The sequence below is a fragment of the Spermophilus citellus genome (genome assembly GCF_964194105.1).
Source record: "Spermophilus citellus genome assembly, chromosome: 2".
Classification (NCBI taxonomy): Eukaryota; Metazoa; Chordata; class Mammalia; order Rodentia; family Sciuridae; genus Spermophilus; species Spermophilus citellus.
In genome coordinates this window covers 197,122,858-197,187,678 of record NC_138183.1, presented here as the reverse complement: position 1 = coordinate 197,187,678, position 64,821 = coordinate 197,122,858, and the positions used below count along the sequence as shown (strand labels likewise).

At 34.9% G+C, this 64,821-nt stretch overlaps 5 protein-coding genes across 5 annotated transcripts; 3 read left to right on the top strand and 2 right to left on the bottom strand.

Annotated features, from left to right (window-relative positions):
- Positions 1-4,886: 4,886 nt before the first annotated feature.
- Positions 4,887-5,846, top strand: LOC308641730 (olfactory receptor 51G2-like; the record flags this gene model as incomplete). The annotated part of the gene is made up of 1 exon (XM_081280343.1): positions 4,887-5,846. One exon carries the CDS (start codon positions 4,887-4,889, stop codon positions 5,844-5,846), a length of 960 nt encoding a protein of 319 aa, XP_081136469.1.
- Positions 5,847-16,807: 10,961 nt separating this feature from the next.
- Positions 16,808-21,629, top strand: LOC308641729 (olfactory receptor 51I2-like; the record flags this gene model as incomplete). Its single annotated transcript, XM_081280342.1, has 2 exons — positions 16,808-17,094; positions 21,257-21,629. 2 exons carry the CDS (start codon positions 16,808-16,810, stop codon positions 21,627-21,629), a joined length of 660 nt encoding a protein of 219 aa, XP_081136468.1.
- A 2,806-nt stretch (positions 21,630-24,435) lies between these two features.
- LOC308641728 (olfactory receptor 52Z1P-like) lies at positions 24,436-27,744 on the top strand (the record flags this gene model as incomplete). The annotated part of the gene is made up of 2 exons (XM_081280341.1): positions 24,436-24,448; positions 26,795-27,744. 2 exons carry the CDS (start codon positions 24,436-24,438, stop codon positions 27,742-27,744), a joined length of 963 nt encoding a protein of 320 aa, XP_081136467.1.
- Positions 27,745-30,998: 3,254 nt separating this feature from the next.
- LOC308642051 (olfactory receptor 51G2-like) lies at positions 30,999-31,955 on the bottom strand (the record flags this gene model as incomplete). The annotated part of the gene is made up of 1 exon (XM_081280654.1): positions 30,999-31,955. One exon carries the CDS (start codon positions 31,953-31,955, stop codon positions 30,999-31,001), a length of 957 nt encoding a protein of 318 aa, XP_081136780.1.
- Positions 31,956-43,238: 11,283 nt separating this feature from the next.
- On the bottom strand, positions 43,239-44,189 carry LOC308641727 (olfactory receptor 52A5-like; the record flags this gene model as incomplete). The annotated part of the gene is made up of 1 exon (XM_081280340.1): positions 43,239-44,189. One exon carries the CDS (start codon positions 44,187-44,189, stop codon positions 43,239-43,241), a length of 951 nt encoding a protein of 316 aa, XP_081136466.1.
- Positions 44,190-64,821: the final 20,632 nt, after the last annotated feature.

Below are 64,821 nucleotides of genomic sequence, written 5' to 3'. Positions count from 1 at the left end.
ACACATAATACATTATTGTCATCTATTGGTATCATACTGTGCAACAGCATGCCAGAACTTCTTGATTTTTCTACTCATTAATCAATGTTTTCCCAATCCTCCCTCCCTGTTATTCTCCCTAGCCACTGGTAACCGCCATTGTACTCTCATCTTGTATGAGACCAATCTTTTCAGATTCCACATGAGATCATGTGTTACCATGTTCCTGTGCCTGGTTTATTTCCCTTAATATAATGATCTCTAGTTCCATCTGTCTTGTTGCAAATGACCCGATTTCATTCTTTTCAGTAGAGGAATAGGATTCTATTGAGAATATGTCCTAAAAATAATATGATGCATTAATTTCCTTTCTTTCACCATTCCGGTTTCACAGATGAGGAAACAGAATGATTGAGAGGCTAAACAATGTTACCAAATACTTAAGAGATATTCCATGACAGAGTTGAGATTCAAACCCATACAGTTCAACCTCAGGAACACATAATCTCCCAATAGTAGTACTACTATATTTTATAGACATGATAAAAAGAGACTTAAAGGGCTTGTGTAACTTACATAACTATAAGTGGCAAGGATTATTTTCTTCTTCAGTCTTTATGATATTACAGTTTTTATTATCAAACAGGCCAATTGTTTCCTTAACACAATATGAAGGAAATCATTAATTTAAAAAAGACTTTTGCAGACTCAAATGATTTCCAGTCATGATGGAGAATTACCTCTTGCAAAACTCATTTAGCAATGACATCATTAAAGTCAATTACTGCTGCAAAGCCCATGACACCTGGTTTGTTCAGCTGGGAATGATGTTTGGGCATTGATTGATTTGCTGTAAAATTACTCTTCATTGACGACTCCCTCTCACTGGATTCTTGAGCAGGAGGAGACATGTTCTCAACTCTTATTTCCTTGTGGGTGAGTCAATAATATGGGAAGTAGAGAAGAAAAGGTCAAAGTCATCTGCCAAGGTTCTTATTCGTGATCATTTAAGAAGCAATGTTAAACTATTTTAAGTTAAGATCATGAAAAAGGCATGGAAGTTGTAGAGGAAGAAAGGGGGCTCTTCATCCTCAGGTACCAACTGGGAGCTGTTGGATGAGTTTCCTGAAGAATTCCCCCCAAGTGCTGTTATAACAAGCAAAGTCAATAAAATGTGCAATTAGGAGATAGACTAGAAACACATCAGCAAAATTCCCCTTGTCTTAAGTCAACCCTGACCCATGTGTACCTGAACCTTTAGGAATACTAATTCTGTGTCCCTCAAGGGAGATAAACTTAAATGAGAAAAAGGTTGAGGAATAAGAATGACAGGGAGAGTTGCTGGTTTGTGAGAGTTCTACTTCTTTTTCATCTCAAAAACAATGTAAGGTAAAAGAAAGATGATCTGAATAAATAAACCCAGCGTGGTCAAGATTAACTGTAGCTCATTTTAAGTCTTTGAAAAATAATCTTTGAATAGCTCCTTGCATTTTGAATGGTAAGTAATCTTAGGAAAAATTAAAAGACAAATAAATATTAGCAATTACTATTTACTTTCTAAATACTTTTAGAACACTAGGAGTTTTTCCTTCCATCATTTTATTTTGTCCATTAAAAACAACCTGTGAGATTTATATGCCATGTAAATAGTACAATTCACTAGTTAGCCTTTTTCAAATGTAAGAAAACTTAAATCAGTAAGGTACTTAAATCAGTGTGTATATAGTGTGAGAAAAGAATCCTTTTTGAACATGAAATTCGTATCTTATATCCTCTTATTTCTATCATGCCATAGTATTGGCTATTAATTATGTGGTTCTGAATTCTGTTGTGGTAGTAGAAGAAAATGGTCATTAGTATGGAAGAAGCAATACAGATTCCTGCTTTAAGTACTCTGTTAAGCCACAGACCGATAGCTGATTCAAAATCTGCCAAAAGGAGTAGATATTAAAAGCCCATAGTGGCTGCTTAACATTTTCGGAGACATGGCTAATGCTAAAGTCCAAGGGTTTTTTTGTTCTTTTCCCCCATGTTATTTTTATTTTACTTTTTTTTGTGAAGCCAGGACAAGAAACAGATGTCCTGCATTTTCTAATATATTCTGGTTTTTAATCACTAAATCCTTTCACTCAACAAGTCTCCTCTAAGCAATCATCTGAGTTCAACTATGCTTACATAATATGTTCCATATGTGTGAGAATATCAGTCTCTTTCATGATTTTTTAAAAGTGAAATAATGCCAGAAAATCTGACTCTGCCTATACTATAAAAAATTTGTTGTGACATTCATCACAGACCTACACATGAAGAAAAGGACCTTTCAGTTTATTAAAATGTGTGTGTCTGTGTGTGTGTGTGTGTGTAACTGATTTCCTTTGATTTTAAAGAAACAGTATAGGGTGAATTTAAGATGGAGAATTAGAGGTTAGAGAGTATTCACTAAATTTGAATGTCTAGGTCTTCCCCATGTCCTCCAACATATTCTTTTTTTTATTCACTTTATTACACATTTGCTCCATCTCTCAGTAATTGACTAAAAATTCAGAAATCTATATGTAGGAGCAGTAAAGCCACATGCCTCACTTCTAACAGCAGCAGAATTCAGCACCCATTCAGATTACCTTATTAACAGTTTGGTACCTTTCATGATAAATCATCAGGAAAATCATGGTATTCTTTTTTATTAGGATCATATTCCTTGACTCCTGTCAAAGAATCTGTGTTGGCATCTGAGCATCCTTGCTGGAACCACCTCAGAGTTTTGCACTGAGAATGGAAGCTTTTCTCTCAGGGAGACTTTCTTCACCTTAATTCATAACTTTTTCTTCTCCCTTCCGTGTTTTAATGGAACTGACCAGCATTGTGGTCAGCCATCTACAGAGCAATAACACACAGCAATAGTTCTCAACTTTGCTGTACATCAAATTCACATTGAGGGATTGTTAAAACTAAATTATAGGCTTTAACCCAAGAAATCATGATTCGAAAGGGTTTGAGTAAGACCTAATAATTTGTAATTGTTACAAGTTCCCATGTGTCTGCAGGAAGCCACCTGTGAATTACTTGAGGGTCTTCTCTTGGTATGGCAGCCAGGGAGATTTAGGTCTAACCTTGAGAAATATCTTTGGCTCTCCCATGCAATAGCTTGACCAAAGCACATGACCTTTATCTCCACTCTACTACAAAGATCCCTCATAGTAGCTCCAGAGATGGGCGTAATCCCTTGGGAACTGGACAACCCACCTTTAACCTTTTTTGGTGAAGAACATTCTAAGAAAGGCCTTTGATGTTCCCTGATATGAATAAAGCAGGCATGGCAAGAGCTCTATTTTTTCTATTTTAGTCTAGAAACTTGATCTGTCTGGTCAGTTTGCCCATCTTGCCCCTGTTTTTTAAAAATACTTTCTGTGTCCTGTGGTTTTTTTAGGTGTTCTATTTTTCTTAATTTTCATTTATCAGCCAGCCCATTCCACCAAGGGGAACACCATTTCTACCACCCTTGTGGGACGTAGGCTGGATATGTCCACACTATCAGAGTCAACAGACATGTTAAGCACAGAAAGCAGTGGCCCCCACCTTGCCATGTGTACCAGTTTTCTCAAATGATTGACTGGACTCTGGTCATCTATATTCTCTTATCCCAATATACCTTCTTCAGAGACCTATTTATTATTTAAACTTTCAATCTTATATGATACCCCTGTCTATTTCCACTTTGTTCTCTTTTATTTAAATACTTGAAATAATATTTATTCTGATGTTTCTTTTATATTGGAACCTTATTATTATTATTATGTCATACCTTTAATCCTTGCATTTAGAAGAGCACCTAGGAGAGTTTAATTACCGAATGAAACAAGCATATAATTTGGATAGTTTGACAGATTATCAAAATAAATAAATTAATTAAAAACTTTTAAAAAAATGAGTGATCATCATATATGAAATTTTAAAAAATGAAAAGAATTCTGGGGGGCGGGAGGCAGGCCAATTGTTTGACCTAAGGAAAAGTTTTGTGCCTAGCTAGATTCTTTTCTTCAACAGCTGGTGTTTGTCTTCAACATCAATTGTTATAGGACTCATTATTCAGAATGCAAAACAGGAAGTCGGCCAGAATAATTTTCAGTCCCAGGTTCTTCCCTTTTAGTTGAAGTGACAAACTTATAGACTTGAATTTTAAATGATTAAATTTCTTAGTCCGGAAAACCACTCTATCAGCGACTGAGGGTTAAGATACTTTAAAATGGTACACGTGAAAAAGCTTGATAAAGTTCTTTAATTGAAATTGTGGTGTAAAGACTTGTGCTGGGTACAGTGACAAAGTGATAGAATAAAGTGATGCTTGTATGTTTTTATCTGCAGAAGAAAAAGTGACACAATTCATTGTGGGCTTATTCAAAGATTGCATATCTTATGACCATTGAGAGGAAGGGTTATAGGACTAAGAGAAAATGGAGAAAATCAAACCACTACCACCAAAAAAAAAAAAAAAAAAAAAAAACCACTGACCTCTAAGTATATGATTATCTGATCCTCAAATTTAAGTTGTTCTTTCTCATTGTTGTTCTGTAATGTTTTGCATTTGTGAAAAAAATATCCAGAAAAATCTATTCTTTGATTAGGATTAGGAGGAAGGGGGTAAAATGTTCAAAATGAGTTCTCTTTTACTGTGTTCTCCAAATATAAAACTCATAATAAGTTAAATATATTATAAATATTTCATCTATTTTTTAAAGGACCCTTCTTCTTGAGCTATAAGAAATAATTGGATAAATAGTAAGACTAGAAAAACATGTTGGGAGCTTTCCTAAGATCATCGTGTACAAAAGATGTTGTGACCCAGCAAACCATTTGATTTTAGAGCCAGTGACTACACTTCACCTGGAGTGCTGCAGTTCTGGGTCACCATGTCACACTTCAACCACACGAGCACCTCCTTCTTGCTGACTGGCCTCCCAGGCCTGGAGGCTGTGTACATCTGGTTCTCCATCCCTTTGTGTGCTATGTATGTGGCCTCTCTGGCAGGGAACAGCCTGATCCTGTGGGTGGTGAGGTCGGAACCCTCGCTTCACCAGCCCATGTATTACTTTCTATCGATGCTGGCAGTGACAGACCTGGGCCTATCTGCCTCCACGCTGCCCACTATGCTTCCCATCTACATACTGGGGCTCAGAGAGGTGGCGGTGGACTTGTGCTTGGCGCAGCTCTTCTTCATCCACACCTTCTCTGTGATGGAGTCCTCTGTGCTGCTGACTATGGCCTTTGACCGTTTTGTGGCCATCAGCAAACCCCTGCGCTACGGCACCATCCTCACAAATCCTCGGATTGCCAGTTTGGGATTGGCCATCGTGGTGCGCAGTGTGGGTCTCCACGTCCCAGCCCCCATCATGCTGAACCAGCTGCCTTACTGCGGGAACCACCTGCTCTCCCATTCCTACTGCCTGCACCCGGATGTCATGAAGCTGGCCTGTGCTGACACCCACATCAATAGTGCCTACGGCCTCTTTGTTGTTCTCTCTACGCTGGGTGTGGACTCGGTGCTCATTATTCTCTCCTATGGGTTAATCCTCCAGACAGTGTTGTCCATTGCCTCTAAGGCTGAGCGTTTGAAAGCCCTCAATACCTGCGTCTCCCACATCTGTTCAGTTCTGCTCTTCTACACACCTATGATCGGCCTGTCCATGATCCACCGGTTTGGGAAGTGGGCTTCCCCCTGCAGCCGTGTGGCGCTCTCCTATCTGCACTTTCTTATACCGCCAGTGCTCAATCCAGTGGTGTATACCATCAAGACCAAGCAGATCCGACTGAGGATGCTGCGCATCTTCTTGTCATGTGGAGCTGGCATCAATGACATAAGGAGTCATTAAATATTTGGCAGAAAGAGAAAGTAAAGGTGAGACATTAATTGTGCAATTGATTAGTGAGCCACCGAACACATAGTGAGTCCCTTAGTGAGGAGAAGACTGTAAGAAAGAGGCACCATCTGTCTTCATGGATCCTCAAGAAATCTCATCATGGACAGAAATGATGTATTTTGAAGGAAAGGTACATATGGTTTAAGACTCATGAAGGGAACAATTCTAAATGGAAAAGGGACAAACATCAGTTAAGGAATTTTACAAATATAGAAGTAGGTAGATAATGCTTTGTTTTAAAAGGTAGGAGAAATTTTTTTGGCAAATAGAGTAATGGATAGATTTGGAATTCACTGATATTAGAAGCACTCTTAAAATTATCCATCATGTAATAGTGCTTATGGGGCTGGGGCTGTAGCTTAGTGGTAGAGCTCTTGCCTAACATGTATAAGGTAAGGCACTGGGTTTGATCCTTAGCACCACATAAAAATAAACAAATAAAATAAAGGCATTCTGTCCATCTACAACTAAAAAAAAAAAAGATATAGTTTCATGAAGTCAGCTAGTGTATCTCTCAGGTTCACCATTGCATCCCTTCCCCTGAACATGGCACTTTCCATATATTAGTGTTTGGTTTCGTTATTGGATGGAAGATTGAGTGGATGAATAGGTTACTCATTTTAGGAAGACTCCTGGCAAGGGCAAAGTGCTCATGAGGCAATTAATACAGGTACAGCTGTGTGCCAGTCGTCATGCCTATATAAGGACTTTATAGTTTCACTTTTAGTGAAACTTTCTAGTGCATTCTAAGATTTTGCTGATTTTATTTTCTTTTTCTCTGTAGAAATTTTGAAGATGGTATTGTTATTCAGTTTTTAAACTGCTACTTTATTTGGTTAGAATTGCTAACTAACCTTTTTAATTTCAAGAATGGAAACAATTCCAAGCATAATTTTCTCAACTGTCTTTTTTTTTTTCAATATCCTCAACCTTGAACACAACTAGTTGCTCAACTGTAAATGAAAGATGACTTTAACATAAAATGCATGGAATTTATTATAGTAGCTTTCATATTAAATGCCATGGTAATTGCTGTATAAATACTTCATAAAATTTTTGCTCTTCAGCTACTCATTATATTGCCTTATGAGAGAAACAAAAGGGACACAAATTTGGATTGAAGCAGCAAAGAGATTATAAGTAATACCAGAAAACAAAATCATAATTTAGAAAGGTAGCACAAGTAAAAGAAAGAATTAGCCTAACAAGTTTCTACAGTCTCAGACTGTTTGCTTATTCTCTGAAATACCAAGAGGCACACTGTAGTAATTATGTTTCATAATTGGAGTTGATAATGATGAAACAAAATCTTAATGAAAAGCCAAGTACATTATGTATTATTCAAGAAACATCACAGAGAGACATCTTTATTATATGGTTATTATTAACAAAAATGTTTTGTTAATTAAAATTAAGCCTTTCACCTATATGTGGTTCCCCTACTAATAGCATTAATTCACAGAAGAATCACTGCATTGAGGTGTTGACTACACCTATCCCACAATCTATTCTAACTGGAATTTGTTTTTAATTTTTACTTTTTATTCACATATAAAATAGTACATATTTATGGGGTGCAATGTGATATGTTTTTTGTTTGTTTTTTTTGTTTGTTTTTGTGGTGGTGAGTATCAAACCCAGGGTTGTGCATGTGAGGCAAGCACTCTACCAACTGAGCTATATACCCAGCCCCAATCTGATGTTTGGATTCATGTATAATGATCAAATCAGGGTAATTAGCATGTTAATCACCTTAAATAATTAACATTTTTTGTGTGATGAAAGCATTTCAAATCTTATTTTCTAGCTATTTTGAAATATACATGAATTACCATTAACTCTATTTACCCTACTGTGCAATACAACACCAGAGAGCTTACTCCTTCTGTTTAACTGTACCCATTGACCAAATTTATTTGCCCTTTTTTTCCCCTTTTAGTTTCCCAGCCTCTGGTGACCTTTATTCCACTCTCAATTTCTATAATCTTTTGGTGATAGATTAGACTTTTATTTTTTAATTTCAATGAGTAGGTAGATGGTGGCATTTTACTGGCACTGAAATAAAGGTGGACAAAAAGATGATGAATTCAATTTTATATCCACATAATGCAGAATATCTGCAGGAAATCAAACAATTATATCCAACTCACCTAATATATACTGCTGAAACTCAGAAAAGATATCCAAGCTTCAAACATAGCCTCATTAATGATCAGTATACAGATGACAACACATGGACAACACATGGTCATGGTCAACATGACATGATTTTTCCTTGGTGTTAGATGGTATTCCTGGATCTATAGTTTTATTTCACTTATTAAATTTGGAAAATTCTAGAACACTATTACTTTGTGTAGTTCTTCTCCTTTTCTTCTTCTGGTATTCAAATTATCTGTGTTAAATGATTTTATTCTGTCACATTGTTCTTGAATGTTCCCCATCTTCTATTCTTTTCTTTTCTCCCTTCACATTTCAGTTTGGGAATTTTTTATTAAAACTGATGCCTGTGAAGTGCCTTTGCTCTTCCTATGATGCTAGTTTTTAACAGCTCTTGTAAGACCTGAATCTGACATAACTTTCCTATGTACATGTATGAGTACACCACAGTGAATCTCAATACTGTGTACATTCACAAAACTGGATTCTAAATAGAATAAGATATAGTTCATGTTGGTATAAATATATCAGAACAGATTCTACTGTCATGTATAACAAAAACAACAACAAGGGAAAAGTTTGCCTGTAACTGAACAGAGTTCTTTTAATAGTTAGCTTATGGTCCCTACTTACAAAATGTGATGGAGAATTTCTGCTCACTAGTCACCTCTGCTATAGGTAAGAAACAGTTCATTCTCAAGCCTTAAACAGCCTAATGGGGACATTTGTTTAAAAAAATGGATTATATATTTCACAAAATATATGTCCTGAGTAATTTCTAGGAATCTTTTTACCATACCAAAATTCGCTTCTGATCCTTATATTTCTTTTAACAAAAAGAAAAAAATTGCTTGTAAACAAAAGTTATCTGTTCCCATCAAGTACTAATAAACATATACAAAAATAATGAAAACATGTTCCATGCGTTGGTTATGTCAAATCTTTGTTTTATAAATCTCATTCTTTTTTTTAAGAGAGAGAGAGAGAGAGAGAGTGTATATGTGTGTGTGTGTGTGTGTGTGTGTGTGAGAGAGAGAGAGAGAGAGAGAGAGAGAGAGAGAGAGAGAGAGAATTTTTTTAAATATTTATTTTTTAGTTCTCGGCGGACACAACATCTTTGTTTGTATGTGGTGCTGAGGATGGAACCCGGGCCACACGCGTGCCAGGCGAGCGCGCTACCGCTTGAGCCACCTCCCCAGCCCCTATAAATCTCATTCTTTTACCCTGGTTGGACAATAAAAGTAAGTTTGCTGATTTTGCCCACTCAAGTGTCTTCCCTTTGTGTCTCCACATGAGAAATCTGAAGAGATTGTTTATTACTCAGAAACAGCCTAAACTGCTTTTGTAAGTTTAAGAAATTGTGCAGGGGTGAAGAGTGGTAGGTAGCTATATAGCATTTAAAGCATCCTCCTCCTGAGTCTAAGGTCCCAACAACTCCCTTGCTTTATTTATGTTATTTCCCATACTTCCTTCATCTTTTAGTAAATTTCTGAAAATTCATAACAGGATAAAAGAAGTTGTCCTGTTTCTCACTGCAACAGAAGCTACCCTAATAGAGATTATCTGAACATCAGCTTGATTTTCTTCTAAATATATTTTCACAAATAAAATTATGGCTTTGGTCATTATGACCTCCCCCTTGGTGATTCTGTGAAGAACAAATTTCATGATTCTGTTATGTGTCTGTGCCTGGATAACTGTGTGTATGTTTGCCACCATTATTTCAGGCTTCACACTGGGGAGTTTTCCTGTGTCACCTAAGGACTCTTGATTGTAAGTCTTCTCTCTTGATTATTTTTTTGTGTTATTTTTTTCAGCTTTATGGAGGCATAATTGAAAAAAAACAATGTATGCATTCAAGTGGTATGAAGTACTGATTTGATAAATTTGGAACTCCCAATCTCAGAAAATGGAAATGATCTGAGGAATATGTACAAAGGTGATTATGAAGTACCGAAAAGTAACATACAAATCTGAGGTTTTACACCTGTTGTCACAACCTTCAGAGGAGTGGCAGGACCCACAATATTTGGGGAAAACATTTGAATGGTAAAGCATATATATCAAGACAAATAAGTTGGAAGTTGAAATGAAGACTAAAGTCTATAGTCATACCATCCTGAACATGCCCAATCTCATCTGAAATGAAAACTCAAGTCAAATGAAAACTGAAATCTGAATGTTTTTAATAAATTTCTTCAAAATTCAATTGCTCTTACTAGCTCTTGTTACTTAAACATTTGATTATTATCAATTTTCAAAAAGTTCCTGGCTTGTTTTGTATTGAGAAGGGGGTGGAAAATACTTTAAAATAGAGAAAAGGAGCCCATTGTGAAAAGCTTAGTGGTTGCCAGCAGAGAGGGCACTGTGGTCAGGGAAGACAAAGCTTGGAAGTCAGTAGTTCTATTCCAAAACTGTAGTATTCACTTAGGTTAACACAGATCTGATTTGTGACCAATTTTTGTCATGTGGCTACTGGACTCTCATCAATAGAATATTGAGGAACATTGGAAAGTCTATAGATTTTTCTAATCCCAACACTCTTGAATTTATACTTGTACTTTTACATCTGTGAATCAGTACACATGCATATATACACTCAGAAATTTATAATAAAAGACACAAGTAGAAAAATATGTAAAATATTTTGTGCAGTTTAATTTACTAAAAATTTAAAAATGTGCATGCACATTTTAACATTTAGAATAAATTTCTACTAATATTTGACAATAAGACTCTGCATAAATTTTCTATTTGCTATAGTGTTGTAATACATATTTGCTGTCTAATGTCATGAAAATATGAAAGAGACTATAACAGGAATTTAGGAGATATTAATTGAGGTCCCAACTTTAACATAAGAACTTGTGAAAGGAGCAGACTTCATTTTCAGGGTAAAAACAATGAAAAGTTGAAATCAAGGTTGACCCAGTCCCTCTTTAGGACTGTGATTCCAACCCCAACATTTTAAGTGGCTGCACATGGAGGAATTACCTATGGTTCATGGTAAAAGAGATCCATTTCCTCATGATGATTCTCCAACTAAGATGTACACTTTATGAAACAATGAGCTTCCTAGAACACCAGAGCCCCATATGGATTCAGTTTGATCATAGGCTGATCTGCAATCTTTGAGAAATTGGGTTTAAGCAAATTTTATTATTTGAATGAAAAGTATAATTACTTTTATAGATTAGAAAAAAAATTAAATTTAAATTGTGCTCAACTTCTCTTGTCCAGTGGTTTACATACTCTCTTGAAGGCGATTGTTTGGAATTATGTATGTTGAAAGTTCGCACAACTATGCTTTTGGTTCCCTATACTTTGGGTAGAACTATTGTACATATTGAATACCTCCTGTGATAGTTAAACTGGATTGTAAACTTGATAGGATTAAGAGATGCTTTAGATTAAGAGGCTCTGGGTTGTCAATGAGGGTGTTTCCAGGAATGATCAGCACATGGGAGAGCAAACTGAGGGATACCCACCCCAAATGTAGGGGGCACAGTGCAAGAGATCCTGAGCCTAAATGGAATTAAAAGATGGAAGACTGAGGGAGCAGATGCAGAAGTAAGATGGATTCTTCTTGTTCAGGTGCTTTGATTACTGCTTTGCCACTCAAGAACATCAGACTCTTCCAAAGTGCTCCCTGCCCACATACTCTCCACGAGGTTTCCAAGCTTTCTATCCTGAACTGGGCTGCAACACTGATCTTTCTTCAAAGCTCCAGTTTCTTAGACTAAATAGCTACTGGCTCCTCTAGGTTTTCAGCCTAGAGACAGCCACTGTGGGACTTCCCAGCTTCTGATCCTGTAAGCAATAAAATGAATCCCTTTTTAATGTACATAAATGTATATACATATTCTCTATTGTGTTGGTTCTGTTCTTCTAGAGAACCCTAACTAATACACCTTCTATAATCCTGGTGATAACTTAAATGCACGTAAATATGAGTTAAACATAATAAAATGAGAAAAAAAAAACAATTAATGAAAGTATTAATGGATTATCCCAGGAGTGGTTTTGTTATAAGAGCACATTCTCCGTTTTGTCTCACAATTTGATGCCCTCCACCATGTAATAATGCTGCATGAAGTCCTCCCCAGAGGCTGAGCAGATGCTGGTGCCATGCTCTTGAGTTTCTCTTCACAGATTCCAGAACTGTAAGTCAAATAAACCTCTAATCTTTATAAATTACCCATTCTATGATGTTCAGTTATAGAAACAGAAAATGGACTAAGACAAAGGTGATAATAGGAAGACATCAGATATATCTCCCACTTTTTCTCTGCCTTGAGTGAATATCAAGCAGTCGTTGTGTCTTCTCCATTGTTCTATTCCATAGTGGGAAAGCTTTCCCTTTGTAATTTCAATTCCCCTTTTTTAGTATGAATATTAGCCTTTAAGAACCTTCTTTCATTCCACTAGTTTCAGGTGTTTGTTTGTTTATTTTATCATTGTTGATTTCTGGGCTGTTATATTTTCTTATATTTAGTTCTCCCTACCTCTGTTTTCAAAGGGTCTCAGAAGATTTGGTCCTTGGTTGTTAAAATAATCCTTACAAAATATCCTCAAAATAAAAATTTGAATTTGAGTTGCTAATTCCTCTGTAATTCACACCCTGTGCTTTTGTCTGTTGAACTAAATGGCTTGGATTCTGTTTCCTTGACTGTACCCCAACTAGTGCTGTTAACCTATATACCTCCCGTGTAGGCAAATAATCACACTTCTGTGATATTAGGCTTCTTTTTTCATCAAATTGTTACTTTAGGGAAAAAAAACCCTATAGCCTATCTCAAACTTTGGTGTTTTATTCCCATTATTTTTTTGCACAGTATATTTCAAGTTACAATGTACTTTCCAAGATTCACACTAAGAATGCAGCCACATCAACTCACTTTGAAAGTTTTTTAAGTAATCTTCATTAATAATTAAAATTTTGGGCCCTTGGGTTGGGAATATACCTCAGTTGGTAGAGTGCCTGCCTCCCATGCATAGGGCCATGGGTTCAATCCCCAGCACCACACACACATAATAATAATAATAATAATAATAATAATAATAATAAGAAGAAGAAGAAGAAGAAGAAGAAGAATTTTGGAATCATCCAGTCTTCCTAAACTACTATAAATGTTGTTAGTCAACATCAACCTAATTGACATCTCTACACATATGTTGAACACTTAAAATGTTTATGTTTCTGTGGCTTTTTAGTGGGATTGGCTTTATAATCTTCATATCTGCCATAAGAATAGAGCAAAAGGAGCAAGCTAAAAAAGCTTGATGAAGATTCTAATGTGAAGAGATGAATACTGTGGGTAAAAGCACAAGAATCAGAGCTTTATATAGGGTGATAAAAGAAAATAGCCAAAGGAGTTTGTACACTCTAGGGAATGACTCACAGTAACAGTGACTTAGAAGACATGATTCTCTTGGGGAAAACCATAAAAGAATTCAGATGCAGACCAGAAAACACACACACCCCCACACACACCACATGCACTCACACATACACACAAATAAATACTGGCTCCTAGACATAATTTTAGAAACATTCCCTTTATGCTTCTGCTCCTGAAGTACTAATATATTATCTATGGTGAGAAACCAGGTATCTCCTTTGTTCCTAACTGAAATGGAATGAAAGGGGAAGTTTTAAATGGTAATTTTATAATTAAATTAATTTCAATACATTTGTTTATGAGGTATCACATGATGTTGTTATACATATATATGTTTTCTAATAGATAAAACAGGTCAAACATAATCTTCTCAAACATTTATCTTTTATCTAAGGTGAAAAAATTTCAAAATACTTCTAGCTCTTAATACTATGCAGAACATTTATCTATAGTCACCCTACTATACATTAACACACTAAAAATTCTTACTACATCAAAAATATAACTATAACTTAGTACCTATTGATAACCCTCTTCTCTTCTTTCCCTCATCCCATCAGCCTCGGGTGAAGACCATTCTACTCTCAGCTTCTAGGAGATCAACTTTTTAAAGATTCTACATTTTATTGAGATCATATGATAATTGTCTTACTGGGCCTGGCTTAATCCACTAAGCATCATGAGCTCCAATTCCATTCATGTCATCACAAATGATAAGGTTTCATTTTTTTAAATGGCCAAATGACATTACATTGTGTATATGTAGCAAAAAATGGTAGTTGTTTTATCCTTAGATGTTGTTTCTACTCCAAATCTGTTTGTATAACTAGACGAACATCTGTGGAATGCTACCTTGTTTTGAAGTCTCTGGTTCACTCCCCCATTCTAAAGATACACTTTTCTCTGACTCACCAAGTTTCTAAAATGAGCAGTGAAAGTGTTACTTGCCCAAAATAGACAATAAATACATATGGAACGATGTGCTATTCTTATTGGAAAAATTGTTGGGATCTAATTTAGGAAATTCATACCCCTCAAATTTCCCTTAATTATTTCTACAGACAGCAATCATGGAATCAAGAAATCTGGTATTTTAATATAGCAAAGAAATAGATGGCACTTTCCTGAGAAATAGTATTAATACCCAATATTTATTTGAAGATTCTCAAAATAAAGCAATGTTTTAAATTCTTGATATGAATTATGTAGTCTAATCTTCACAGTACTCCTATGATGACATTATTACTGATATTGTCTAACATTTGTTGGCTTAAAATCTAATCCTGAAGCAGTTAGATGATTTTCCCAATTTCATGCAGCCATTGAGACCAAGCAGAGACCTTTGCTTTTCATTTTCATGTAATGAAATGGTTAGTTAAGGAAATCAGTACCCAGTGTGTCAAAACTGATTGGCTGCATACTCTTTTTTTTCCCACTGAATCACTGACTTGCTACCCAACAGCTGTTGCTGAGGAAAGTTATTTCATTTTTGAAAGCCTGATACCTGGCCTGCAAAAGAAGAACTGCATTTTTATATAAATTTCATGAAATGATCTTATAAAATGTTATAGTTCTAAGTATATGATATTATTACTTTCAATAAACATTTCTTATTATAAATTATAGCTTTTATGAACAAAGAAAGAACATTATTGTGAATAATATAATGCTCCTAATATAATGCTCCCATGTGATCAATTCATCAAAATTTAACTTATTAAAACATGATTATGATCATTTCATTGACAATCTCCAAACACATGTGCTCATATATATACACACTCAAAATTAGTACTTTTACCTATATTTCATTATTTGGATATTAAATAAAAACTTAAAATTTTTTTACCTCCCCAGCTCTATTTCATGTTATCTCTTAAGCCAAACCTTTACCAACACATGGGATATTTTATGAAAATTAGTATAGATCTTGACATTTTCCTCACTTTTTGCTTAATGACTTTTACTTTTACACTGTTCTCCCTTTCTGGTAAATTCCTTTCTTGCTATACAACCCTGTATGAACACTTTCTTTTCATCCTTAGGATTTTAGTTTAAACATTACCTCCCAGAGAGCTTTCCTTAGTGTGTGGTACTATATGTGACACTTTATTATTGATTAGTAATTTTATCTACTTGATATTTTATCTACAAGGGACTGTGTCCAGTGTGGGCAGTTTCGTAGGCACATAATCATTTTTAAATATATTTATGATAAAAGAGATTTATATAGTTAACCAAATAGATATGTATTTGGAGACTTTAAAAGATCATTTACTCAGCTCTACATCATTACAATATTTAAAAAAATTCAGAGAGCAGAAGCAATTTAGCCAAGATCACATAGCTTATGTCAGAGGCAGAAATAGAATATGTATTTCCTAATACTCAATTTTGATATATGGTCAACATTCATAAGATACAACAAGGAAAAAATATAGAAAAAGTGGAACCAGGGCTGGGGATGTGGCTCAAGCAGTAGCACGCTCGTCTGGCATGCGTGCAGCCGGAGTTCGATCCTCAGCACCACATACAAACAAAAATGTTGTGTCCACCGAAAACTAAAAAAAATAAATATTAAAAATTCATTCTCTCTCTCTCTCTATCTTTTTAAAAAAAAGTGGAACCAGTAATTTATCCTATTTGACCTTGGGATGATATTGATTGACTAATTTCAGTTTAATCAGGGGAATGAGACTGTGCTTCTCTCTGCTAGAATTGGGATCCTGTATGTATATATGACATTACAGTCTCTGTTTCTGTCATCTAACTTCCTTGAGAGAAATACCAAGTATTTTTTCCTATCTGGATTAAAAGTCTAGTGTGAGTAAATTAAATTAAACACTTGATACGAGTTTCATATTATGATCCTTGTATAGTAGTTTGCTAGTTTATGTTTATGTTTCTCTTTTACTATAGTTTTAGAAATGTGGTGAAGAGAATGTAGGTAATAACTTGCATGAGTGCTTAACGTTGGCTTCATGAAGTAAAGATAGTGGTGATGGTATCCTAATCCATGCTCTCTTATTCTAGAGGGAGAAGACTATTGACCTCAATACTCTAATAGGACATCATGATTTTTTCCAACATCACTACCTACAGACCCTTCCTTCTGACTGGCTTCCCTGGCCTGGAGAACTCTCATCTGGTGATTTCCATCCTGTTCTGTGCCCTCTACCTAGTTGCCCTTTAGGTAACAGCACCATCATATTGGTGATCCGGGTGGAAGAGTCACTTCATGCACCCATGTGCCTTTTACTTTCCACACTGGCTGCTGCTACCCTTCCCACACTGCTTAAGCCTTTTTAGTTTAATTTTCATGAGATAAACTTTGATGCCTGCTTGATCCAGATGTTCTTCATTCATGTTTTCTCCCTAATGGAGTCAGGCATCCTGCTCACCATGGCTTTTGACTGTTATGTGGCCATTTCCAACCCACTTAAGTACACTACTTTTTTGACTAATGCAACCATTGCCAAGATACTTGTGGGGCTTTTGCTACCCGCTGTGGCTGCTGTCTTCCCAATACCATTTTTCATTAAGTGGCTGAGGTTTTGCAAGGCCAACATGCTCTCACACTCCTACTGCCTGCACCCAGATATTATCAAGCTCTCTTGCTCTGACTACTGCATCAATAACATTTACGGCCTCATCATGACCTTCCTCACCTTTAGAGTGAACTCTGTATTCATTCTTCTGTTCTATTTGAAGATTTTAGTCACTGTATTAAGCATTGCCTCCCAGGTAAAACAATTAAAGGCCCTCAACACTTGTGTCTCCCACATTTGTGTGGTACTGCTGGTCTATGTCCCTATGATGGAGGTGTCTATTATCCATAATTTCGGGAAACTTGTCCCACCACTAGTGCATATTATTATGGGTTATGTATAACTCTTGGTCCCTCCTGTTCTCAGTGCTATTGTATACTGCATTAAAACAAGGGAGATATGCACACATATTCAGAGTAATCTCCTGAAATGGTAACAGAGAAGAACTGAGAGTTATAAATTTATAAAATAATTTCTCTTAAAAAACCATACCATTGACAAATTTTTATATGTCCACAGTCCTTATGCAAATGGTTTATTTCTTGCTATTCTGGAAATCTTTAAAGATTTCAAAAATATTTTTATTGGCAAATAATAATTGTACATAGTTATAATTGTGGGTACAATATGATGTTTTGATGATGTTTTGATCATTGTATGATGATCAAATCATGGAATTTAGCATATTTATTACATCGTACATTTATCATTGTGATGAGAACATTCAAACTCTTCTCTTCTAGCTATTTCAATACAAGGCAAAATTCTTTTTTATTTTAAATTATTTTTTATTTCTTCTTTTTAGTTTTACATGACAGTAGAATGTATTTTTTATATATTTATACAAGCATGGAATATACTTTATTCTAATTAGCACCCCAGGCTTATGTATATAAACAATATTGAGATTTGTTGTGGTGAATTTGTATTTGTACATATTAAAGGTACATGAGATTTACTCCACTGTCTTTCCTTTGAATATTGTCACCTTACTGTGCAATGGAATACCAAATCTTCTTCCTGTTCATTGATCTTTTTCTCCCGCATCCCCTACTTTTTCTAGCCAATAACAACAGTATCTTACAACATTTCAAGGAGCTCTCCTAAAATCAATGATTAAAAATTGTATGAAAGCTAGGCACAGTAACACATATCTGTAATTTCAGTGGCTCAGGAGGCTGAGACAGTAGGATCATGAGTTCAAAGCTTGCTCCAGCAACTCAGTGAGGTCCCAAGCAATTCAGTGAGACCCTCTCTCTAAATAAAATACAAAAAGGGCTGCAGATGTGGCTTAATGGTTAAGTGCCCCTGGGTTCAATCCCTGGTACTCCTCTTCCCCCCAAAATTGTGTTGATAATAGGTGAGTATGTCATAATAAATGTAGTCAGATAATGCCATATATGTATGGAAACTGGTGGATGTACTAGAAGTTTTGTAATGTAAAACACAGGCATCCATTGTAGGTTGTGTCATAATGTAACATCATATTAAGTTTGCATTTTAAAAATGCTTCTTCTGGAATTTTTTAAACTATTCATCCTTGAAATTGTATTTTATTTTCTTAAGTTTCATTTGTTGGAGTTGAGCTTTTTTTATATGCTTATTTACCATCTGTATATGTTTCTTGGTGAGAAGTTTGAGTATTTTATTCATATTTTAATTGGGTTGTTTGCTATTTTTTTTAATTTTTAAGAATTCTTTTTTTTTCTTTTTTTAATTTATTATTTAAAGCATTACATAGCTCATGATATATCATCTTTCATACATTTGACTCAAATTGTGTTTTGAACTCCCATTTTCACCCCAAATACAGATTGCAGAATCACATCTGTTACATATTCATATTTTTACATAATGCCATATTAGTGACTGTTGTATTCTGCTACCTTTCCTATCCCCTACTATCCCCCCTCCCCTCCCCTCCCCTCCCTATGTGTATTTTGCACAAGAGACCTTTATCACACTTGTCTTTTACAAACATTTTCTCTCAGTCTGTTGTTTCTCTTTTCATCTATTTGGCAGTATCTTTTACAGAAAATAAATTTTTATTTTTCATGATGCCTAACTTATCAATTATTTCCTTTGTGGATAATGCTTTTAGTATTATATCTGAAAAGACATATTATAACCAAGTTCACTTAGTTCTCTTTTATATTTTATTTTTAAATTTAGGTTTATGATCTCTTTCAAGCTAATTTGAGAGCAGAGTGTAAGACCAACACCTAAAGTCCTAGAATCATTTTCCTAACCAGCCTCAAACCAGAACACTAACACACTCCGAGGCTGGACAGAATATGTCAAAGAATGTCCAATACTGTGAATGGAAAATGGCAATGATATGATATCTGGTGGCCCGGTGTCTGGATTTGTTAAATTTGTTCTTTTTGAATAATGAAGTAGGTATTTTGAACTTTTTCCATCTTGCTTATCTCAAAGTATCCAAATTCAAGAGTTATGGATTAAAGAAAAATATATTCCATTCCTGCTTCTGAAGTTCATTCCAGTTTTCTGTTTTTGCCATGAAAAATCTTGTGATTATAGTTAAGTGAAAAGAATCGAAAATAATACTCAAAACTGATATTTTGATAAATTGAATAAAACAATTTAAAAAGCAGTGACCTATAGATGAAATATGTGTGTGTGTGTGTGTGTATATATTTGTATATGTACATATACAAATATATGTGTGTGTGTGTGTGTGTGTGTGTATCTTGTCCTCATAACTGGATCAAGCAAAGTACCATTTTAAAGAGGAGGGTATATATAGTTCTATAGCATAGGACACTCCCTTTAATAAAAGATTATTAGATTCAGGAAACATTTGAATGGCCATCTCAGCCAAGTTCCTATATCACATTTAAAAAAATGTGTCCTCAGGAATTTGGAGGAACAATGAAGCTGTTGCAACACTGATCATGAAAATGCTCTTATTATTGCTATATTATGGATTTTACCTAAGCATTCATTTTTCAGATTTCCCTCCACTCCCTAATTCAATGCAAGCAAAGGAGTATGCCTAACTGGATAATTGCTGTATCATTATAATGTAGTTCAAATGGAGGTCATTGAAATTTATTTCATAAATTAATGAGTAAATGATAAGAACAAATGATCTATGTATAATTAATAAAATGAAATAAAATGGTGGGCAGATGTTTCCTAATTTTTGCCTTTAATTGTAAATAAACTAATCATATATGAAAAACAAATATGTACAACAACTCCAAAGATCTTACTGAATAAATTCAAAGATTTCTAATTCTTTCATATTTGGTAAAGGATGCAAATATTATTTTAAAATTTTTAAAAGAATTGTCAACAATTTTTCTGTATCACATTATTTTCAACTCTTACAAATCCTGTTTTAAGGTGAAACAAGATATAAGAAACATTTGTAATAATGTAGCACTGTAAGCTCAGTGAGAGGCATATAATTTAGAGTTTCATTTAAACACAAATGCATCAATGGATTTGCTTATTAAAAGTAGAATTCATAGATTTTAACAAAGTTAATAAAATGTAGATATGATTTTTTAAATTGAGGATATATCATTTGAGGAATTAATAATGTTGAGTAGATCTCCTTCTTAGTTTTAGAAGATCAAAAGGTATATAAACTGATATAGGATGTTATCTTTCATTGGCAGAATTAGCATCGGTTAAAAATGCATTGAGTAGTAATTGAATTTACAGTGTAGATAGTCACAAATGATAAAACTCCACATTAAATATTAACAGTTTTACTTCAGACAATGTTTTTCATTTACAGATAGGTATGTTATCCTTTCATGCTTTTTTATCAATGGTACCAAATCCCATCTTCCTCACCTTCCTGTACAATGGCATCCCTGGGCTAGAGGCTGTGCACATCTGGATTCTTATCTTAGTGGGCAACATGACCATTCAGACCTTTATCTGGCAGATGAAGATCCTCCATAGGCCTATGTACCTCTTCCTGCTATGCTACCTATCTCTGATTTGAGACTTTTCCTTTCCATCTTCCCCACCATGCTGAGCATCTTGTGTCTGAATTCTCCGAATACTCCTTATTCACACTTTCCAGGGTTTTGAGTCAGCCATCATTCTGGCAATGGCCTTTGACCACTATGTGGCCATTTATCACCCATTGCATTATTCCTCCTCCTTTACCAATAGCATCATTGCCAGGATAGGTTTTGGTATTGTTGTGTGAACCTTGACTATGCAAGTGCCTCTTCCCATGCTCTTGAGGAGGCTGTGCTTCTGTCAATAGCATTTTTAGACTGTTTCTTGTACTCTGTACTAGGGGACTTGATTTTCTCCTCATTCTACTTTCGTATATGTTGATTCTGAACACTGTGTTGTGCACTGAATCTCACAGTAGCCACCTTAAGGCTCTCAACACCTGCATCTCCCACCTGTGTGCTGTGATCCTCTTCTTCACACCCATGATCTGCCTGTCTATGCTGCACCGCTTTGGCCCAAGCCTTCCATCCCACATCTATGTGACCATGGCCAACATGCACTTCCTCATTCCCCCTGTGATGAACCCCATTGTGTATGTGATGATAACCAAGCAGATGCAAGATAAAATACCAAGGCTTTTCATTAAAAAAGGACTTGGAGAATCAAGGTGCCATTTATAAAACCCTTTTTAGATTGATAGTATAGAATTAAATTAAGTCAGCACCTGGCAATTCTACAAGGACAGATAAGTAGGGAGATCTTAGTATGTATTTTGTCAGATATGTCTTTTTTTTCCTGCTAGAATTCTCCTACAATTTAGTTATAGATTTTAAATTTTTTTTAATTTTTAATTTTTTAAATTTTTTATTTGTTCATTTTATATATACCTGACAGTAGAGTTTATTTTTAACTATATATATATGAAAAGACAGGCTGTCTTGACACTTGCATGGGTGTGTCCATTATCACAGAATACTGAGCTCCAGGGCTAGATTTCCTGACATTGTGACCCCCTTTCTCTCACCTCTTCCAAATCTAACCCAGATGATACTTTGTGTTTCCCATGTTCATGTTGTATGAAAAATTGACTTATTAAACTATCCCATCTCTCTCTATTCTGGTAGTATTTCTGGCACATAGTATCATTTAATAACTTTAAATGATTGACTCTCATCTTTTGAAGTGTTCAAGGGTCATTTTATTTTTCTCTTCTTGCTTTCCCAAATCTAGATAGTAATCTGTTCCTCCTTGCCCCATTGTACTGCCATCTAAGCTCCTATTTTATGCTCATATGATCCTTTTGAGATTGTTACACAAGACATACTGCCACTTTTTTGTTTTGGATGCAAAGTTAAAAATTATATAATAAATAATTCTATTTGCATATACTTGTAAGAATCTATTTCATTGATGGATATAACATTTATATTGGGACCATTAGAGTATGTGTCTATTTTCATTTAAATCCTATTGTGGTTGCAAATAGAATACAAATGTAGTTCTAAGATTGACAGTTATTTCACAATCTACTCACCTTGAGCAAGACAAGACCCTCTCAACAAGAAACTAGTAATTAATCTGTGGAGAAAAACTGCCTGTCTCTTCCTCCTGCTACAAAGGATGCTTCACAGGCCTGTCAGTGCAACATGGTAGTGCTGATGATTTTCTAAAATTGTATTACATATGAATGATGACTTATCAAATTTTTAATATTTGGTACACTGACAGATTTTTTTCCTCTCTGTGTTAAAACCACACTATTTTGGTTACTGTAGCTTTATAATAAGTCTTTAAATATTGTGATGTGAGTCCTCTTACTTTGTTATTCTTTTGGGGGGATTGATTTAATTCTTCTTGTTCCTTTGTTTTTATATATAAATTTTAGAGTTAGCTTGCAAACATATGAAAGGTACAAGTTGGAGTTTGGACTGGTATTGCAATATATCTACAACTAAATTTTGGGAAATAAATAATGCATTAAAATCATAATGTATGCAACTAGACCTCAGTTTTGCAGGAATTCTGTTGGTCTTTACTGTTCCTCTGTTTTCTTTATGATGTTAGCAACAAAGCAGTTTAGTCTTGTCAGGGAAAAAATACAAGTTTGATTTTTGAGGAAAATGATGAATTTTAATATCAAGTACAAGGAAATATATGCTAAATATATATTTCACTAAATATATATTTAACAAATATATATTTCACTTGCTGAGGATGTTCAATTTACATATCTTGCATGTTATGAGATTTTTCAACTATACCATGCAAGTATCCATATGTATAAGTAGAACTTATTTATTTGGAGTTAAATTAGACAACAAAGGTTTGTCAGTGGGATTTTATAAGAAAGAATCAATATATATCAGTATATATATATAACCAACTATGTTGGTTTCAAAGTAGTTTATTATGTTAAAAATAGGGTGAAATCAATTCTTGATAATATTCAAGGCATACAATATGTGTAGTTTACAAAATTACTTTTTTATTACGACTAACTTTAATTTTCCAAGATTATCTATTAATAAACTATATAGTTAAATAAATATATTTTCTTTAATGAGGTAAAACCACTATCATTACTTTCTTTATAATTTGTCTATAAATATGTGTATAAGTATCAGAATACTTAATAAGTGAAGGCACAGTCACATGAAAAAATAGTGTAAATTATTTAAACATAAACATAGTTCATGACTCAGAATGTGCCCATGTGGTTAAAAAAGCACGATATCAACACATGGTGACAGGATGGAATATAAGTTGATTCATTTTTCTTGGCTGCAAACATACAATTGACCATTTATTTGTGAAACTCCTTCACCTTCAATTTGATTTAATTTTTCTGTAAACCTAAAACTTTGCAAATAAAGTAAAATTTACTGAATTTTAAAATGCTGTATTTGAAAAGTGAGAGTTCTCCAAATTCCCCATCATACTTTTCCCTTGGTAAAATCTCAAAACATCATATAAATAACTTATTAAAGTAAATTTAAATAGCCTCAAATTATGGCTTTATCAGAAGAGAGGTTTGTGTTCTAGCAGAGACATAAATATTGAACTAGACAGGTTTGTGTTCTAGACAGGACATAAATATTGAACTGGTGAAAATTTGCAGATACATTGCTCAGAGACTCGGTCGGGCATGGAAAATTATCAGATGCAGTTCAGATCTGGAAAATACCATTTCCACGAGTGTGAAAGACACTGATCTAGTGAGCTGAGCCATACTTTAACTGATGTGTCTGAGTACGAAGGTTGTCACTCAGCATGCAAAATTCTCTATAGAGACTTCTTTCCAAGAGGTTATTCCCTGGGGTATTATGATAAATATCATTGTGCAATACAGATGAATATATATACTTATCTACCTGAATTCTTACAAGCTAGGTTTGACTGTTTTTCCTAAAATTTATGAATATCATTGTAGGGCATTAAGAAAAAAATCAAGATCTACTTGTTTATGTTTCTAATGATTTAGAAATCATGCATCTAGAAGGTAAATTAGAGTAGCTCAGTAGTTAAAAGTGTGGATTCTTTAGTTAGCATGTCTGAATTTAAAAGTAGGTGTTATGTACTGTGACATGACATTCGAAAAGTTAATCCTTCAATGCTTGAGTTTCTGTTTATGTAAAATTGGAATAATAATGATAAATTCATCACAATGATAAAATAGAGGAGTTGTAACCTTCAAATTAGAAAGTAAATATAATGTTCATAGAAAATCTTTTTTTCAGGAAAATGTAAGTATTGATAAATATTTTGAATTATTGTTATTATGTACTATTTCTGCTGTATTTTCAACACCTACACTGATACATGATCTATCTTCTACTTAAGTGTGCTGAAGAACATCATGCTGAGTAAAATAAGCCAGATGCAAAAAGCCAAGTGTTTGATGTTTTCTCTCATATGCAAAAACTAGATATAAAAAGGTGATATCATGAAATAGAAGAATTGTAGGGTAAGAGGAGGATCAACATCATAAAATTGACTAAATGATGTTATGTGCATTTATATCACAATGAATCCCATTTTAATGTATAATTATAATACATCATCTTTTTAAAAATTAGGTAAAAACAAGAAAACCGGTAGAGTAGAGAAAAGGGATTAGGGGAGGGAGGAGAGGAGGAAAAGGGTAAGTACTGGGGAATAAAACAGAGTAAATTATGTTATGTGCATGTAAAAATATGTCACAGTGAACATCACTGTTAAGTATATAGCTGCAATGCACTAGTAAACACAGTAAATAAATAAATAACTAAATATGCTGATATTGAAATATCTGGTGCTGCTAAGACACACATATGCTAATGAAGTAAATTATCAGTCTTAAGTGACAAATAAAATTGTGGTTATAACTCATTATTTTTTAAAAGAACCATTTAAAAGAATCTCTCTTAGTGTTTTCATTAAAAACTATGTCTATGCCATGTGTTTGTACTTGAGCCCTTGGATCTGGAATTTTCTATTTCCTTCCTCATCTGAATAAAGGAAGGGTGAGACAGAAACGGAAAGTATATAAAGTATAAGGGGTAATAGACAAAATACAGAATATGTGTTGATAGTGTAATCATGTACCCTACTTCCTTGTTAAAGGCAAAGATTATCGTAAAAGGAAAATTGCAATTAATGTAGAGGGTTTTTTGAGATAGGGTCTCACTAAATTTGATAGAAAAATGAATAATTTAATATTTGACATATATTATAGAATGTGTATTTGTATTTTAAAATATCATTTGGTGTTCTAAAAATAAGAATAATGGCTAAGAAAAATTACAGTTTGTTCTAGCTCTTTTGTTGGTGGGTATAAAAAAGACAGTCTTTGAATCTTTTCTACTTTGTGGAACACTCTTTCAAAGCTAGATATTGAGCAATTATGGGCCTTGACATTTTTTCAAAGATTTTCTTATTCTAAATAATGACATATTATACTCTTAATTTTTATTTGTCTTCACAACTCCATGTCATGGTCTTTGTGATTGGCACATATTTTTGTTTGGGGCATTATAGCTGTACATAATGGTGAGATTCATTGTTACCTATTTGTACATGAACACAATATAACAATATACTTTGGCCAATATTGTTCCCCGGTATTTCTACTTTCCCTCCCCTCATTCTTCCCTTGGTCCCTTTCCTCTACTCTACTGATCTCCCTTTGATTTTCATAAGTACCTCCATCACACACATCTTTCTTTTCCTTTTTCATCTCTAGCTTCTGTGAGAAAACAAATGACCATTGACTTCTGAGTTTGACTTATGTTACTTAACATAACACTCTCACATTCCATTCATTTTCCTGAAAATGACATAATTTCATTTTTCTTTGTGGCTGAATAAAACTCCATTGTGCATATGTCACATATTCTTTATTCATTCATCCATTGACAGATACCTAAGCTGGTATAATTTGGCTAATGTGAACTGTGATGCTATAAACAGGAGTATGCATATGTCACTATAGTATGATGACTTTAATTCTTGAGGATAAATACCTAGAAGTGGCAAGGCTGGGTCATGTCATATGGTGATTTCATTTCTAGTCTTTTGAGGAAACTCCATATTGATTTCCATAGTGCTTGTACTAATTTACCGTCCCATCAACACTGTAAAAGTGTTCTGGTAGTTCCACATCCTTTTCACTATTCACTAAAGTTGGTATTCTCAATGTCAGCCATCCTAACTGGTTACATGGTTATATTATAACTTATCTCAGACCATGTTATTCATGGTCCTCACTTCTTCCACCACTTTGTGCCAAAAGTAATAGAACTTGAATAGTATTAATAAGTTTCCTACTTTTGTTTATTTTAGGTATTTTCTGTTTTTCTTTTCATAGACTTTGGTCATTTCTTGGTATCAAAGCGCAACTATACATCCACTCAATTCACTTCCTTTCTGCTGACTGGTGTCCCTGGATTAGAAGACTTTCAAATTTGGATCTCCATCCCTTTCAGCTTCATGTACCTCTTGGCTGTGATAGGCAATGGTCTAGTTATTGCAGTGGTGGCCCGTGACAGGAGCCTCCATGAACCCATGTATCTTTTCCTGACCATGCTGGCACTCAATGATGTCCTCCTTTGTACTGTCACAGTGCCTAAAATGCTTCTCATCTTCTGGCAAGGCCCCTCCCTGTCAACATTTGCTGCCTGCCTCACACAAATGTTCTTCGTTCATGCTCTGTTCCTCTCTGAATCTGCCATTTTACTGGCCATGGCTTTTGATCGTTATGTGGCTATCTGTGCACCACTCCATTATGCAACTCTGCTTACAGATTCTCTCATTGGCAAGGTGGGTCTGGCTCTGGTGGCTCGGAGTGTGGTTGTTGTCATCCCCGGTGTCCTCCTCATTCTCCGGCTACATTTCTGCAGGAGCAATGTTATTCACCATACATACTGTGAGAACATGGGCATTGCCAAATTGGCCTGCAATAGCTTTACCCTTAATAGCATTTATGGACTCACTGCAGCTCTTCTTACCACAGGGCTGGATTGTATCCTTATCTCCCTCTCCTACTGGCTAATCTTGAGAACAGTCTTTCAACTGCCTTCAAGGGAAGCTCGGAAAAAGGCCTTTGGAACCTGTGGAGCTCATATATGTGTCATCCTGATATTCTATACTCTGGCTTTCTTTTCCTTCTTTACCCATCGCTTTGGGCACCATGTGCCCAGGCATGCCCTTATCCTCCTGGCAAACCTCTATCTATTGGTGCCACCTACCATGAACCCCATTGTTTATGGGGTAAAGACCAAAGAGATAAGGATACGAGTACTGGCACTTGGTACCTAACCAAATTGATGTAAGAGTAATGAAACGAGGATTGGGGGACTCTAGAATGGATAATCAAATATAAAATCTGAATCAATCAGGGCATATCTATCCTAGATCACCTAAATATTGGTTAGAGCCTAAAATATTCATATTTACAAATGCTATCTTTCTAAGATGGAGTAAGTAAGAAGTTTACAAGGAATTTAGACACCATCAAGGAGTATATCAATAAATTAAGGAAATTGAAAGAATGTCAGAATAACAGAGTAGGGGAATTAAATACCACTTTTGCAGTACATATGCTTCTTCTCTATCTATTTTCCATGAATAAGATAAAGTGAAAACTCCATGAAGGATTACTTCTGATCTAAGTTTCACTGTTATATTAGCAATACCCAGAATATAAAAGTAATTTAATAAACAGTTGCAGAGTAGATAAACATCTCAATTAATCAAATAATAAATACACAAGTAGCAAACTTCCTGGTAGACCCTTATGTAGGGGACCTGCATGTAAAATTCTTCTTTTTATTTTCTCTCTAAAAACATTCTTTTAATTTTCATAAAATATATATTTCTTATCTCCTTTGGTAAAATAAATATTTGTAACATTATTCAACAATATGAGAAAAAATTTCTCCTAGTTATAAATTCATATCCAAATGAGATATATCCTCAATCATACTATTGGAATTCTAAGCAGGAACAGGCAGGCTTCCCATGTTAGAAGCATTGCTTACCAGAGGACTGGACACCAGCCTTCAGTAAGTTTTCAATGGCAAGATAAAGCTTCTGTCGTGAATCCACAATGCTATGACATGACCATCTACTTCTTTATTTAATCATATGTATTCAATCACTCTTCTCTTCACCAAATGTATTTTGCTAGGAATTATTATCTTAATTTTGACAATATATATTTTTAAATGCTTTTGTTGAGATAAATTTCATGAACATAATGTAATTCTAACACCAAATTATAATACTTACCACAGAAGATGGTAATTTACAAATCCCCAGATTTTGATAATCAATGTAAATATCCGTGCTAAAAGAGTTTTACTTGCATGTAAATTTAAAAATATAGACTCTGAGATTTTAAATGTATTTTTTCTTTTTTTATTAAATTATTCATTTATTCTAATTATTTGTGATGTCAGAATGCAATTCATTTCATATTATATAGAGAGAGCACAATTTTCCAAGTCTCTGGTTGTACCCAAAGTATTTTCACACCATTTGTGTCTTCACATTTGTACTTAGGGTAATGATGTTCAACTCATTCCACAGTCTTTCCTAACCCCATGCCCTTTCCCTCCTCTTTGCCCTATCTGAAGTTCCTCCATTCCTCCCATGCTCCCCCATTCCCATTATGAGTCAACATCCTCATATCAAAGAAAACATTTGACCTTTGGTTTTGGGGGATTGACATACTTCACTTAGCATTATATTCTTCAACTGCAGCCATTTGTCTGCAAATGCCATGATCTTATTCTCTTTTAATTCTGAGTAATATTCAACTATTTATATATACCAAAGTTTCCCTATTCATTCTTAAATGTATTTTTTCAACAAAAAGATAAATAGTATATTTTGAATCATAGTTACTAAGAAAAGTATGTTTAATATTCAGAAATGTAAAATGTAGTTTGCATTTTAAAGTCTTATTTCAAAGATGATTATATATAGTTGAATATTACTTGTATGAATGATAATAATGTTCAGTTTCTCAAAATTTTCTTAAATTAATTTTGAATTATTTATTTATCATATCAAGAGAATCATCTCACTCTGATGTTTCTATTTCTTGCATTATTCTTAGTTGGTATTTCTTTGGTCAAGGTGAATGTGCTGAAAGAATGTGGTAATGAGATGTAAATTCAGGAAAGGGGTAAATAAATACTATTGGGAACAGACATGGTTGAATCAAAACCAGGGAACAAACAAAAGTTCATGGATTTTCCAGGAATGCTTTATGTACTTGTAATTTGCAATACTAATTACACATTTCTAAGATCAATTTTATTGTATGAAATGAGACTTCATATCAGCTCCGGGATTAAAAAAAAAAATACATATACATACAAGTCCTTCTTTGTTCAATGATTGGTTTATTTCTTAATATTTATGCACCCAGCAATTGCTAAGTACCTCTTTTACACCAAGTATAGTCTAATTCTTACAGATCCTATGTAATTATAGTTAGAATAAAATACATTATATTAAGACTAACATCAATATTAGAAGTAATAAAATAAAACATGCCTAAAGTCTTCCTTTCCTTCTTGGTTTATTTTACTTCTTCAGCCATTGTATACATGTGAATTAAGACAATTCAATTAACTTTGCAAGTATTATAATACAATCTTATACACAAGCATGTCTGGTCTATTATAGAGATATAAGAAAACAGTTTTCTGTTTTAAAAAGAGATCTGGGTAAAACTTGTCTAGAATTTTGTGTTTCTTGCTACCACACACTTGTAAATAGTTATACCTCACTGCATTATCTTTTTATATTTAAAAGTATAATTTAACCTAAATTATTATTAAAATACAGTAAAACAATGGTTTATAATTAGTAATTTCAAATGATACAGCCTTGGAGCTTTAAAAATTTCTAAGTCTAATATTTCTACAAGATTAAAGTTATTATCACAAAATTAGATAAAATAAACATGGGAGATGCCCTTTGTTTTCCTGAAGAAACCAAATTTTCCCAGATAAGGAAGATCATACATATCAATGTTTAAAAGATGATTCTGATACACCATGATGGTTGATAACTTCTGCTTTAATCAAAATATATTTTTGGATCAAGATGTTAACATCTGTAAGAAAGAAAATAAACATATATACGAAAACAATAATATAACAGAAAAGGAAGTATAAAATGTTATGCCAAATGTTATAGAATAATACAAATCAAAGAAATGAGTTTTGAACATTCAAGGAAAATTTCATAGGTAAATGAATACCTTGGGAAAAGGTTAAGATTAAAAATGGAAGATGGGAGGAAATGATTTAAAACACATCCTCTGCAAAATATTCATAATTAAAGGTTTTTTACGAAGCATGTGTTAGGTCAGGCTGTCTAATCCTAATGAATGTCAACTTTCTCTTCTATAGCTCTTTTTTTCATGCTTTGTTAGATTTTCTTTTATGCTTTCAGTAGTTTTTTGTTGACAAGGTTGGTTCCAACATACCTAGAGCAGATAATTCGCCAGGAGTTCTTATCATTAGTGCTGATGTGATTGTTGCCTTGAGGACATTCTACATTGAAGAAAAGATTTTGTGGGGGAGAATCAAATGGAGGACTCCTTGGCGGATCTGTTTGGTTTTCACACTATAGATGATTGGGTTGAGCACAGGTGGGACCATTAAGTAGATATGCGCCATAAAGATGTGCGTGAAGGGAGAGGAATGTTTGGCAAAACGATGGACAATAGATAAGCCTATCATGGGCACATAGAGAATGAGCACAGCACAGATGTGGGACGCACATGTGTTAAGAGCCTTAAGCCTCCCCTCACGGGATGCAATCTTCAACACTGAATGAAGGATGAAAACATAAGAAACTAAAATACCCAGAGAGTCCATGCCCCACAGCATGGTAATCACAACCAACCCATATATGACATTAAACTTGGTGTCAGCACAAGCGAGGCGGATAATGTCCTGGTGTAGACAGTAGGAATGAGAAAGAACATGGGAGTCGCAGAAGGGAAAGAAGGCCAAACGGGTCAGGAGTGGAATGAGTGGAAGAGCACTTCTGAGCAGGGCTGCAATTCCAATCTTGGAAATAAGCTTTGGGGTGAGAATAGTAGCATATCTCAGAGGGTGACAGATAGCTACATACCGGTCAAGAGCCATGGCCAAGAGCACAGATGATTCAGTGAAGGAGAAAGTGTGAATCAAAAACATTTGGATGACACAGATATTGAACGGGATCTCCTTGGAAATGGACCACAACACCCTTAAGAGTGATATCATTGTGGGCAGGGACATGCCCATGTCACTGAGGGAGAGCATGGCCAGGAAGTAATACATGGGCTCATGGAGCCTGGGGTCTGTCCGGACAATATGCAGGATGATGCAGTTGCCTGTTATTCCAACAAGGTAGAAGAGGCAGAAGGGGATAGAAATCCAGTGGTGGAATTCTTCATAGCCAGGGATCCCTGTGAGATAGAATGTGGAGGACAGGGTACTGGTGGAGTTTGAGGCTCCCATAGGCCTGATTTTTAAACCACAACCCAATTCCACAGACACTCCAATGAGGAAGGCATTGATAAGACCAGCATCTGCATCATGGAAAAGTGAGGAAATAAAAAGAAAGAAAACAAAACTTCAGTCCTTACCTCTAATCACACTTTACCCATCTCCAAATTTCTGCTTCATTTTTGTCCATTTCATTGCCAGTATTCTCAGTTAAGTAAAATATTCACTTTAGAATCCCTAGGACCTTCACTTCTGCCTCCCAGATACCATTCAATATCCCCTCTAATGGTTATGATCTTCCAAAAAACACTTTCCAGACAGAGCAGCATACATGCAAAATTCTATAACATATTTTTAATTTTATAATGTATTGGCCAGGATGCTTGTAATACATAAACCATATTTAATGACTGCTGTACTGATTTACATTAAATTTCTTCATCTGCCTAAATTTGATATTTTATTTCACAATGTTAGAACAACAGGCAAGGTACATTTAGAGAATTCAAGCAAGTATGGAACAGCATAATTCCTAATCTTTTTCTTAATTAATTTATTTGATTTAATTTGTTATGTATGATTCCTATCTACCCACCATTATGAGATTGATGACTCAGTCTAGGCCTCTCCAGACAACTGACTTTAATATCACTTTGGTTTTGCCCTGTCATCCCCAAGAGCTAACAAGAACAGCAAAGACTCAATGTAAATAATATATAAATTTCAAATGAAATTTTATAATAAAATATAAATTATACAACTTAAAGTAGAATTGACTTTCACTCTGATTTTTAAAAATTTCAGAATCTATTTCCTATTACCTCCTATTCAGAACTGTGACTTGTTTAGAAACTTACAATTTAAAGAAAAATATAGAGAAAATAAAATAACAGAAATATTTACTTAAATTAGAGCCCAAATGAGTCTATCATTCTCTGACATTGACATTAAATCTTTTGTCAACAAACCAAATGAGAAAATATATTCCCCATTTCTATGGTCAAAAACTAAACAAACAAACAAACAAAATCTCTGAAGTAGAAAAGAGAGCTGTCTCTTCATAACACACTTGTGTGTCATTCCCACATATCCTTGTTTACCAAATGCTGACCTGGGAATTTACCATCCAAGGGACAAATTACTTCCAATAATAATGAATAGATCAATATCCTCCTGTCTTGTGAAGTCTATTTTGCCCCTTGAAGGTTCTTAATTCCCCTTTAATCTCCTTAAGTCCCATGAAGATGCACCCTAAATGTAGCAGATATTTGCCTGGAATGTTTAATAATGGTAATTTTCTAGGAAACTAAAGACCCACAAACAAGAAAATCAAACAAGTAAATTCCAGAAATAAATTAAACCTTGCTGACTATTCACATTATAATCAAATTCTATCCACGTATTGTACACACTGGTACTTAGAACCCTGCCATTCTCTTTACTCTTTCTGCCTTTTCCCACTTGCTGCTCTCATCTTGGGCTTGTGACTGTCCTTCTTTATATGCTCACACTCCTGATCACCATCATTCTCCAGATTTCCAGATCTGATCCCTTCTTCTTGATTCCTTTCCAGTCTCTCAGTCCAAATCAGAAACAGGAAATCTGTCTTTTCCATCTCACTGTTCAGTCAGTTCAGACAATTTCTCTGATCTAATAACATCTGTCTCTAACTGCCAAGGAGGAGGAAATATGAAGTTAATTGGAAAGCTGGAAGATATCTGAACTGAAGTCCAGTTTCTTTTCTGCACAGTGATCTCAGTGATTCTTTTTGGGGGCTTTAAGGAGGTGGCTGCCTACCATCTTCCTAATTAACTCTCTGCTTCTCTGGCTCTGTAGTCACACCCCTCTAGGTTATTTTCTACTTTTAATTCTTGATCATTTTAATAGGGGACAAATGATCATTTTTATCTGCCCCAAGTTGACTCCTTTGTCAACTCAAAATAATGGCAACTTCACTGGATCGTTATGGGAACAAATGGGGATATCACAGAGTGATCAAATCAAGTAAATTAGCATATTCATCATCTCAAACAGTTATCACTTCTGTTCAGTGAAACATTAAAACATGTCGATTAAAATTAAAATACAAAAAAAAATGATATATTGTAGGTAAAATACTTAAAGTCTATCCTGTATAAGGGACCACAATGTGCCGCTATTGCTACTAACAACGAGGCAATGAGGACAGCAGCGGCAGAGGTCCTGTGAGACCTAATGGGAGGGTGGAAGAGATGGGCACATCTGGAGTGCCTTCTCATAGAGATAAACAGGAAGAATGCGCATTTCACAAAGTGATCTAAGTAGTCACATGGTGAGAATGTCAGTTTGGTTCAGTGAAGTCCCAACATAGGCAGAAATAAGAATAACTTCTGTTTTTCTCCCCTCTGAATTCCTTTAATAATTTTTATGGGCCTAACTATGTGCTTTTCATTCTATTCAGTTAGTGCCAATTTGGGGGGAGGAAAAAAGTATAGGGTGGTATGGGAATTTCCACCTAAACAAACCATGATTTCCTTGGACTTTAGTGGATGATGACCCTGAATAGCCACATTCGTATTCGTATTCTGAAGTTCCCACAATTTCTGTATTTACTGTGCAACATCTGTATTCACCAGTGATAGTTCTCCTGATGTTCCACAACCCCTTATACTGTAGCACTCCTTTATTCCATCATCCAACTCCTACTGCTCCTGATGCTGTATTTTTATAATCATCCCCAAGGCCATGTGGTATCTTCCACCCTTTCTCAGAAGAAGAGGGTAGATTTTGAGGGTTTTGTTTATTAACTTCAAAATCTAAAAGACTTATAAATTAGAGTTAAGATCTCTGAGCTGTAATTAAAGTAGTAATAGAAAACACTGATACTTCAGATTGAAAGGAATCTTGAGGTTATCCGGTGAAAATCTAATTTCATTCTGTAATTTAATCCCTTCTCTGTTATGTCTGAAAACAATCTTTACTTGTGTAAACAACACACCCCTGGACATTAACATCCAGGGCATCTTAAATAAGCCCTGTCTATCTGTAAAGCCAGTCTGACTTGGAGACTCAAAGCATGAATATGAACAAGGTAGGTATTTTGATGAAAATAATGTCCTTTGGTGAAAATAACTTTTTCTCCTGACCCAGTTTCTGGGTCCTCCTCACACTTTTAATGTCTGCCCTTCTCTTTTGCTTCTCAGGTTACCCCCTTTTTTGCTATTTCCTCCCACTTTTATTTCCCCCAGGTCTCACATACTTGGTAGACTAGTTCCTCTTGCTGTGAATGACCCTTCTGTTTCTGAGAGCCAGCAGGATGCCTTAATAAGCCTTCCTTCTTCAGTCCTCAGAGATATGAGGCCCCATGATAAACACAGGACAGTGGCTGCAATCTTGCCAATGCTAACATTTGGGAACCTTTTCAAAGTCCTCTCTACACTACTTCAAGATTGCAGCCGGACATTACAATTTAAAAGCATAGAAGAAAGAATTCTTTGGAAATGCTCAAATATTTATTTCATCATTGTCTGAAATACATGATGTAATGCAACAGGAGAGGAAATGCTGGCATACAGTCACAATATGACAACATCCACTACTAGTGACAAAAATATAATTTTGAATATGGTATAGATAATAGCAGGGACTAATTAAGAATTTATATTGTGAGGAACATAGGTCTATTACTTAAGTACTGGAAATATCTTGTGTTCAGTTCTACATAATATTAATAATGGATAAAAATGAAACTCAATTATTTGATTTACTTCCTCAAAATCATATAATAAGCAATAAAACCAACATTATTATCCAATATCCTGATTCTCTAGTGTGGTGCCTTTCTCTCTGTGCTTAGAGTTCTCAAAAAAGCAAATTTGAGCTGACTATATGACAGCTTTTGTTCAATGAATAAAAATCCTGTTTGTCAATATTATTGACTTCTAAATGCCTGTTGTCGGATTGAGTCCTGCAATAGGTAGACTACTAACTGATAAAAATATCTATAGGATTTGGAATTTGAATTGTAATATCAGTCCCACTTAGTAGAGGAACTATCTTAATATCTAAGCTTATTAATCTTCAGATGCTACTGTACTCCATGCACTCAACCAATAGCTGTTTTTTTTTTTTTCATGAACTCACGACCTCAGGAGAAGTTACACTTCTCATAAAGAAAATTTTGTTAATTACTAAAGAAATTCAACATCCACTAATAGTCTATGAAAATGAGATGCTATGCCTTATTATAAGAAAAACTTTCCCATCTCCATCTTTTTACCTCCCATTGTGAAACTACTACGAGATAAATGATTTGTTCTTATGTCATTCACTGGTACTGGATATCCTAAAAATTATCTTTGTACTTTAATTATTTTTATATTAATTTAAATGACATTGAATTTATCTAATTTTGGTATGATAAAAAATCCTTAATTTAAAAGATTATCATTATTCAATGTAAATATACTGCTTTGTTTTATGTTTTGTATATTTCTCAGATATGTAATGAGAGAGAAAAAGCAATTACAACCCCCTCAATTGCCAAATGCTCTGACAACCCAGCTCATAAATGCAATCCCATATGTCCATTTAGATGAGGAGAACCTGATGGGCAAATACCCACCTTTAGAGTTACAAGTAGAACATTACCTAGACCACCAAGAGTGAGAATGGGTACAAATGTTGACAGCCAAGGAGATGTCTGAAAAAACAGCAGAACTCATTTGTTCTCTATCACACGACCTCTTGGGAGCACCGCACATTCAAACCATAACACTCCACACATTTTAATGTTTTGATGTCCCCATTTACATCTTTCTATATTGCATATTAAATAACATTAATATAGTTGTTATTTGTATTTTTGTTTTTTAGTCTTCATACTAAATATACAAATGGTTTATGAACCACATTCACTTTAGAGCATTCTGAAACTGCATATTGCTCTTTTCAGTGAGTCTCTTACCATTCAATATATTCTTCTTACTCATTAACATGTCTTTCTTTCAGTTCAGAGAAATCCCTTTATCATTTCTGGGTAGAGATCTGATGCTGTTAAATTTTCTCAGCTGAGCAATAGTGCTGGGCACCTGCTCCTCCTTAGCAGGTACAGTGGACATCTCATGCTACACTCTACTGTCCTGTGTGTGAGGTTTCTCCTGAGCAGTCTGTTGTCAGGCCCATTGTGACATCCTTCTGTGTTATTTCTTTTCTTTTGCTGCCTTGAGAACCCTGTCTTTATTAGAACCCTTGGAAAGTTTGAATATTATAGGCTTAGACTTGGTCTAGCTGAATTTGGCTGATCTTTGATCTACCTGTTCCTGGATATATGTATCCATCTCTAGTTGTCTATCTAATTATTTATATATTTTTATTCTTTTGGTTATTCTCTTGAATAAGCTTTATACCCTCTTTGATATTATCAACTTCCTCTGGATTGCCCATTAACTTGAATATTTTCCATTACAATGGTGTTCTAAAATTCATATAAACTTTCCTCACTATTTTCAATTATTTTTTCCCTCCAACTGTGTATTTTCAAATATTCTATTTTTAAGCTAACTCATTCTTTCATCTGTTGTCTCTTCTGTTTTTTGAGACCTTTTTTCAAAATTTGAATTACACTTAGTATGCTTTTCAGCTCAAGGTTTTCTGTTGGACTTATAAAATTCTAAGTGTCTCAGAGTATTAGACTGTTTCTGTGTCTTCTTGAAGTCTGATGAGTTATTTATTAAAACAGTAATTTTTGAATTCTCCATCTGAAAGTTTTGATCCTCTCTGAGTGTTGCTATAGGGTCACATATTGTCACCTTATTCTGTTCTTTAAGATCATGATTCCTGGAAAGTTCTTCATACTTGTTGATGTACAATTTTGTCTCTTTTTTAAGGATTAGGTTTTTATTAAATTTCTTAGAATCTGGCATTTGTGGAGTTCTTCCTTTCAAAAACTGTAAGCAGTGCCTTGTTTCCTCTCCGGACACTTCCACTATTTCCGCACTGTTTGGTCCCCTAAGTCCAGGTTTGCTGTCTAAGTGTTGTTTTTTTAGTTCAACACTAGAGGGTGTCCCAAGCCTAGGCCTGTCCCAAATTCTAGGTGTGTTGTTCCAAAAGATCTGGGAGTGTCTAAAAAGGATGCTGCATCCCCACATCTCCTACCTGGTAGGAGAATATGCCACAGTCCTCATCCATGGTCACAGGCTTGTGATCAAGTGCCAAAGGATTCTGCTGGGTTCTGGTCCTTACTATGAGGAGATCAGCACACGGACCTAGGCAGTGGCTTCACAGCTACCTTTTTTTTACTCTTCTGACTCCCCTGTCCAGAGTGGGAGGCTGAACTAAAGTCACTCGTGTGAATTTGGGGTGACACAAAACACCACACAAACACAAAATATCTTTTATATGAGCTTCAGGATGGCTTCCATGACTCCTGGCCTTAGGTTCCCCAAGAAGGGGTGCAAGAGAAGGTCATGAGAGGCTGAAAAGAGAGAGAGAGAGAGAGCGCCCAAGATCGAGCAAGCACATTCAGAAGTGGGCTTTTACTTGGAGGGACGCTGTTTCTTAGAACATTCTATCCAAAAAAGTCAGAATGGGTAGGATGACAAAGGAACAGGTGAGAGTAACTCAACCCCAGCGGGTGGCCTACACCTGGAGCCACACCTTGTTATCCCAGCTGGGGTAATGCCCAAGTTACTGCAGAACACAATAATTGTTCAGGACCCTGGGGCATCAGGAGTTAAAGGCCGGTTCATCCAGGGCGCCTCCCCAGACTCTTCCTAAGAGACAATAGCTTTATTCAGGGGAAGAAGGAGTAGGCAGTTTCACGGGCATTGGCAACAATCACAGATCATACCCTGAACCCAAAACTTACCAGGAGCAGTGCAGCACTGAGTGGACCAGCACACACTCTGCTGTGGCCTTTCTGCTGGCCCAAGACTGCTGCAGAGAGCCACAGCTGGTGCTGGCTGGGATATTAGTCTGTGTACCTGGTCTGTGAGTCAACAACAGGCACACAGATGAGTCCAGAGGCACCAGCTGCAGGCACTGTCCTGGGGACGGTGACTATTTTGATTCACACAGTGCTGGGTTTTACCAGCCCCATATTAAGTTCTAAGACAAGGACTTATGCTCACTTTCCTCACCTAATCAACAGGAGCTGGAGGTTTCATCCTTATTATCTGTCCAAGGTTGTACTAGAGGTGATGGGCATGGTACCTTGGCCACCTGACTAAGAGGGAAAAGAGGCTCAGCTGGGCAGCAGAGTCTATGAGCCCTGTCCAGCACTGAGTTTCCCTGTGTTGGGGACCACACTGGGAAAGATCAGGACTTAATTTCTGCTTCCTACAACTTTCTGCACATTGGGCTCCCTGGGGTTGGAGGAGGGCTGACACTGACAGCTCTTTTCTTCCTACCTTCTTCAGTGTGTGTTTCCAGGCACTGCAGTGTTCCACCTGAATTCCGAGGTGATGTGAAGGTGTTTGGTGCATGAAGAGCTGTCTAAACTGGGCAGATGATCACTGAAGCCTCCTACTCAGCCTCCCTATTGCTCCCATCTCCTAACTTTTAATCATATCTATTTAATGACCTAGTCCTTTCACACCTAAGTGTGCACCCCAAATGAAACACAGATCAAAAAAGATTTATAAATGAACATGAACAGCAGCTTTATTTATCACACCTACAATGGGGAAAGAACCCCAATGCCCATGGACAAATGAATGGATAAGTAAATTGTAATATATTCACAGAGTAAAATATTATTTAGCAAGAGAAAATGAACAATTGATGAATTAATTTAAAAGTAATTATGATAAATGAAAATAACTAAACAAAAAATGCTATTAAATAGCATTTTTTTGCATCAAAATGTACAATGTGCAAAATTCAACTTTACTGATAGCAAGCAAGTGGTCACCTGGAGATGGTGGTAAATGGAGGGAAGAATAACAAATGCACCTGAAATCTGGGTGATTGCTGGGTTAATTGAAGTAATGGTTTTATAGACCTACATGTCTGTCAAAACTGATTAGATTGTATACTTTATGTACAGTTAATCATATGCTCTTTTATACTAAAGTTGTAAAAATAAACACTATCTACTACTTCTATTATTAAAATGTGATTCCACGTTTATTTTATATCTTAAAATGAAGATAATGGAATAGATATGATCATAAGCGCCCATGAGGCAGGTGTTTTAAATACAGCAGGGTAAGTATTAGACTTTAGTGTTTGATAATTTTGGCTACATTGAAGCACATATACCTGTTCCTCAAAATACATCAACAGTATATTTCAGAAAAGATGACAATATTTTCAATATGTATAGCAGAAAATTGTTGCACACAACATATATAAAGGACTCTTAAATATTAGTAAAAACTAACGTAGATAATTTGATAATTCAGGTAGAAAGTGTACACAATTATTAAATTTATACAAAAGAATATGCAATCAGGCTATATATGTGAAAATATGATCCAATTTTGATAGTTTTCAGACAAATGTCAATTAAAAACCACAAAGAGTTTCTACTACTTATAAACCATGTAACTAAAATCACAAGGTCCAGTCTCAAGCATGGGAAACATATTAAGCAACACAATATTCTTATTCTTTACGGTAGTTTTAGTTGATGGAAGCATTCCAGAAATGTTTAAAAATACCTACCAATATTGATATGAATGAATTGGTCTTTTGATTCTTAGATGTACCAATCAGCATTCAATGTGCATGAAGACACATACATACAAATATATCATTTATAATTGATCTTTTACATTCAAATATATTATTTATATTTGACTTTTGTCAATGCACATCAACATAAAAAAGTCACAAATTACAGTGTATTCTACCATGGCATATTATTCAAGGAGAAAGATGAGCAGAATAGACGTACAACCAGCAACCTAAACAAAATTTATAAGATACACACAATATATACTGTGTAAGTCATTCACACAAAATTCAAAATCAAGCAATACTAAAATTTAAAACTTAGGAATGCCTGCTTAGGCTGCAAAGTATATAGAATAAACGGGGGGGGGGGAGGAAATAATTATATTAGATGTAAGAAAGAAGTTTATACTTGTTAGGGGAAGTGAGAGATTATGATAACAAAAGGACAATTACAGGACATGTTGACAGTGAATAATGATTTATTTCTTCACCTACATTGTAATATCATGGTCATTTTCTTTATAATAAGTTTTTCCTTTTTATGCTTGTAAATTATAAACTAAAATAAAAAGAAAAAATACATTTCCACCAGTGGTTTTATTTACCTATTTTTTCTAATCACTTAAATCTAAGATATTTGTAACTACTTACTCATAGATGAAGAAGAGCTATTACCACACTTGTATTTTCTTCTGTACTATCTACTCTTACAAATTGACCTAAATCTAATATCTTTTATGTAGAGAAAATAGTTACTAAATTATTACAACCTAAAATAGTTTCCCATAGTTAATTCTGATGTCATAGGAGTTTCATTTAAAAATTCTTTTTCCAATTTACATGTGTATTTTAAGATTTTTGTTATCTTACTTCTTATTCCAGAAAAAAATACTTAAACCATGAATTCCTAAGGACACATACTGGATTTCTTTTTTCTGATGCAAGGAGGTTGGACTATTATATTTTCTGTTGATTTGTTCCAAAAAGGCATATTTCTAGTTTCATTTATTTACTTTGTTGTATTTTACATTTGATACCTTGAATTCATTATTTAATTTATGATTAACTGGTAGTTATCATTTTATTCTATCATTTTGGTTTCTTATTTGGAAATACCATATGTGTACTCTCTCTATTCTTACTTTTCATGCATAATAACTTTATGAAAATTTTGTATATTTGGCACATATTTTTCTAAGAGAATGATTCTTCAACAATTATTCGCTCTGTATTATTAATCCCACAAATACTGGAATATCTAATTATCCATTGCAGAATTAAAATGAATTATTGAGTTGTTTGCATTTATTATTTCATTTAACATCTTATTCAGCTTGTCTGCCTATCCAGTAACATGATTCTTTTTAATTTTGAAAATGTTTCTATTAGTACATTATAGTTGTGCATACTATTTCAGTTCAGTTAACATAATCATACACGCATGGAATATAATTTGCTACACTTCAGTCCCCAGTACTTCTTCTTTCCCTCTTTTCCTCCCTCCCTCTGTTCCCCTTCCTCTACTCCACTGGTTTTCCTTTATTTTTTTAATTACTGCTTTATATACATATACATAAAGAAAAGTTTACTGTGGTACATTAATATGTGTACACAGTATAATTTGGTCAATTTCTCTTCACCATACCTCCTTTTTCTTTTCCCTCCTGCCTTCCCCTCAACCCTCTTCCTCTATTACACTGATCTCTTCAACTGATCTCTATCCCCTTCTTTAATTTAGCATTCACATATAAGTGAAAACATTCAGCCCTTGACTTTCAGAGTCTAGATTATTTCACTTATAATGATGTCCAGTTCCTTCCATTTACAATGGTAAATGACGTAATTTCATTTTTTATGGCTGAATAAAACCCATTATGTATGCATACCACATTGTCTTTATCCAGTTATCTGTTGATGGGTACCTGGGCTGGCTCCATAGCTTGGCTTCTGTGAATTGTGATGCCATAAATATAATTGATTCCAAATTTGTTAAAATGTAGACTCAAAAATAGGAAATACAGTGGAATGAATCTAACATAACTATCCTATATATATATGAATATACCACAGTGAATCTCCACATCATTTAAACCACAAGACTGGGATCCTAATTAGATAACATGTACTCCATGTTTCTATAAATATGTCAAAATATACTCTACTGTCATGTATAACTAAAAAGAAGAAATTTATAAAATGTTTTTAAAAAGCAAACACCAGGAAATAGAATATAATAATTATAAATAAATAAATATAATAATTATAAATAAACATAATAAATTATAAATAAACATAATAATCATAAATAAATAAATAAAATAGAACATAATATTTAGAATCAAGCACTTTTCTCTGAAATCTTATTTTATATATAAGTCTAAGGAACTAGAGAGGAAGCATTGAGTTTAAATAGACAGGGTATACATAGAAGAATGACATAACTAAATTGAAATCTCAACACAAGAGAAATTTTGTTCCTTATGTTTTAGCCAATCAATTGAATACCTCCTTAAATTATGAGCATCTGAAATATAAACCTTTATTTTTAGATGTAGCTATTTGAGGAAGATATAATTTTTTACCTCAGTGAAGTTGTTACTTATAACCAACCAAACACTTCTATGCAGGGAGTAGTTATCAAGAATTTGGGGAGGAGACAAACATTTTCCAGACATGTCTGCGGATTTCTTTGGTCTTAACTCCATAGACAATAGGGTTGAGAAAAGGTGGGACTAACAGGTAAAGATTTGACAAGAGGATATGAACATAGGGTGGTATGTGAGAACCAAACCTGTGTGTAAAGAAAGAGAAGAAGGCCAGGAGGTAGAATGGTAGGAAGACACAGATGTGAGCTACGCAGGTATTGAAGGCCTTGACTCGGGCCTCCTTCTGGGGCAACTGGAAGACAGTGATAAAAATTCGAACATAGGACATGGTAATAAAGATTATGTCAAATCCTAGGATGGCAAAGGCAACAAATAGGCCATATATCTTGTTGACTGTGATGTTTTCAGCAGCCAATTTCACAACAGCCATGTGCTCACAATAAGAGTGGGAAATAACTGTAGTTTGGTAGAGTTTAAGTCTGCATTTGATAAGCAGCAGGGATGGTAATGAAAGAATGGCAGACCTCATTGTTACTCCCACTCCAAGATGAGTCAAGAGTTTCTGGGAGAAGATAGTAGCATGTCTCAAGGGGTTACAGATGGCCACATAGCGATCCAGGGCCATTGCCAGCAGAATGCCTGATTCAGTTCCCTGGAATGAGTGAACAAGACCCATTTGCAGCAGGCAGGCATCAAAAGAAATCTCTGGCCAATGAAACCAGAAGATGCCTAACATTTTGGGAAGAATACAGGTGCTAAGTGACATGTCTGTGGCTGCCAACATGGCCAAAAATATGTACATGGGTATGTGTAGGCTGTTCTCTTTTTTGATGATAACCAAAATGAGGGAATTCCCAATCACAGCGATGACGTACATGGTGCAGAATGGAATCCCAATCCAGCATTGCACTGACTCCAGGCCAGGAATCCCAACTAGTGTAAAAACAGAAGGCATGAAGAAGGAGCCATTGAATGTGAGCATGGTGACTTGGTCAGAAGAGCCACGTGGTGGTGCTGCTGTTTCATCTTCTAATCCATGTCAAGACTGGATGAATGGAAAATGAGGAGGAAATAATTTATGTTAGAAAAATATACTGGAGTTAGATTACGAGTATGGTCTTTTAACCATTTCACCTCCAAAACTCCTATTTTTTTCTATTTCCTTTGCCAAAGTCATTGAAAAACGAGCCATCGGGATCCATGTTTCTGTATACCATGATCATATTAAATGAGCAAAATTAAATTTACTAGATGATTACTTTCTGTTTCCTTACTACTAAACCAAGAGGATTCCCTTTATCTGTGTTTGCTATTAATAGGGTATGTTTTCGACGTAACTTGGAAAAGAGACAAAAATTATTTAATTATAAAGATATTTCAAAATCTAGGTTCCTCCTGCACCTTATATAAAGAATTCAGAGGTGACAGAGCAGTTTTCTGAAACTCAGAAGACAAGCTTTCCAGGAACATTTTTCAGTTTTGTAGCTCTTTAGCTGGATTTCTTAGGTTAGTCTATTTATACTTTCTTTTGACATAAATTCCCTTGGAATACAATCAAACTCATTTCTCAAAGTTCCAATTTTCCCAAATCCAAGCATTTATTTGACAACTTTCTCTATTTGTCCTCTGAGAAAATGAACCCATTATACTTTAGTTCATGGACACGTTCTCTCAGAACTTCTCACCTTCCATGACTGGCTATGTGCACATCACTTGTATTTAACATCAGTGCCAACCCATGTTCTCTGCTTCTCTTCCTCTCTCTGAGCAATCATTTCACTTTTCTAAGAATGAACAGTTATTTCTCTTTAACCTTTTGAAATAACATGGAATGACTTATAAAAAGTATTTTTTTTTTTTCTTTATAGCCTTGTAGATCTTCCATCCAACCAAACTACAATTTCCATAGAGGTGAAATTTTTCTTCTCCACAGTGTTTTCCATAGGACTCTCTCCATCCTGTTCTGTCTCTGCCTTCACTGGTCACCCCCACCCCCATGACACTGCAGACATCCATCTTGGTTACCAAGGAATTTGCTTCAGCATAGAGGAGCTTTGCCTTACATCTTCCAAAGCTCAAAGTCATTTTCCTGCCTGTTTGCAATCTGTATTTATTTCTCCTTCAAGAAATAATTTTCCCTCAGAATACAAAAATCTTAAATCACTTACACAATGCATTTGTTTTCTTGTAGAATTGTGAAAATCATTTTCTGAAGCCATTGAAGTAATATTTAAAATAGTTACTTAAGAGATAGTGAGGTTTCATTGGAAAATGAGGAGAAAATAATTTATTTTAGAAAAATATACTGGAGTTAGATTAGGAGTATGGTCTTTTAACAATTTCACTCCCAAAACTCCTCTCTATTTTTTTTCTATTTCCTTTGCCAAAGTCATTGAAAAATGAGCCATCAGGATCCATGTTTCTGTATACCATGATCATATTAAATGAGCAAAATTAATTTTACTAGATGATTATTTTCTGTTCCATTACTACTGAACCAAGAGGATGAAAACCATGCCTTCTCCATCATTTCACAGGGGTGTTGTCGTTGCTTCATCCACTCCCCTGATCAACTAAAAATGAATCTCAGAAATAAATTGCCAACTATAACCCACATCAGGGCAACTGGAGGAGCATTTGCTGCTACCTTTTCTTTAAACTTATCAAACTATGATCAAAACTTTCCTGAGTCTTGTCATTGAGAAACTCTTCCTTTTAACAAATACAAAATCATGTTCAACCAGGTCTTCCTTCCATCACAAGATAATGTTATCATACACAAATTAAAAGTTTATCTCCTAATGATTTTATTCAGCTACACTTATTAAATATATTTTATAGTCTTAGTATTGTTTAAAGCATTTGAGGAATAAAGACAATACAATCTATATTTAAGAAGTAACTAAATTGTACTAAATACCTGGAATTCAAAAAGAATCATCTACTATTTATTAAAAATACATTAATCATCTCTTACTCTTCTAACATCTTTGAATGTTTTAGATTATTATACTTTCTTTGCCTTATAATGTTAGCATATTATCCTACAAATTTAATGAACTAAATAAGAATCATTATAGGCAATTTTCTTTGAATCTGAATTCCATGCATATTTACTCAGCAAGAACAAAATAACAAATGTATATCCTTTGAGGTTTTGTAATTATAATTCAATTAAAAATATTAGGAAATGTTCAACATAGTTTAACTGAATCAGTCTGGGCTATGTAAAATACTCTAAATGTTTTATGTGGTATGTACCTGTTCAGAAACTGTTCCTATATCACTTCCTTAATCCACAAGGTACATAAGTACAGTAGAAATAGTATAGAACATGTACATTACATGCCACCTATCTGATATATAATCACATATCCTACAGCATATGAATGTACAGTAACCAAAAATAATCTGTGATTCATCTAAAAATTACAATTTTGGTTTTATCATTATGTTAATTGGGGAAATTTTACATTGCCACATCACTGACAGTTGACCTAGAAATAAGAGAAAGTGATGATACAAACTGACTCTGACACTGTGTGTACAAGTTATCAGATGAAGGAGAGTGAAAGTAGAAGAATGCAGTAACTAAACAAAATAACAAATAAATTTTAAAAAATACACATTTTCAGTCTAAAAGACCATGCTGCAAAATTAATTTACCTTTATTCTCCCCAGTTTTCTATTTCCAAATTCCATGACTCTAACTGATAATCTTCTAGGGCAGGTTTCTCTATAATGGCCTAACTACATTTTAGGGCAAATAATTTTGTTGTTGTTGTTGTAAGGATAGTCTATGTGATGCTGACGTTTTAGCAGCATCCCTGTTTCCTACCCAGTGGATATCAGAAACAACAATAAAAAATGTCTCAGGCATTGCCAAATGTCCCCTGGATGTGTGGGGAAGAATGTATCAGAGAAGGAGCTGACCTTTGTTCAAGGGTCTTACACTGAGAAGAAGAGGAACCCTAAATTAAATAAGAATTGTTGAATTTACATACCTTTTAAAATCAAGCAGGATAAAACTAGCTATCCGTGGGAATAATCTTCAGTAGATAGTAACCAGACAAAATATATGAAGAAAGGAATTCTAAGAAAAGAAAATACATTGTTCAAAATCACAGATGTGATGTATGCTGGCATTACCAATCAATAAATGTTTCAGCATTAAAGTGGCTAATAAGCAAGAATGATAAGAGTTGTGGCAATGAACAGGGAAGAAGACAAAATGTGAAGTACTAATTTAAGCAAATCAATCATGAAGGCGGTTGGGCAAAATTTTTGCCCATTATAAGTTCAATCTGTCAGTAGCTTGGTGAATGAACTGATGAGCTTGAAAATAGTGGGTTGGAATAACTTAGTGGAAAGCTACTTGTAACAGCCCTGCTAGCATATCATGAAATGATGTGAAAATAGTGAAAGAATAACAAGGCAAATCCATGGAACTCACTGACTTGATGTAGGAGTATCATCATCTATCCTAGCTGGTGACTTATGCTGCATTCAAAAATCTGACTGTTCCAACAACTTAAGAAAATGGGGAAGAAAGCACACAAACACAGAAGTACCTTTTCAAAATTTGTAAAGGCTATGCAACCATAAGGGTCTGAGGAAAGAGAGAGAACCACTGGAATTCTTTATTCTTATATAGGAGACACACAAGGGTAGGTTCCATGGAATATTCTATCCCAAAAAGGGCAAAGGGGTAGGATTACAAAGGAACAGATGAGTGTAACTCAACCCCACCCAGTAATGCCTACTCCTAGAGTCACACCCCATTAAACGAGAGGCAGTAAAGCACAAGTTATCTTGGGGTGCAATAATTGTTCAGTATCTCTTGCTCAGGACTTAAGGGAGTGTATTTCCAGAGCGGCTCCCGACATAAAATAATCTGAGAGAAATGAGGGGGAAAATGTTCTTGGACTGAGAATTATTGGGCTGGATGACAACAAACAACCTGAGGGAAACACTTTGTGTGCATAGATATGCACATGTTTAAAAGAAAAAAATGATTTCTCTAATCATTGAAATCCCTGAGCCAAACAATACTGAAATTTGGATATTCTCTGTGTGGATATATCCTTAATTATTATTCTCACTTATAATTCCTGTTCCAAATTATGGCAATTACCAACAGCTAGAATTTTTAAGAAAGTTAAAGATCTCAATATAAATTTCTTAAAAGGGCAAATTTCTTCCCTGCAATATAAGGAGCTCTTCTCTTTATTTCATATGTGATCTTCATCCTTTGATTTCTGCCTCAAGCTCTTCAGTGACAGAAAACTCCCTTATGTTTCCTGTGACAGTCTTTTATATTGCAGGACAGCTCTGAATGTCAGAAAGATCCTTGTATAATTATCCTCAAACTCCCTCCATCTAGATTTTTTTATTAAGGTTTTAAATCTACATTCCCCCCAAAAAACCACATTTTCCATTGATCATAGCAGTAAATTGTCCAGAACTTAAGACCAGACTGGACAGTTCAAACCCTGAATCTGCTGCTGAATAGCTTTCATGCTCTTGAGCTCCTTATAAAAGTAAGTTCAACAATGTCACCATTGGAAAAATAAGACAAATGGATAGAACCACATTAAAGGATGACTGAAAATTAAATGAGATAATTTATTTCAAATACATAGAAAGAATTATAAAATGTACTGTTCTTTCATAAAATACCAGATGTTAACTCACAAACACTTACCCACTCCTTCCCATGAAACAAATCAGATATTTGAAGATACACTGAGAACTTCTGAATCCCCTCCAGTCAGCATGGATAGGCTACTAATCTTTAGCAAACAAAGTTTATATTAAAATATTAATCCAGTTCTCTAGAGGTCCTCCAACTCATCAGACCTTAAATTTTTCCACTCTATATTTTATTAACTGTTTAAGATATATTCTGGAAAACATTTATTATGATAATATGGAATCTTTCTGACTTGAAACACTTGACTCTAGACACTGTTACTTTCTTATCATTCTGCCCTCATATAGGGTTACAGAGGTATGTCTTCTTTGGGAAACAAATCCTCTATTTCCCCACTCACACTGTAGAATCTCAAGATCTCAAGCCCACAGACTTACCAGGGCCTATCCACTAAAACATAAGCAGAACCCATAGAGTAGAAACTTTTGGATATTTCAGGCTGTGAAAGTTCAGTGTTTTATACTCTACGGTGCCCCTGTGGGATTAGGTTTCTTTAATTACTTCTGAGCCTTTTGGTATCCCTATGGCAAAAGAGAAAAAAGAAAGCATAACATGGTTCAGAACTTAAAGATTCCTTGTCTCATAGAGGTTCTGTATTATTTTTTTCCCTCAAACTTGGATATCTCTTTGGAACTTGGAAACAAAATGACTTTCCTTTTAAGAATTCTGAAGAAAAGACAGCCTTCAATAGTGACACCAAATAAGCCATGGCGTTTAAGTAATGAGCCATAAGGAAAATAGAAGCACCTTGAGATACTCAGACTAATCCATATAGACCCTTCCTGGCCAAGAAACAAGAGGAATATTTTTAAACTTAATGCCAATGTGATAAACAGTGATTCTTCTTAGGCCCATGAAAGGGGCTGATCTTAGAATCATTTTTAAATCTCTGAAATTCTTCCACTTGAACTCTGGTGTCAGGAATCTTTCCTATATCCAACCAACCCTCACCAAGTTTTTCTTGCCATGTCCAAAAGTTTGCCCTTAAAATACGTATCTTTGATAAATTTAATGTGAATATATCTATAATAGAGACCTAATATTGAAGCCTCCATTTACATAGTTGAGAGAAGAACCTGTGCCTTAGAAAAGGGATTTTAGGAAGTGAACTCATAGAATCAGAGAGGAAAATGGTGATTACCAGAGGCTGGGTGGGTAGGGGAATTGAGATGTAGGTTAAAAGAAAATTTCAGTTAGGCACAATAATTTGGGGGGTCTATGGTACATCAGGGTGAGTATGCCAATAACAATATATTGTACACTTGAAAAATGCGAAGATTAGAATTTAAGTGATTTTGCCACAAAACAGGTATGGTAATAAACACAATAAATATCTCAATGTAGCCATTTCATACTGTAATCATAGATGAAAATATCACACTGTATACAACAAATTTACAGTTTGTATGTGTTAATTAATAATAAAATAAAAGGAATTTAAACCTTTAGCTTGAGGAGGAAGAAGAAAAAAGATTCCCATTCTCTGCATAGTACAGAAGATAGACTACCAAGACTGGATAGCACACAAATGTTTGAGAGACACAATGATGACACATGACAGGCAAAATCTTTGTCTTGTGTCATTGTATCTGGCCTTATTCAATAGAACTTCTCTTTTGCATTTAAAGCCATTTGACAGATCTTTTGATTAACCACCTGTAAAATTATATCTACTCCAGGGAAAAAACTGGGGCATAGACTTGAGGGCAGTTATGTTCATATTACTTAGTTCATATGGCTTAGAAAAGCTAGTTGCATGCATCTCTATCCAGCTGTATATATAGGAAATGTGCTGTAGCCTGAATTGATCCATTGCAGGAGCACCTACACCAGGAAAAACAGCAAATGATTCAAATAAGGGTACAAACCCACCAAAGGGACAGCAGAAAAAGCCAGAATAAAAGGAAATGTTTGCACAGAAAATAAGATGAATATTTTTCAAATAAAGCCATGAGGTATGCTCAGGTGTGCATTAGTGAGTACTCCAGTCCATACACAATTCTTCATGTGTAATATAACCAATAAACTTATCTGTTGAATGATTCTTAAGACACATTTAAAAACACACCTACATCTGAACATTTGTAGAGTGCTTGCCTCACATGCACAAGGCCCTGGGTTCAATCCTCAGCACCTCTAAATAAATAAATAAACAAACAAACAAAGAAATAAATAAATAAGGAATTTTTAAAAATAAAGGTCTTGAATATCAAGAAATCACAATGCTATAGAATGCTAGAGTCAAAAACAATCTTAGATACTACCTTTCTAAAACTCATTAAAATAATGGAGAAATAATCTCTTTTATAAATGATGTGACCACTCATGACTGGTACATGTCTTTAGAACTCCTATATTAAATTTCAAAAGGAGCTTTCACAAAACAACTTAGAGAAATATAAACTTTTACAAAATGTAATAGAAAATAAAGACAAACTTTTAAAAATTAGACTTGTATTTCCTCATGTTTTTCCAAGAAAACAAAAAGCTAATCACACTTAAATTCAATTATAAGAACGTAGAATGAAATTTGAATAGATTTACCATAGAAGGTTAATAAATTTATGTGGAGAAAAGATACTTGTTTTCATGAAATATAGAAATCTAAAATACAAGGGCCTGATCATAGATATATTAATTGGGAAATTGTTTGAATTAAGATGGGAGAGTTTGCCATACAAAAAAGAAGAATTGTGGAAAAGCTCACCCTGGCCAGAGACCTGCCTGCTAGGCTAATGAGCACTCAGATATTTCTATTCAATGGACAATTATTTGGCGGTAAAAATAAATGACATTTGATTCATGCTAAAACATGGATCGACTTGAAAAATGCTAAGTGAAAGAAGTCAGATATATAATGTTACATATTATATGATTCTTCTTACATGAAATATCCAGAATCCATAAAACAGAGAATAAAGTAATGGATGCCCAAAATGGAGAGCAATAGGAAATGCATTGACTGCCAGTTTTACATAATGTTTCTTTATTACTGTGACTGAAATTCTATAGAACTATACAGAGTAATGATAGGCAGAGACATACCCATATCACTGAGAGAGAACATGGCCAGGAAGTAATACATGGGCTCATGGAGCCTGGGGTCTGTCCAGACAATGTGTAAGATGATGCAGTTGACTTTTATTCTAACAAGGTAGAAGAGGCAGAAGGGGATGGAAATCCAGTGGTGGAATTCTTCATAGCTAGGGATCCCTGTGAGGTAGAATGTGGAGGACAGGGTACTGGTGGAGTTTGAGGCTCCCATAGGCCTGACTTTTAAGCCACAACCCAATTCCACAGACACTCCAATGAGGAAGGCATTGATAAGATCAGCATCTGCATCATGGAAAATTGAGGAAATACAAAGAAAGAAAACAAAACTTCAGCATTTACCTCTAATCTCTCTTTAACCCATCCCCAATATTCTGCTTCATTTTTTCTGTTTCATTGCCAATATTCTCAGTAAAATATTCACTTTATAACCACCAAATCATTCAATTGTGTCTCCCAGACACTAATTCATTCAACAACCCCTTTAAAGGAATGAACTCCTTCTAAAGACACTATATGTACAGAGTACCATATAGAAACTCAAGATATTTTTAATGTAATTATTTTCTTAGGAATTTTTTGAACAGGGGTTCTGCTCATACATTAACTATATTTTTAAAGATTCTTATACTGATTTATATTACATCCTTTATCTGCCTGATCTTGATATTTTCTTCCACAATGCTAGAATAACAGGCAAGTCAAATTTACAAAATACAAATCCACTCCCCCCGACACACACACACAACTTGATAAGAACCAAAATGAGTTTATTGATGTCTTACCTGACACTGAATAGTTTGCATACAGAACAAATAAAAAAAAATATTTCCGTACTTCTGTGGATAAGAAAAACATCAATGAAAAAGAAACAAACTGCCTCTTAAAACCCCATTTGTGATTACTTGCCGTCGTACCTGCTCACCAAAATGTTGACATGAGAATTTAATATACATGACACAGATTACTTTCCATCATAAATAAATGAACATCTTCCTATCTTGGAAATTCTATTTTGGCCTTCTGAGAATTTAAGGCACTCAAGTTTTTAAAAATTTGTTCTCATTATTTATACATGATAGCACAATACATTTTGATACATCATCCATATATGGAGTATAATTTCTCCTTTTTCTGGTTTTACATGGTGTAGATTCACACCAGTTGTATAGTCATATATGCATATAGGGTAAAAATGTTAGATTCTTCTTACCCCCATAACTCTCCCCCCTTCACTCCCATCTGCCTAATCCAAAGTAGCTTTATTCTTCCCTAGCCCCCACCCTCTTATTATAAGTTAACATCCACATATCAGAAAAAAAAATTCAACCCTTGGGGTTTTTTTGCAATTGGCTTTCTTTGCTTAGCATGCTATACTTCAGCTCCATCTATTTACTGGCAAAAGCCATAATTTCATTTTTTTAAGTCTGAGTAATATTCCATTATATGTATATATACCATATTATCTTTATCCATTCATCAGTTAAGGGGCACATAGATTGGTTTCATAGTTTAGCTATTGTGAGTTGAGCTACTATAAACATTGATGTGCCTGCATCACTCTAGTGTGTTGATTTTAAGTCTTTTGGGTATAAATCAAGGAGTGGGATAACTGGGTCAAATAATGGTTCCATTCCTAGTTTTTTCAGGAATGTCCATACTGTTTTCCATAGTGGTTGTACTGATTTACAGTCCCACCAACAATATATGAGTGTACCCTTTTCCCCACATCCTCACCAACATTTTTTGGTGCTTGTATTCTTGATGATTGTCATTCTGACTGGAGTGAAATCAAATCTTAGAGTTGATTTGATTTGTATTTCTCTAATTTCTAGAGATACTCAACATTTTTCATGTATTTGTCAATTACATTTCTTCTTCTATGATGTGTCTATTCAGTTCCTTAGCCCATCTATCAATTGGATTGTTTGTTTCCTTGGTGTTAAGTTTTTTGAGTTCTTTATATATCCTGGAGATTAGTGCTCCATCTGAAGTACATGTGGTAAAGATTTTCTTTCATTCTATAGTCTCTCTTTTCACGTTATTGATTGTTTCCTTTGCTGAGAAAAAGCTTTTCAGTTTTAATCCATCCCATTTATTGATTCTTAATTTTACTTATTGAGTTTTAGAAATCTTGTTAAAGAAGTCAGATCCTAAGCCAACATGGTGGAGATTTGGCCCTACTTTTTCTACTATTAGGCACAGAGTCTTTGTTCTAGTGCCGAAGTCTTTGATCCACTTTGAGTTGATTTTTGTGCAGGATGAGAGATAGAGGTTCAATTTCATTTTGCTACATATGGATTTCCAGTTTTCCAGGCACTATTTGTTGAAGAGGCCATCTTTTCTCCAGTGGATTTTTGGCACCCTTGTCTAGTATGAGATAATTGTGTTTATGAGGGTTTGTCTCTGCATTCTTTATTCTGTACCATTAGTCTATAGGTCTATTTTGGTGCCAATACCCAGCCATTTTTGTTACTATGGCTCTGTATTATAATTTAAGGTCTGGCATTGTGTTGTTTCCTGCTTCACTCTTCTTGCTGAGAATTGCTTTGGCTATTCTGGGTCTCCTATTTTTCCAAATGCATTTCATGATTACTTTTTCTAGTTTTATGAAGAATGTCATTGAATGTTAATAGTAATTGCATTAAATCTATATACCACTTTTGGTAGTACAACTATTTTGACAATATTAATTCTGCCTATCCAGGAGCATAGGAAGATCTTTCCATCTTCTAAGGTCTTCTTTAATTTCTTTCTTTAGTGTTCTGTAATTTTCACTCTAGAGGTCCTTCAACTCTTTTGTTAGGTTGATTCCCGAATGTTTTATTTCTTTTGAGGCTATTGTGAGTAGAGTAGTTTTCCTAAGTTCTCTTTCAGTAGATTCAACACTGATGTATAAGAATGTGTTTGATTAATGGGGTGTTGATTTTAAATTCTGCTACTTTACTGAATCCGTTTGTTAGTTTTAGAAGTTTTCTGGTGGATTTTTTTTATCTTCTAAATATAGAATCATGTCATCAGTAGATAGTGATAGTTTAGGTTTTTATTTTCCTTATATTATCTTTTTAATATGATTTTGTATGCTATTTGCTAGAATTTCATTGAGAATGTTGCATCTATATCCATCAGGAATATTGAGTTGAACTTTTCTTTCTTTCATGTGTCTTTGGTTTTGGTATCAATGTGATACTAGACTCACAGAATGAGTTTGGAAGGGCTCCCTCCTTTTCTACTTCATGGAATAATTTGAGGAGTACTAGCGTTAATAGTTCTTTGAAAGTCTTGTAGAACTTGACTGAGAATCTCTCTGGTTCTGGGCTTTTCGTGGTTGGTAGACTTTTGATGGCATCTTCTATTTCATTGTTTGGAATCGATCTGTTTAAATTGTGGATGTCCTCCTGATTCAGTTTAGTAGGTCATATATCTCTAGAAATCTGTCAATGTCTTCAAGATTTTTTATTTTATTTGAGTATAAATGTTCAAAATATTTTCTAATTATCATTTGTATTTCAGTAGTATTCATCATGATGTTTCCTTTTTATCACATATTTTAGTAATTTGAGTTTTCTCTCTCTTACTCTTTGTTAGCATGGCTAGGGGTTTATCATTTTTATTTATTTTTTCAAAGAATGAACTTTTGTAATAATACTTTTTGTTTCAAAGTATTTATATTCTTACATCTTATGAAATTGTGATGGGCTTCTTCTTATCCTTATGCTATTTAAGAAACCAATTTTTTTTTTTACTAGTAGTGCCTTGTAGCAATCATTTATATGTAAAGTTTATGCACATATTTTGTTCCATAGTTTAAAAAGTATGTTCAAATATATATTTTTATTCATTCAGATTGGAAGATAGTTTCTAGTTGCATTTTAAAATGCTACTTATCCTGATAGAATGTGAATGTTATCATTTAATATTAGTGTGAGTATGTCAAAATAATTGTCCAGAGATCAAATCTACCAATTTATGGACATATCATATTGTAAGCTTTTTTTCCCATTTACTGATTTATTAAGTGTTTTGATGAAAACATTGCTAAAAGTATGGAGATTCCTCAAGCAAATTATAATGAAATCATCATATGACTCAGTTCTCCCACTCCTTCATACATTTCCCAAAGATCTATAATAAGCCTTCTGTAAGGATGTAGCCACATCAATGTTTATGGCAGCACAATTCACAATAGCCAAGCTATTAAACCATCCCAGCTGTTCATTGACAGATGAATAGATAAAGAAAATGAGGTACATATATACACAATGGTGTTTTCCTTAGTCATAAAGAATGAAATTGTGTCATTTGCTTGTAAATAGATGGAACTGAATAACATCATGCTGAGTGAAATAATTCAGTTCCTGAAAGTAAATGGTCAAATGTTTTCTATCATATGCAGAAGCTAAAACAAAATAAGGAAAAGAGAGAGAGGGAAAGGGGTGAGGGGGAGGGGCGAGGGAGGGGGAGGAAGAGGAGGAGAAAAGGAGAAGGAGAAGAAGGATGAAACAAAAAAAATCAAACAGGCACAAGAGTGGGATGAATCTCATGAAAATTCAAGGGAGATTAGTGAAATAAAGGAAGGAAATTGAGAGGGAGGGAAGAGGGATGGGAAAAGGAAAGAATGGTGGAATTAATCTGATATGAATATACCACCATGAATCTTATCTTCATGTATGTCCACAAGGCATTAACTTAAAAAAACCTGTATGTAAATAGCAGAAAAATCAGCAGAGTGAAGGGAAGAGAACAGGGGAAAAGAGGATGGAAGGGAAAGCGGAAGTACTGAGGAGTGAATTTTGAATTGGTGCAAATTATATTACATGATTGTATAATTATCTCAAAGTGAACACTAATATTATGTATGTCTATAGTGAAATAATAAAAAGGTGAAAAGAGAAAATGCAACCAAAGAAAATCTGATCCTATGTGTCTTTTGTTTCTATGCTTTTTTGGTTTTGTTTTAGTTAATACTGTCATCTTTACTTGTTGCTATGTTTACTAGTTATGGAAATCAGTTTTATGCTATTATTTCTTTTCTTTTCCACTGTTCTTACTTTCAGATTCTGTCATCCCAAGCCAACCCACAGTGGGTAAGATGTTATCCTAAAATGAACTGAAAATAATTAAAAAACAGTTCAAGTCTTTGCACCTTGTTCTGAAAATCTACACTTGTTAACTTGGAGTTCTCTGATGGAAAAAAGAGTTCAAGTCCCATTTATGCAGCTGCCTGGCCACATGTAACATCTGCTTCTTCAGATTACCTTTTCATCTCATTTCCAACAGTCACCTCCTCTTTGTACATTTTGTTCTACACCATATCATTGCCTCAGTTTCCTCTCATATGAGAGAAGATATTACACCCTAGACTTTCTGGGGCTGGCTTATTTCACTTAGCATGATTGGTTCTCTAGTTTCATCCACTTATCCACAAATGCCATAATATCATCCTTATTTATGGCTGAGTAAATCTCCATTGTTTATATATATCACATTTTCTTTATTCATTTAGTAAATTTGAATATATGAAATTATTCTTCATAAATATTAAATCAGTCCTTTTTTATCATTTGCTACTATTCATTTATGTTCTTATTATTCATTTTCTGTTTATATTTCTAGATTTTTCTGATGTCAATTTCTCCATATGGTCTGTGCTAAGATAGCCCTGAAGAGTGTTGTAAAATGATTCCATGACACTCCAAGTTTCTGACATGTTGATGTATTTAATGCCTCCAAAGTGTGTTTTCTCATAGGCAAATAGAGTTGAAAATTTCAGCAGAGTTTACACATCAATGTCCTGAAGCAACTTTGTATAACTGGTGATTTCACTAATAGATTTGACTCACAAAAAAACTACTGTTTTTTTTTTTTTCAATCAGGGCTGAAGATCAAACCCAGGGATTCATGCAACCTAAGCCAGTCCTCTGCCAGTAAGCCACATCTATAGCCCACACAAAACTTTTAATAGGACACTTATAAGACAAAACCCCTCTGGATATCTGTGTATATTTATATGCTATTATGTGAAGGAGAGAAATGAGCTGCTTTAAGGGGACAGGTGGGGAAGGGAGGGCAGGAAGATATGAATGAACAAAGGTATAATTATTTTTGAATGGTGGAATTATGAGTGATTGTAATGTTACCCTTCAAGTTTTCTTCCTAGGCATGCTTCTATTATCTCAGCTGAAGAAGAGGGTCATGAATTTGAGGCCAGTCTCTGCAGACTCCATCTCAAACAAAACAAAACAAAACAAAATCATAGTTTCCTCAATGAACTTACATTACATTAGTCAAGAAAAAGAATTGGGGATTAAAGTGTTAGGCTCACTAGTTTAAAAAACATCATTATCATGTGTTGCATTTTAAATTTTAAAATCATGTAATATCTGCAAGTGAACATAAATTATTTACCTTCATCCCAGATGTATAAACTGTATATCAAATGTAGATATTTAATAGGAAAAATAATGGAGGTAAATAACACTCTGGAACTTGTTCCTGGCATAGTGTCTGATAAATTTTTGGAGTTTTATCAAATTTCTAAATCTTCACCAGCGTTCATTAAATACAGATTTTTTTCAGACAATTTGCATATATTATTGTACTTAATCTCCACGATTGTCAATTATAATGAAGAGTAGAGTGGGCCTCAGTTGAGTCACAGAACCACTTAACAACCCACTTGAAAAGTACCAGATTGAGGAGTTCAGATTCAAGGCCCAGGCTTGTTGTGCTATGACTTACTGCTTCCTAATATTTAACAGATTTATTCAAAGGGACACTTAAGAAATGACAATGAAAATATTATCGGAATAGGATACACTGAAATTAACTGGAAAAGAGACCCAATATGATAGAAATCTGAGCATAAGAGTGCAAAAGTCAATATCAAGGTACTAAGAGTATAACAGTGGTCCACTTCATTTTTGAATATAAGTTTCGAATATATGCTCTGAAGCTTATTTTAAAAAGACATGTTCTTCCCAATTGGAGGAAGGGCCCAGCTGCCGCCCGCACCTGCAAGGTAGGCAGACCTGAGATCTGGAGAACAGGCCCAGCGGCCCACCGGCTCGGTAGACAGATCACCCCTATTGGAGGAGGGGCCCAGCCACGGCCTGCAAGGTAAGCAGACTACGCATACTGAAGAAGGGGCCCAGCGGTCCGCCGGTGTGGTAGACAGATCACCCCAATTAGAGGAAGGGCCCAGCCACCACCCGCGACTGCAAGATAGGCAGACCTAGGACCTGGAGTACAGGCCCAGCGGCCCAGCTGGCGCAGTAGACAGACCACTCCAACTGGAGGAGGGGCCCTGCTACCTGCCCATTTCATCACCTGACCGAGCTCTTGACAAACATAAGGTTTCCCCAACACCCCTATCTCATCAAATATCTTATGAGAAAAACTGATGGAACTCATCTTGGAAAATCCCACCAACCCTTATAACCCACCAACCGGTTGGCTGGTGTGGCTACAGTGCGGTTCTGCAGCGGATCAGGCACCTGGTTTACTTCTCAGAGAATAAGACTAGAGAGGCCACAGGTGGAAGCTCAACTCCTCTCACACTAACTACCACCACCATCCTGAACCCAGAGACTCAAGCTAGGAACAGACAACACCATCAACTGGAAGAAATGAAAACAGAGTTCTGAGAGACATTTTTTTCTCTCTTTTTCTCTCCTCTCTCTCTCTTTTCAGCCATTCACCCAGTCTCCTCTACCCTTCCCCCTCAGGTCTTCAAAACCTCAACATATGTGAAACTAAAAATTGTGCACGAAAAAGGTCTTTAACAACTGAATCACCAGAATAATATACTATAGAGGAATTGCATATGCCCCACCTCCCTTCCCACTTTTTATTTCTTTTCTTTTTTCTCGTATTTTCTTTTTCCTGCTCTCTTTTTTCTCTTCCTTTCCTTGTTATTTGTTTTCCTCCCTCTTACTCCCTCTATCCCACTTGCAACCCCCTAAATTTTATTATTCATAAGTAGGGTAATCTTATAAATGCAGATAGGAATTTGAATCTATACATTCTTCCATAAATTACCCATCTATTGGTTAGAGCTCTCCAAAGTTACTAAGTTAGATTAACCCCACAACCTCACTCCTTTCCCCATAAACATAACATCCTACACCTGAAATTCATTTTTCTTCAAGCTACCAGAAACGGTATGCCTTTCATGAAACTAATGAGTATATTTGTAAACGATAATCGAAACCAACATTTGTAGACATAGAGTCTAGCTATAAATGTAGTAATACAGAAAACGTGTGCTTAGATGATGTACTATTGATATTTGCAACTACACAAGAGCAATATAAATATATAGGGGGAAAATTCAATAACACAACAGTTTCACCAAGCAGAAAGAAACTCGAGCAGTATGAAAAGACAAGAAAAGAAAGGACCACAAGCAATACAGGTCAACTCAACTTTAGAAGAGGTAACATCTGCAGCAGATGGAATGTCAGATAAAGAATTCAGGATATACATGCTTCAGATGATCTGGAGTCTCAAGGAAGACATTAGACAGCAAAATCAGACAATGAAAGATCACTTTGACAATGAATTACATAAACAAATCCAAGAAGCAAAAGATCAACTATACAGGGAGATAGATGTTATAAAAAACAAACAGAAATCCTAGAAATGAAGGAAGCAATAAACCAGATTAAAAACTCAAATGAGAGTACTAGCAGCAGAGTAGAACACTTAGAAGATAGAACATCAGACAATGAAGACAAAGTATTTCAACATGAAAAGAATACAGATAGCTCAGCAAGACTGTTAAGAAACCATGAGCAGAATATCCAAGAAATTTGGGATAACATAGAGACCAAACTTAAGAGTCATTGGGATACAGGAAGGTATAGAGGTCCAAACCAAAGGAATGAGCAATCTGTTCAACGAAATAATACGAGAAAACTTCCCAGACTTGAAGAATGAGACAGAATCCCAAATCCTAGAAGCCTACAGGATGCCGAATGTGCAAAATCATAAGAGATCCACACCTAGACACATTATAATGAAGATGCCCAACATACAGAATAAGGAGAGAATTTTAAAAGCTACAAGAGAAAGGAAGCAGATTACATTTAGGGGTAAACCAATCAGGATAACAGCTGAGCTTTCAACACAGACTCTGAAAGCTAGAAGATCCTGGAACAACATATTTCAAACGCTGAAAGAAAATGGGTTCCAACCAAGAATTGTGTATCCAGCAAAATTAAGCTTCAGGATGGAAGATGAAATTAAAACCTTCCACGATAAACAAAAGTTAAAAGAATTTGCAGCTAGAAAACCATCTCTTCAAAACATCCTCGGCAAAACATTACAGGAAGAGGAAATGGAAAATAACAATGAAAACCAACAGTGGGAGGTAGTACAGTAAAGGGAAAAAAATAATCAAAGAGGAAAAACAAACAATGTTAAGTAACATAAATAAACAAATATGGCTGGAAGAACAATCCATATCTCAATAATAACCCTAAATGTTAATGGCTTAAACTCACCAATTAAGAGAAACAGGCTAGTAGAATGGATCAAAAAAAAAGATCCAACAATATGCTGCCTACAGGAGATGCATTTGATAGGAAAAGACACACATAGACTGAAGGTAAAATCATATCACTCATATGGACTTCGGAAACAAGCAGGAGTGTCCATACCCATACCAAATAAAATAGATTTCAAGCCAAAGTTAATCAAAAGGGATAAAGAGGAACACTACATACTGCTCAAGGGAACAATACACCAACAAGACATAACAATCATAAATATATATGCCCCAAACAATGGTGCAGCTATGTTCATCAAACAAACTCTTCTCAAATTCAAGAGTCTAATAGACCACCATACAATAATTATGGGAGACTTCAACACACCTCTCTCACCACTGGACAGATCTTCCAAACAAAAATTGAATAAAGAAACTATAGAACTCAATAATACAATTAATAACCTAGACTTAATTGACATATATAGAAGATACCAACCAACATTAAGCAGTTACACTTTTTTTCTCAGCAGCACATGGATCCTTCTCAAAAACAGATCATATATTATGCCACAGGGCAACTCTTAGAAATTATAAAGGAGTAGAGATAATACTATGCATCCTATCTGATCATAATGGAATGAAACTGGAAATCAACAATAAAAGAAGGAAGGAAAAATCATGCATCATTTGGAGAATAAACAATAGGTTACTGAATGATCAATGGGTTATAGAAGACATCAAGGAGGAAATTAAAAAATTCTTAGAGATAAATAAAAACACAGACACAACATATAGGAATCTATGGGACACAATGAAAGCAGTTCTAAGAGGAAAATTCATTGCTTGGAGTTCATTCCTTAAAAAAGAAAAAACCAACAAATAAATGATCTCACACTTCATCTCAAAATCCTAGAAAAAGAAGAGCAAAACAACAGCAAAAGAAGTAGAAGGCAAGAAATCATTAAAATCAGAGCTGAAATCAAAGAAATCGAAACAAAAGAAACAATTGAAAACATTGACAAAACTAAAAGTTGGTTCTTTGAAAAATTAAATAAGATTGACTGACCCTTAGCCATGCTAATGAAGAGAAGAAGAGAGAGAACTCAAATTACTAGCATACAGGATGAAAAAGGCAATATCACAACAGACACTTCAGAAATACAGAAGATAATTAGAAATTATTTTGAATCCTTATACTCCAATAAAATAGAAGATAGTGAAGGCATCAATAAATTTCTTAAGTCATATGATCTACCCAGATTGAGTCAGGAGGATATAGACAACCTAAACAGACCAATATCAATTGAGGAAATAGAAGAAGCCATCAAAAGACTACCAACTAAGAAAAGCCCAGAACCGGATGGGTATACAGCAGAGTTTTACAAAACCTTTAAAGAAGAACTAAAACCAATACTGTTCAAGCTATTTCAGGAAATAGAAAAACAGGGAGAACTTCCAAATTCATTCTACGAGGCCAAATCACCCTGATCCATAAACCAGACAAAGACACTTCAAAGAAAGAAAACTACAGACCAATATCTCTAATGAACATAGATGCAAAAATCCTCAATAAAATTCTGGTGAATCGGATACAAAGGCACATCAAAAATATTGTGCACCATGATCAAGTAGGATTCATCCCTGGGATGCAAGGATGGTTCAACATACGGAAATCAATAAATGTTATTCACCACATAAATAGACTTAAAGATAAGAACCATATGATCATCTCGATAGATGCAGAAAAAGCATTCGACAAAGTATAGCATCACTTTATGTTCAAAACTCTAGAAAAACTATGGATAACAGGAACATACCTCAATATTGTAAAAGCTATCTATGCTAAGCCTCAGGCTAGCATCATTCTGAACAGAGAAAAATTGAAGGCATTCCCTCTAAAATCTGGAACAAGACAGGAATGCCCTCTCTCACCACTTCTGTTCAACATAGTTCTTGAAACACTGGCCAGAGCAAGTAGACAGACGAAAGAAAGGCATAAAAATAGGAAAAGAAGAACTTAAATTATCACTATTTGCAGTTGACATGATTCTATACCTAGCAGACCCAAAAGGGTCTACAAAAAAACTACTAGAGCTAATAAATGAGTTCAGCAAAGTGGCAGGACATAAAATCAACACACATAAATCAAAGGCATTCCTGTATATCAGAGACAAATCCTCTGAAATGGAAATGAGGACAACCACTCCATTCACAATGTCCTCAAAAAAAATAAAATACTTGGGAATCAACCTAACAAAAGAGGTGAAAGACTTATACAATGAAAACTACAGAACCCTAAAGAGAGAAATAGAAGAAGATCTTAGAAGATGGAGAAATATACCCTGTTCATTAATAGGCAGAACTAACATCATCAAAATGGCGATATTACCAAAAGTTCTCTATAGGTTTAATGCAATGCCAATCAAAATCCCAATGGCATTTCTTGTAGAAATAGATAAAGCAATCATGAAATTCATATGGAAAAATAAAAGACCCAGAATAGCAAAAACAATTCTAAGCAGGAAGTGTGAATCAGGCGGTATATCGATACCAGACTTCAAACTATACTACAGAGCAATAGTAACAAAAACAGCATGGTACTGGTACCAAAACAGGTGGGTGGGCCATTGGTACAGAATAGAGGACACAGAGACCAATCCACAAAATTACAACTATCTTATATTTGATAAAGGGGCTAAAAGCATGCAATGGAGGAGGGATAGCATCTTCAACAAATGGTGCTGGGATAACTGGAAATCCATATGCAACAAAATGAAACTGAATCCCTTTCTCTTGCCATGCACAAAAGTTAACTCAAAATTGATCAAGGAGCTTGATATCAAATCAGAGACTCTGCATCTGATAGAAGAAAAAGTTGGCTCCAATCTACATATTGTGGGGTCGGGCTCCAAATTCCTCAATAGTACACCCATAGCACAAGAGTTAATAACTAGAATCAACAAATGGGACTTACTCAAACTAAAAAGTTTTTTCTCAGCAAGAGAAACCATAAGAGAGGTAAATAGGGAGCCTACATCCTGGGAATAAATCTTTACTCCTCACACTTCAGATAGAGCCCTAATATTCAGAGTATACAAAGAACTCAAAAAATTAGACAATAAGATAACAAATAACCCAATCAACAAATGGGCCAAGGACCTGAACAGACACTTCTCAGAGGAGGACATACAATCAATCAACAAGTACATGAAAAAATGCCCACCATCTCTAGCAGTCAGAGAAATGCAAATCAAAACCACCCTAAGATACCATCTCACTCCAGTAAGATTGGCAGCCATTATGAAGTCAAACAAGAACAAGTGCGGGCGAGGATGTGGGGAAAAGGGTACACTTGTA